The sequence below is a fragment of the Arachis ipaensis genome, chromosome B7, assembly GCF_059453495.1.
Source record: "Arachis ipaensis isolate K30076 ecotype BB chromosome B7, ASM5945349v1, whole genome shotgun sequence".
NCBI classification, from domain to species: domain Eukaryota; kingdom Viridiplantae; phylum Streptophyta; class Magnoliopsida; order Fabales; family Fabaceae; genus Arachis; species Arachis ipaensis.
The window spans coordinates 77152444-77224532 of NC_142442.1; the positions used below are offsets into that span (position 1 = coordinate 77152444).

At 39.2% G+C, this 72089-nt stretch overlaps 1 protein-coding gene across 1 annotated transcript; it reads left to right on the forward strand.

Annotated features, from left to right (window-relative positions):
• Positions 1-68: 68 nt before the first annotated feature.
• On the forward strand, positions 69-1188 carry LOC107607246 (uncharacterized). The gene is made up of 4 exons (XM_016309219.1): positions 69-179; positions 408-479; positions 593-787; positions 880-1188. Exons 1-4 carry the CDS (start codon positions 69-71, stop codon positions 1186-1188), a joined length of 687 nt encoding a protein of 228 aa, XP_016164705.1.
• Positions 1189-72089: the final 70901 nt, after the last annotated feature.

A 72089-nucleotide genomic window follows, 5' to 3' on the forward strand; every position in this document is an offset into this window, starting at 1 on the left:
ATCATCAAATATGGATTCATCAGGGATGAAAATGCATAAAGTACCAGGGAGGACTTAGGGAGAACATTATGACTGCTATGGCTCTGTTGGAGATTTGGATATTTTCCGAGTTAGTGAACAAGGCTAGAGTGGTCGAGGATTGTGCTAAGAAGGTGGCGTTGGCAAGAGAACTAGAAGAGGCAACAACAACATAGGCTGTGGGAATTACTTTCAGCCTAGGGGTCAGAACTTCAAGAGGGGTGAACACACAACTTAACACCCTCAAAGTCAAGGAAACTTTAGAAGGACCACTTATAATCAGTACCACCAGGAAAAAGGAAGAGGTAAATAGAGTAAGACTTCTCCAGATTTAAATTGTGACCGTTGTGGACATTTTCATCCTTATGATTCTTGCATGCTGGGTATAGGTGGTTGCTTTATTTGCGGATTACCGGGTCACCTGGCAAGGGATTGCACTCGTAGGAGGAATCCGAATATGGGTCAGAACCAACAATAAGGTCGAGTATTTGCTGTGAATGCTAATGATGCTGCTAAGTCAGATCTTTTGATGAGAGGTAAATGTTCAATTGGTGACAAGACATTGATTGCATAGTGTGACACTGGAGCTTCACAATCATTCATTGCATTTGATGAGGCTGTTGAACTAGGATTGAGAATTTCAGACTTAGCTTTCGATTTACACGTACATACCCCGTCTTTAACTGTTGTGACTAGATTAGGTTGTAGGAAAATACCTTTCAAGATTGAGGATAGATCTTTTGTGCATGACTTAATATGGTTGCTGATGGTTGGGGTTGGAGATGATTTTGGGATTTGATTGGTTATCAAAGAACTGAGTACTATTAGATCACTTTGAGCGATCAATTCGCTTTATGTCAGAGAGAAAGAGGAGCAATTGTAGCTAAGGGTTATTACCTGAACTCTGTAATGGTGAACTGTAGTAGCGAAGAGTGTCAGTGTTATATGCTATTAGCTGCGAATGTGTCGGGTGATGAGCAGAGGTTGGATCAAATTTTTGTAGTTAGAAAATTTCCCGAAGTGTTTCCTGAAGATATTCCCGAATTTCCACCTCAAAGGGAAATTGAATTTGTGGTAGACTTGGTGTCGGGAGCCGAACCAGTGTCAATTGCATTGTACAAAATGAATCTGATAGAGCTGGCTGAACTTAAGATTCAGTTGGATGAGTGATGAGCGGATAATTTATACGCTTTTTGGCAGTGTTTTTAGTATATTTTTAGTTTATTTTAGTTAGTTTTTAGTATATTTTTATTATTTTTTATTTAAAAATCACATTTCTGGACTTTAATATGAGTTTGTGTATTTTTCTATGATTTCAGGTATTTTTTGGCTGAAATTGAGGGACCTGAGCAAAAATCTGATTCAGAGGCTGAAAAAGGACTGCAGATGCTGTTGGATTCTGACCTCCCTGCACTCGAAGTGGATTTTCTGGAGCTACAGAAGCCCAATTGGCACGCTCTTAATTGATTTGGAAAGTAGACATCCTGGGCTTTCCAGAAATATAAAATAGTTCATACTTTGCCCGAGATTTGATGGCCCAAACCGGCATTCCAAGTCAGCACAAAAATTCTGGTGTCAAAACGCCAGAACTAGCATAAAAGCTGGAGTTAAACACCCAAACTGGCACAAAAGCTGGCGTTTTACTCCAAGAAAAGTCTCTACACATGGATGCTTCAATGCTCAGCCCAAGCACACACCAAGTGGGCCCAAAAGAAGATTTCTGCATTAATTACTTATTTCTGTAACCCTAGGCTACTAGTTATCTATAAATAGGACCTTTTACTATTGTATTTAGACACCTCATGACATTCTACACGTTCCATATTATATCTTCTACGGCATGAGTCTCTAAATTCCATTGTTGGGGGTGAGGAGCTCTGCTGTTCTTCATGATTTAATGCAATTACTACTGTTCTCTATTCTATCATGCTTGCTTCTATTCTAAGATATTCATTCGCACTTCAACTTGATGAATGTGATGATCTGTGACACTCATCATCATTCTCACCTATGAACGGGTACCTGACAACCACCTCCGTCTACATGCAATCAAGCTTGAATGTGTATCTCTTGGGTTTCTAATCTAAGATTGGAACCTTCGTGGTATAGGCTAGAATTATTGGCGGCCATTCCTGAGATCCAGAAAGTCTAAACCTTGTCTGTGGTATTCCGAGTAGGATCTAGGAAGGGATGACTGTGACGAGCTTCAAACTCACGAGTGCTGGGCGTAGTGACAGACGCAAAAAGATCAATGGATCCTATTCCAGCTTGAGTGAGAACCGACAGATGATTAGCTGTGCGGTGACAGCACATTTGGAATATTTTCATTGAGAGGACGGGAAGTAGCCATTGACAATGGTGATGCCCAACATAAAGCTTGCCATGGAAGGAGCCTTGCGTGCATGAAGAAGAAGACAGTAGAAAAGTAGAGATTCAGAAGACAAAGCATCTCCAAAAACTCAACCTGTTCTTCATCACTGCATAACAAGTATTTATTTCATGTTCTTTTACTTTTTACAATTAAATCTGAGAGTTATTGATATCCTGGCTAAGAGTTACAAGATAACCATAGCTTGCTTCAAGCCGACAATCTCCGTGGGATCGACCCTTACTCACGTATGGTATTACTTGGACGACCCAATGCACTTGCTGGTTAGTTGTGCGGAGTTGCAAAAGTGTGATTGTAATTTCGTGCACCAAGTTTTTGGCACCGTTGCCCGGGATTGTTTGAGTGTGGACAACTGACGATTTATTTTGTTGCTTAGATTAGGAATAATTTGTTTTTGTTGGTTTAGAGTCACTGAATTTGAGTCTTTTATTTGAGTTAGTTTCATATTTTAAGTTTGGTGTCAATTGCATGCTTTTATTTTCTTTTGATTTTTCGAATTTGCATGTTCCTAGTTTCTTCTTAATCTTTAAAAATTCTAGGTTTGGTGTCTCCTTTGTGTTTTCCCTTAAATTTTTGAAAATATTGTCTTTGACTTTCTAAAAATTTTAAGTTTGGTGTCCCTTATGCTTTTATTTACTTAAAATTTTTTCAAAAAATTGTTCTTGGTGTTCATCTTGATCTTCAAAGTGTTTTTAGTGTTCATCTTGATATTCAAAGTTTTCTTGTTTGTTCTCTTTGTTTTGATCTAAAATTTCTAAGTTTAGTGTCATTTTGTTGTTTTTCTCTTTCCTCATTAAAATTCAAAAATTAAAAAAAAATATCTTTCCCTTATTCTACTCATAAATTTCGAAATTTTGCATTAAATTAGTCAAATATTTTCAAAATCATATCTTTTTTTTAGTCAAGTCAAAATTCTAATTTCAAAAATTGATCTTTTCAAATCTTTTTCAAAAATCAAATCTTTTTAATTTCTTCAATCATATCTTTTCAATCATATCTTTTTTTTATAAATTGCAATCATATCTTCTCAATCATATCTTTTTCAAAATAATTTTCCATCATATCTTTTTTTTATAAATTGCAATCATACCTTCTCAATCATATCTTTTTCAAAATAATTTTCAATCATATCTTTTTGATTGCTAATTCCAAAATCTTTTTTTATTAATTAATTAATTTAGTTTTCAATTTGCTTTTATTTTATTTTCTTCTAAATTTCAAAAGTTTTATTTTATCTTCCATTTATTTTGTTTTATTTTCGGTTACTTTTAATTAAAGATCTAAAAAAATATTTAAAATATAATTTAATTGCAATTCATATCAATTCCCTTTTCTCCGACATGGACATAAGTGGAAATGAATAGTCCAGAAGGACTCTGGGGTCATATGCTAACCCCATTACAGCTGCATATGGGAATAGCATCTGTATACCTCCCATCAAAGCAAGCAGTTTTGAGCTAAATCCTCAGCTCATTATCATGGTGCAGCAAAATTGCCAGTATCCTGGTCTTCCACGGGAAGAACCTACTGAGTTTCTGGCACAGTTCCTACAAATTGCTGACACAGTAATAAAGAAGTAGATCAGGATGTCTACAGATTGTTACTGTTTCCATTTGTTGTAAAAGATCAAGCTAAGAGGTGGTTAAATAACCAACCCACAGCAAGCATAAAGACATGGAGACAGTTATCAGACAAATTCCTGAACTAATTTTACCCTCCAAAAAGGATGACACAGCTGAGGCTGGACATCCAAGGCTTTAAACAAGAGGATCATGAATCCATTTATAATGCTTGGGAGAGATACAGAAGGATGCTAAGGAAATGCCCCTCTGAAATGTTTTCAGAGTGGGTACAGTTAGACATCTTCTACTATGGGCTTACAGAAAGAGCTCAAATGTCTCTAGACTACTCAGTTGGTGGATCTATACACATGAGAAAGACAATTGAAAAGGTTTAAGAGCTCATTGATACAGTTGCTAGAAATCAACATCTGTACTTAAGCAGTGAGTCCTCCATAAAAGAAGAGGCTAGGACAGTAACTACTGATCCTAATCCTCAAGAATAGATTATTGAGCTTAATCAACAATTACTCCTTATGACAAAACAATTAGCAAAATTTAAAGAGATGCTCCAAGACACTAAAAATGCTAACAAGAATATGGAAGCACAATTGAATCAGACAAGACAGCAGCTATCTAAACAGATAACAGAAGAATGCCAAGCTGTTCAACTAAGGAGGGGGAAGATATTGAATAAATCAGCTCAAAGTAGTAGAAAGCCAAGAAAGGAACAATTGACAGAGGATGACCAACCCACTGCCCAAAATCCCTCTAAGGACAGCAAGAGCCTAGAACTATTTTGAAGACATATCTCGGAATACCACAGACAAGGTTTAGACGTTCCGGATCTCAGGAATGGCCGCCAATAATTCTAGCCTATACCACAAAGGTTCCAATCTTAGATTAGAAACCCAAGAGATACACATTCAAGCTTGATTGCATGTAGAACCGAGGTGGTTGTCAGGCACGCATTCATAGGTGAGAATGATGATGATTGTCATGGATCATCACATTCATCAGGAATGGAAAACAGTAGTCTAGAGAATGGAAAACAGTAGTAATTACATTAATTCAAGAAGAACAGCAGAGCTCCTCACCCCCAACAATGGGGTTTAGAGACCCATAACCATTTGAATCCGCCTGACTGAGATTTACAAGATGACCATAGCTTGCTTCAAGTCGACAATCTCCGTGGGATCGACCCTTACTCACGTAAGGTATTACTTGGACGACCCAGTGCACTTGCTAGTTAGTTATGCGGAGTTGCAAAAGTGTGATTGTAAATTCGTGCACCAAGTTTTTGGCGCCGTTGCCGGGGATTGTTCGAGTTTGGACAACTGACGGTTCATCTTGTTGCTTAGATTAGGTACTTTTCTTTTTATTTTTCAGAATTTTTAAGAATAAATTCTAGAGTTTCAAAGTGATGTTCTTATCATTACAAAACCTGATTGATTCTCATCAATTTAGCTGCTGAATGTAATGTCCTACTGAAGCTTGGCTAGCCATGTCTAATCTTTTTAGACTGAAGCTTTAGACTAACATTGCATGATTCCTGGAATTCTTATTAAAAGTTTTGAATTTCTTTATTCTCTTTTCCATATGATTTTCGAAAAATCACAAAAAATTTATAAAATCATAAAAATAAAAAATATTTTATGTATCTTAGTGTCAATTTTTAAGTTTGGTGTCTTGCATGCATTGTTTAATTGATCTTAGTTGCATTTTTTTATTGGTTCTCATCATTAAAAATTCAAAAATATGTTCAAAATTGTGTCTTTTCAAGTTAATAATACAGAGAATTGAAGATTCAGAACATTCAGCAAAAGAATTAAACAGAAAAAGCTGGGCGTTCAAAACGCCCAGTGAAGATGGAAAACTGGCATTTAAACGCCAGCCAGGGTACCTGGCTGGGTGTTTAACGCCCAAAAAGGTAGCATTTTGGGCGTTAAACGCTAGAATGGATACCATTCTGGGCGTTTAACGCCAGGAGGACACTAGAGGGAAGATTTTGTTTTTAATTCAAATTTTTTTCAAATCTTCATAATTTTTCAAAATCAAATCTTTTTCAAATCATATCTTTTTAATCATATCTCTTCAAAATCAATTTCTTTCCATTTTTTTATTTATTATTATTTTCGAAAATCCTTGCTACAATTAATGATTTACTTCAAAATTTTCAAGTTGTTACTTGCCTATTAAGAAAGGATCAAATTTTAAATTTTAAGAATCATATCTTTTAATTTCTTGTTAGTCAAGTAATCAACTTTAATTTTAAAACTTTATTTTTTTTTAAATTGATTTTCAATCATATCTTTTCAATCACATCTTTTTTCAAAATTAACACTCAATCATATCTTTTTAATTTCTAATTTCAAAATCTTTCTCAAAAATCACTTAATTTCTTTCCCAATCTTAATTTTCGAAAATCTCAGTCAAATTTTCAAATTTGTTTTTATTATTTCAAAATCTTTTTAACTTATTTTCAAAAATTCTTCCCCTCTTCTCACATCCTTCTATTTAAGGGACTAAGACTCCTCCTCAAGGTGCAATTCGAATTCTATCCCTCTTGATAAGTTCAAATTCTCTTCTATCTACCTCCTCTTTCTATTCTTCTTTTCCTCTGACACCTCAAGGAATCTCTATACTATGACATAGAGGATTCCCTACTTTCTTGTTCTCTTCTCTTTCATGTGAGCAGGAGCAAAGATAAAGGCATACTTGTTCAAGCTGATCCTGAACCTGAAAGGACCTTGAAGAGAAAGCTAAGAAAAGCTAAAGCACAATTCTCTCTAGAGGGCCTAAGTGAGCTTTTCAAAGAAGAAGACATGGCAGCCGAAAACAACAACAATGCCAACAATGTAAGGAAGGTGCTTGGTGACTTTACTGCACCCACTCCCGACTTCTATGGGAGAAGCATCTCAATCCCTGTCATTAGAGCAAACAACTTTGAGCTTAAGCCTCAATTAGTTTCTCTAATACAACAGAATTGCAAGTTTCATGGACTTCCATTGGAAGATCCTCATCAGTTCTTAGCTGAATTCTTGCAAATCTGTGACACTGTCAAGACCAATGGGGTTGACTCTGAAGTCTACAGACTTATGCTCTTTCCTTTTGCTGAAAGAGACAAAGCTATGACATGGTTGGACTCACAACCTAAAGAAAGCCTGAACTCTTGGGAAAAGCTAGTCAATGCCTTCTTGGCAAAGTTCTTTCCACCTCAAAAATTGAGTAAGCTTAGAGTGGAAGTCCAAACCTTCAGATAAAAGGAAGGTGAATCCCTCTATGAAGCTTGGGAAAGATACAAGCAATTTCTTCAGAAGGTGTCCTTCTGACATGCTTTCAGAATGGAGTATCATAGGTATATTCTATGATGGTCTGTCTGAACTATCCAAGATATCATTGGATAGCTCTGCTGGAGGATCTCTTCATCTGAAGAAGACGCCTGCAGAAGCTCAGGAACTCATTGAAATGGTTGCAAATAACCAATTTATGTACACTTCTGAAAGGAATCTTGTGAATAGTGGGACAACTCAAAAGAAAGGAGTTCTTGAGATTGATACTCTAAATGCCATATTGGCTCAGAATAAGATATTGACTCAACAAGTCAATATGATTTCTCAGAGTCTATCTGGAATGCAAGTAGCAACAGGCAGTACTAAGGAAGCTTCCTCTGAAGAAGAAGCTTATGATCCTGAGAACCCAGCAATGGAAGAGGTGAATTACATGGGAGAACCCTATTGAAACACTTATAATCCTTCATGGAGAAATCATCCAAATCTTTCATGGAAGGATCAACAGAGACCTCAACAAGGTTTCAACAACAATAATGGTGGAAGAAACAAGTTTAGCAATAGCAAGCCTTTTCTATCATCTTCTCAGCAACAAACAGAAAATTCTAAGCAGAGCCACTCTGACTTAGCAACCATTCTCTCTGATCTAATCAAAATCACTCAAAGTTTCATGACTGAAACAAGGTCCTCCATTAGAAATTTGGAGGCACAAATGGGTCAGCTGAGTAAGAAAATTACTGAACTCCTTCCTAGTACTCTCCTTAGCAATACAGAAGAGAATCCAAAAAGAGAGTGCAAGGCCATAACCACAACCCACACGGCCGAACCTGGAGAGGAGGAAGAGGCAGTGATCTCCACTGAGGAAGACCTCAATGGACGTCCACTGGCCTCCATGGAGTTCCCTGATGAGGAACCATGGGAATCTGAGGCTCACACAGAGACCATAGAGATTCCATTGAATTCACTTCTGCCATTCATGAGCTCTGATGAGTGTTCTTCCTCTGAAGAGGATGAAGATGTTACTAAAGAGCAAGTTGCTAAGTACCTTGGAGCAATCATGAAGCTAAATGCCAGGTTGTTTAGTAATGAGACTTGGGAGCATGAACCTCCATTGCTCATCAAAGAACTGGATGACTTGACTAGGCAGAAATTACCTCTGAAGAGACAAGATCCTGGAAAGTTCTCAATACCTTGTACCATAGGCACCATGACCTTTGAGAAAGCTCTGTGTGACCTAGGGTCAAGCATAAACCTCATGCCTCTCTCTGTAATGGAGAAGTTAGGGATCATTGAGGTACAAGCTGCAAGAATCTCACTGGAGATGGCAGACAATTCAAAGAAACAGGCTTATGGACTTGTAGAGGATGTCTTGGTAAAGGTTGAAGACCACTACATCCCTGCTGATTTTATAATCCTAGAGACTGGAAAGTGTGTGGATGAATCCATCATCCTTGGCAGACCCTTCCTAGCCACAGCAAAGCTGTCATTGATGTTGACAGAGGAGAATTGATCATTCAAGTGAATGAAGACTCTCTTGTGTTTAAAGCTCAAGGATATCCCTCTGTAACCATGGAGAGGAAGCATGAAGAGCTTCTCTCAATACAGAGTCAGACAGAGCCCCCACAGTCAAACTCTAAGTTTGGTGTTGAACCCCCACATTCAAACTCTAAGTTTGGTGTTGGGAGGTTCCAACATTGCTCTAAACATCTGTGAGGCTCCATGAGAGCCCACTGTCAAGCTATTGACAATAAAGAAGCGCTTGTTGGAAGGCAACCCAATTTTTACTTATCTATGTTAAATTTTTATTTGTTATTTTATGTTTTCTGTAGGTTGATGATCATGTGAAGTCACAAAAATAATTGAAAAAGCAAAAACAAACTAAAAAAATAGTATTAAACACAGAACGCCCTGGAGGAGAAGCTGACTGGCGTTTAAACGCCAGTAAGGGTAGCAGAATGGGCATTAAACGCCTAGTCTGGCACCATTCTGGGCGTTTAATGCCAGAAATGGGCACCAGACTGGCGTTTAACGCCAGGAATAGGCAAGAAGCTGGCGTTAAACGCCAGAAATGGGCAGCAGCCTCGCGTTTAACACCAGGATTGGCAGAAAGGGGCATTTTGCACGCCACTTGGTGCAGGGATGAGATATCCTTGACACCTCAGGATCAGGATCCCCACCTACCCCACCTCTCTCTCTCTTCTTCACCCATTCACCAATCACCTCAATACCTCTTCCCCAAAAACCCCTCACCTATCAAATCCCACCATTCTCTTCACCACTCACATCTATCCTTCATAAAACCCCACCTACCTCACCATTCAAATTCAAACCACTTTCCCATCCAAACCCACCCATAATGGCCGAACCATACCCCCCTCTCCACTCCTATATAAACCCATCTTCACTACTTCATTTTCACACAACATACACACTACTTCTCCCCCTTGGCCGAAACACTAAGCCCCCTCCATCTCCTTTATTTCTTCTTCTTCTACTCTCTTCTTTCTTTTTTTGCTCGAGGATGAGAAAACCTTCTAAGTTTGGTGTGGTAAAAGCGTTGCTTTTTGTTTTTCCATAACCATTTATGGTACCAAAGGTCGGAGAAACCTCTAGAAAGAGGAAAGGGAAGGCAAAAGCTTCCACCTCCGAGTCATGGGAGATGGAGAGATTCCTCTCAAGGGTGCATCAAGACTACTTCCATGAAGTTGTGGCCAAGAAGAAGGTGATCCCCGAGGTCCCTTTTAAGCTCAAAAAGAATGAGTATCCGGAGATCCGACATGAGATCCGAAGAAGAGGTTGGGAAGTTCTTACCAACCCCATTCAATAAGTCGGAATCTTAATGGTTCAAGAGTTCTATACCAATGCATGGATCACCAAGAAGCATGATCAAAGTGTGAACCCGGACCCTAAGAATTGGCTTACAATGGTTCAGGGGAAATACTTAGGTTTTAGTCCAGAAAATGTAAGGTTGGCATTCAACTTGCCTATGATGCAAAGAGATGCACACCCCTACACTAGAAGGGTCAACTTTGATCAAAGGTTGGACCAAGTCCTCATGGACATCTGTGAAGAGGGCGCCCAATGGAAGAGAGATTCAAGAGGGAAGCCGGTTCAACTAAGAAGGCATGACCTCAAGCCCGTGGCTAGGGGATGGTTGGAGTTCATCCAACGCTCAATCATTTCCACTAGCAACCGGTCTGAAGTTACTATAGACCGGGCTATCATGATCCATAGTATCATGATTGGAGAGGAAGTAGAAGTTCATGAGGTTATATCCCAAGAACTCTACAAGGTGGCGGACAAGTCCTCTACCTTGGCATGGTTAGCCTTCCCTCATCTCATTTGTCACCTCTGCAATTCGGTTGGAATTGATATAGAAGGAGACATTCTCATTGATGAGGACAAGCCCATCACTAAGAAAAGGATGGAGCAAATAAGAGAACTTCACCAAGAGCATGAGGAAATTCCTCATCATGAAATCCCTGAGATGCCTCAAGGGATGAATTTTTCTCCATAAAACTATTGGAAGCAAATCAACACCTCCCTAGGAGAATTAAGTTCCAATATGGGACAACTAAGGGTGGAGCACCAAGAGCATTCCATCCTCTTCCATGAAATTAGAGAAGACCAAAGAACCATGAGAGAGGAGCAACAAAGGCAAGGAAGAGACATTGAGGAGCTCAAGCACTCCATTAGATCTTCAAGAGGAAGAACAAGCCGCCATCACTAAGGTGGACCCGTTCTTTAATCTCCTTGTTCTTTATGTTCTGTTTTTCAAAAATTATGCTTTATGTTTATCTATGTTTGTGTCTTTATTACATGATCATTAGTGTCTTAGTGTCTATGCCTTGAAGCTATGAAAATGAATCCATCACCTTTCTTAAACGAAAAATGTTTTTAATTGAAAAAGAAAAAGAAGTGCATGAATTTCAAATTTTAAAATAGTTTAGTTATGTTGATGTGGTGGCAATACTATTGTTTTCCTGAATGAATGCTTGAACAGTACATATTTTTTGAATTTGTTGATTCATGAATGTTAAAATTGTTGGCTCTTGAAAGAATGATGGAAAAAGGAGAAATGTTATTTGATGATCTGAAAAACCATAAAATTGATTCTTGAAGCAAGAAAAAGTAGTGAAAAGCTTGCAGAAAAAATATATATATGCAAAAAAAAGAGAGAGAGAGAGAGAGAAAAGAAAAAGAAAAAGCAAGCAGAAAAAGCCAATAGTCCTTTAAACCAAAAGGCAAGGGTAAAATAAAAAAAAAAGAAAAAAGATCCAAGGCTTTGAGCATCAGTGGATAGGAGGGCCCACAGGAATAAAATCTTGGCCTAAGCGGCTAAACCAAGCTGTCCCTAACCATGTGCTTGTGGCGTGAAGGTGTCAAGTGAAAACTTGAGACTGAGCGGTTAAAGTCGTGGTCCAAAGCAAAAAGAGTGTGCTTAAGAGCTCTGGACACCTCTAATTGGGGACTCTAGCAAAGCTGAGTCACAATCTGTAAAGGTTCACCCAGTTATGTGTCTGTGGCATAGAAGCCAATCATTCTGAACCTCAAAGGATAAAGTGAGATGCCAAAACTGTTCAGAAGCAAAAAGCTAACAGCCCCGCTCATCTAATTAATACTGATCTTCATAAATGTTTTTGGAATTCATTGTATATTCTATTCTTTTTATCCTATATGATTTTTAGTTGCTTGGGGACAAGCAACAATTTAAGTTTGGTGTTGTGATAAGCGGATAATTTGTACGCTTTTTGGCATTGTTTTTAGTATGTTTTTGGTATATTTTAGTTAGTTTTTATTATATTTTTATTAGTTTTTAAATAAAAATCACTCTTTTGGACTTTACTATGAGTTTGTGTATTTTTCTGTGATTTCAGGTATTTTCTGGCTCAAATTGAGGGACCTGAGTGAAAATCTGATTCAGAGGCTAAAAAAGGACTGCAGATGCTGTTGGATTCTGACCTCCCTGCACTCAAAGTGGATTTTCTGGAGCTACAGAAGCTCAATTGACGCGCTCTTAATTGCGTTGGAAAGTAGACATTCTGGGCTTTCCAGCAATATATAATAGTCTATACTGTTTCCGAGATTTGATGGCCCAAACCGGCATTTCATGTCAGCCCAAAAATTCTGGCGTCAAAACGCCAGAACTAGCATAAAAGCTGGAGTTAAACGCCCAAACTGGCACAAAAGCTGGCATTTAACTCCAAGAAAAGTCTCTACACATGGAAGCTTCAATGCTCATCCCAAACACACACCATGTGGGCCCGGAAGAAGATTTCTGCATTAATTACTTATTTCTGTAAACCCTAGGCTACTAGTTCTCTATAAATAGGACCATTTACTATTGTATTTTGACCTTTGATAAGTCTTATGCTATCTTAGACGCTTTTGGATGCTGGCCTCACGGCCATGCCTAGACCTTGTTCTTATGTATTTTCAACGGTGGAGTTTCTACACACCATAGATTAAGGTGTGGAGCTCTGCTGTTCTTCATGAATTAATACAAGTACTATTGTTTTTCTATTCAACTCAAGTCTATTTCTTCTCCAAGATATTCATTCACACCCAAGAACATGATGAATGTGATGATTTTGTGACACTCATCACCATTCTCACCTTTGAACGCGTGACTGACAACCACTTCCGTTTTACATGCAAACAAGCTTGAATGTGTATCTCTTGGGTTTCTAATCTAAGATTAGAACCTTCGTTGTATAGGCTAGAATTATTGACGGCCATTCCTGAGATCTGGAACGTCTAAACCTTGTCTGTGATATTTTGAGTAGGATCTGGGAAGGGATGACTGTGACGAGCTTCAAACTCACGAGTGTTGGGCGTGTGACAGACGCAAAAGGATCAATGGATCCTATTCCAACATGATCGAGAACCGACAGATGATTAGCCGTGCGGTGACAGCGTGCGTAGAACATTTTCACTGAGAGGACAGGAAGTAGCCATTGACAACGGTGATGACCAACATAAAGCTTGCCATGGAAAGGAGTATGAATCATTGGATGAAGGCAATAGGAAAGCAGAAGTTTAGGGGGAACAAAGCATCTTCATTCGCTTATCTGAAATTCCTACCAATGAATTACATAAGTATCTTTATCTTTATCTTATTTTATGTTTTATTCATCTTTTAATTATCAATCCTCCATAACCATTTGAATCCACCTGACTGAGATTTATAAGATGACCATAGCTTGCTTCAAGCTGACAATCTCCGTGGGATCGACCATTACTCACGTAAGGTATTACTTGGACGACCCAATGCACTTGCTGGTTAGTTGTGCGGAATTGTGACTAAGTGTGATTCACGTTTGAGAGCTCCAAGTCTTTGGCGCCATTGTTGATGATCACAATTTCGTGCACCAAGTTTTTGTGTGATGAGCGGATAATTTAGACACTTTTTGGCATTATTTTTAGTATGTTTTTAGTATATTTTAGTTAGTTTTTATTATATTTTTATTAGTTTTTATCTAAAAATCACTTTTTTGGACTTTACTATGAGTTTGTATGTTTTTCTATGATTTCAGGTATTTTCTGGCTGAAATTGAGGGACCTGAGCAAAAATCTGATTCAAAGGCTGAAAAAGGACTGCAGATGCTATTGGATTCTGACCTCCCTGCACTCGAAGTAAATTTTACGGAGCTACAGAAGCCTAATTGGCGCGCTCTTAATTGCGTCGGAAAGTAGACATCCTGGGCTTTTCAGCAATATATAATAGTCTACACTTTGCTTGAGATTTGATGGCTCAAATCGGTGTCCCAAGTCAGCATAGAAATTTTGGCGTCAAAACGACAGAACTGGCATGAAAGCTGGAGTTAAACGCCCAAACTGGCACAAAAATTGGCGTTTAACTCCAAGAAAGGTCTCTACACGTGAAAGCTTCAATGCTCAGCCCAAGCACACACCAAGTGGGCCCCGGAAGTGGATTTCTACACTAACTATTCTAGCTTACTCATTTTCTGTAACCCTAGGTCACTAGTTTACTATAAAAACTACTTTTAGTGATTCATCTTGTACCTCATGACATTCTACACGTTTCATATTGTATCTTCTACGGCATGAGTCTCTAAACCCCATTGTTGGGGGTGAGGAGCTCTGCTGTTCTTCATGAATTAATGCAATTACTACTGTTTTCCATTCTATCACGCTTGCTTCTCTTCTAAGATATTCATTCGCACTTCAACTTGAAGAATGTGATGATCTGTGACACTCATCATCATTCTCACCTATGAACGCGTGCCTGACAACCACCTCCATTCTACCTTAGATTGAATGCATATCTCTTAGCCTCATGATTCAAATCAGAGTCTTCGTGGTATAAGCTAGAATTATTGACGGCCATTCCTGAGATCCGGAACGTCTAAACCTTGTCTGTGGTATTCTGAGTAGGATCTGGGAAGGGATGATTATGATGAGCTTCAAACTCGCGAGTGTTGGGCGTAGTGACAGATGCAAAAGGATCAATGGATCCTATTCCGACATGATCGAGAACCGACAGATGATTAGCCGTGCGGTGACAGTGCATTTGGAACATTTTCACTGAGAGGACGGGAAGTATCCATTGACAACGGTGATGCCCAACATAAAGCTTGCCATGGAAGGAGCCTTGCGTGTGTGAAGAAGAAGATAGTAGGAAAGCAGAGATTCAGAAGACAAAGTATCTCCAAAGCCTCAACCTGTTCTCCATTACTGCATAACAAGTATTTATTTCATGTTCTTTTACTTTTTACAATTAAATCTGAGAATTATTGATATCCTAACTAAGAGTTACAAGATAACCATAGCTTGCTTCAAGCCGACAATATCCGTGGGATCGACCCTTACTCACGTAAGGTATTACTTGGACGACCCAGTGTACTTGCTGGTTAGTTGTGCGGAATTGCAAAAGTGTGATTGTGATTTTGTGCACCAAGTTTTTGGCGCCGTTTCCGGGGATTGTTCGAGTTTGGACAACTGACGGTTTATCTTGTTGCTTAGATTAGGAATAATTTATTTTTGTTGGTTTAGAGTCTTTTATTTGAGTTTAGTTTCATATTTTAAGTTTGGTGTCAATTGCATGCTTTTAATTTCTTTTAATTTTTCGAATTTGCATGTCCTTAGTTCTTTCTTGATTTTTAAAAATTCTAAGTTTGGTGTCTTCTTTGTGTTTTCCTTTAAATTTTCGAAAATTTGTGTTTGATTTTCTAAAAATTTTAAGTTTGGTGTCCCTTGTGCTTTTATTTACTTAAAAATTTTTCAAAAATTTGTTCTTGGTGTTCATCTTGATCTTCAAATTGTTCTTGGTGTTCATCTTGACATTCAAAGTTTTCTAGTTTGTTCTCTTTGTTTTTATCTAAAATTTCTGAGTTTAGTGTCATTTTGTTGTTTTTCTCTTTCCTCATTAAAATTCAAAAATAAAAAAAAATATCTTTTTCTTATTTTACTCATAAATTTCGAAATTTTGCATTAATTTAGTCAAAGATTTTCAAAATCATATCTTTTTTTTTTAGTCAAGTCAAAATTCTAATTTCAAAAATTGATCTTTTCAAATCTTTTTCAAAAATCAAATCTTTTTAATTTCTTCAATCATATCTTTTCAATCATATCTTTTTTTTTATAAATTGGAATCATATCTTCTCAATCATATCTTTTTCAAAATAATTTTCAATCATATCTTTCTGATTGCTAATTCCAAAATCTTTTTAATTAATTAATTAATTTAGTTTTTAATTTGCTTTTATTTCATTTTCTTCTAATTTTTGAATGTTTTATTTTATCTCTCATTTATTTTGTTTTATTTTTGGATACTTTTAATTAAATAGAATAAAAAAAATATTTAAAAATATATTTTATTTGCAATTCATATCAATTCTCTTTTCTCCATCATGGACATAAGTGGAAATGAACAGTCTAGAAGGACTCTGGGGTCATATGCTAACCCCATTACAGCTGCATGTGGGAGTAGCATCTGTATACCTCCCATTAAAGCAAGCAATTTTGAGCTAAACCCTCAGCTCATTATCATGGTGCAGCAAAATTGACAGTATTCTGGTCTTCCACAGGAAGAACCTACTGAGTTTCTGGCACAGTTCTTACAAATTGCTGATACAGTACGTGATAAAGAAGTGGATCAAGATGTCTATAGATTATTAGTATTTCCATTTGCTGTAAAAGATCAAGCTAAGAGGTGGTTAAATAACCAACCCACAGCAAGCATAAAAACATGGAGACAGTTATCAGACAAATTTCTGAATCAGTTTTACCCTCCAAAAAGGATGACACAGCTAAGGCTGGACATCCAAGGCTTTAGACAAGAGGATAATGAATCCCTTTATAATGCCTGGGAGAGGTACAGAGGGATGCTGAGAAAATGCCCCTCTGAAATGTTTTCAGAGTGGGTACAGTTAGACATCTTCTACTATGGGCTTACAGAAAAAGCTCAGATGTCTCTAGACCACTCAGCTGGTGGATCTATACACATGAGAAAGACGATTGAAGAGGCTCAAGAACTTATAAATACGGTTGCTAGAAATCAACACTTGTACTCTAGCACTGAGTCCTCCATAAAGGAAGAAGCTAGGGCAGTAACAACTGACCCTAATCCTCAAGAACAGATTATTGAGCTTAATCAACAATTACTCCTTATGACAAACCAATTAGCAGAATTTAAAGAGATGCTCTAAGACACTAAAAATGCTAACAAGAATATGGAAGCACAATTGAATCAGACAAGACAGCAGCTATCTAAACAGATAACAGAAGAATGCCAAGCTATCCAATTAAGGAGCGAAAAGACATTGAATAAATCAGCACAAAGTAACAGAAAGCCAAGAAAGGAACAACTGACAGAGGATGACCAAACCACTGTCCAAAATCCCTCTGAGGACAGAAAGAGCCCAGAGAGGAATAATTCTGGCGTTCAAACGCCAGAAAAGGGTGAAAAGTTGGCGTTAAATGCCCAGTGGGTGCCCAGTTCTGGAGTTCAAATGCCAGAAAAGGGAGAAAAGTTGGCGTTAAACGCCCATTCCTTGCCTAGTCTGGCGTTCAAACGCTAATGAGGGATCAGACACCTGCAAATACTGATAGTAACCCCTCTAAGAAGGCTTCTCCAACCACCTCTGTAGGAAATAATCCTGCAGCAACTAAGGTTGAAGAATATAAAGCCAAGATGCTTTATCCTCAAAAACTCCGCCAAGCGGAGCAAGATAAACAATTTGCCCACTTTGCAGACTATCTCAGGACCCTTGAGATAAAGATCCCGTTTGCAGAGGCACTTGAGCAAATACCCTCTTATGCTAAGTTCATGAAAGAGATCTTAAGTCATAAGAAGGATTGGAGAGAAACTAAAAAGGTGTTTCTCACTGAAGAATGCAGTGCAGTCATTCTGAAAAGCTTACCAGAGAAGCTTAAAGATCCGGGAAGCTTTATGGTACCATGCACATTAGAGGGTGCTTGTACAAAGACAGCTCTAAGTGACCTTGGAGCAAGTATCAATCTAATACCTGCATCCACTATCAGAATGCTTGGCTTGACTGAAGAAGTCAAACCAACCCGGATATGTCTTCAACTTACTGATGGCTCCATTAAATATCCATCAGGCATAATTGAAGACATGATTGTCAAGGTTGGGCCATTTGCCTTTCCCACTGACTTTGTAGTGCTGGAAATGGAGGAGCACAAGAGTGCAACTCTCATTCTAGGAAGACCTTTCCTAGCAACTAGACGAACTCTTATTGATGTACAAAAAGGGAAAGTGACCCTGAGAGTCAATGAGGATGAGTTCAAGTTAAATGCTGTCAAAGCTATGCAGCATCCAGACACATCAAATGACTGCATGAGGGCTGATATTATTGACTCTTTGGTGGAAGAGATCAATATGACTGAGAGCCTCAAATCAGAGCTAGAGAAAATCTTTAAAGATGTCCAGCTTGATCTGGAAGAATCAGAGGAAATAAAAGAACCTCTGAAAATCCCTCAGGAAGAGGAGAAACCTCCTAAACAGGAGCTCAAACCAATACCACCATCCCTGAAATATACATTTCTGGGAGAAGGTGACACTTTTCCAGTGACCATAAGCTCTGCTTTAAATCCACAGGAAGAGAAAGCACTAATTCAAGTGCTAAGGACACACAAGACAACTCTTGGGTGGTCCATAAGTGATCTTAAGGGCATTAGCCCAGCAAGATGCATGCACAAGATCCTATTGGAGGATGATGCTAAGCCAGTGGTTCAACCACAGAGGCGGCTAAATTTAGCCATGAAGGAGGTGGTGCAGAAATAGGTGACTAAGTTACTAGAGGCTGGGATTATTTATCCTATTTCTGATAGCCCCTGGGTGAGCCCTGTCCATGTTGTCCCCAATAAGGGAGGCATAACAGTGGTTCATAATGAAAAGAATGAACTGGTTCCTACAAGAACAGTTACAGGGTGGCGTATGTGTATTGACTACAGAAGGCTCAATACAGCCACCAAGAAGGATCACTTTCCTTTACCATTCATAGACCAGATGCTGGAGAGACTAGCATGTCATGAATATTACTACTTTTTGGATGGCTATTCAGGTTACAACCAAATTGCAGTGGATCCTCAGGACCAAGAGAAAATAGCATTCACATGTCCTTCTGGAGTATTTGCCTACAGAAGGATGCCCTTTGGTCTGTGCAATGCACCTGCAACCTTTCAGAGGTGCATGCTTTCTATCTTCTCTGATATGGTAGAGAAATTTCTAGAAGTCTTCATGGATGAATTTTCAGTATTTGGAGACTCATTCAGCTCCTGTCTTGACCATTTAGCACTTGTTCTGAAAAGATGCCAAGAGACCAACCTAGTTTTAAACTGGGAAAAATGTCACTTTATGGTGACTGAAGGAATTGTTCTTGGGCATAAAATTTCAAACAAGGGAATAGAGGTGGATCAAGCTAAGGTAGAGGTAATTGAAAAATTACCACCACCTGCCAATGTAAAGGCAATCAAAAGCTTTTTGGGACATGCAGGATTGTACAGGAGGTTTATAAAGGATTTTTCAAAAATTGCAAAACCTCTGAGCAATCTGCTAGCTGCTGACACGTCATTTGTGTTTGACACAGAGTGTCTACAAGCGTTTGAAACCCTGAAAGCTAAGCTGGTCACAGCACCAATCATCTCTGCACCAGACTGGAGATTACCATTCGAACTAATGTGTGATGCCAGTGACCATGTCATTAGTGCAGTGTTGGGACAGAGGCATAACAAGCTTTTGCACGTCATTTATTATGCTAGCCGTGTTTTAAATGATGCACAGAAGAATTACACAACCATAGAAAAAGAGTTACTTGCAGTGGTTTATGCCATTGACAAGTTTAGATCCTATTTAGTAGGTTCAAAAGTGATTGTGTATACTGACCATGCTGCTCTTAAATACCCACTCACAAAGCAGGATTCAAAACCTAGGCTCATAAGATGGGTGTTACTTCTGCAAGAGTTTGATATAGAAATAAGAGACAGAAAAGGGACAGAGAACCAGGAAGTTGATCACCTATCCCGGATAGAACCAGTAGCAGGGGCGTCCCTCCCTCCTACTGAGATCTCTGAAACCTTTCTGGATGAGCAACTTTTTGCCATTCAGGAAGCACCATGGTTTGCAGACATTGCGAATTATAAAGCTGTGAGATTCATACCCAAAGAGTACAGCAGGGTGCAGACGAAAAAACTAATTTCAAATGCAAAGTACTACTTATGGGATGAACCATATCTCTTTAAGAGATGTGCAGACGAAATGATCTGCAGATGCGTACCCAGAGAAGAGGCACAGAAGATCCTATGGCACTGCCATGGATCACAGTATGGAGGACATTTTGGAGGTGAGCGAACAGCCACTAAGGTCCTCCAATGTGGCTTCTACTAGCCTACTCTCTATAGAGATGCCTGAGAGTTTGTGCGTAACTGTGACAGTTGCCAAAGAGCTGTCAACTTGCCTCATGGTTATGCCATGCCTCAACAAGGGATCTTAGAGATTGAGTTGTTTGATGTATGAGGCATTGACTTCATGGGTCCCTTCCCACCATTATACTCAAACACTTACATTCTGGTGGCAGTAGTCCATGTATCTAAATGGGTAGAAGCAATTGCCACACCCACTAATGATACTAAGACCGTACTGAAATTCCTCCAGAAACATATTTTCAGCAGATTTGGCGTCCCCAGAGTACTAATCAGTGACGGGGGCACTCATTTCTGCAATAAACAGCTATACTCTGCTATGGTACGATATGGAATTAACCACAAAGTAGCAACTCCATATCACCCACAGACAAATGGGCAGGCTGAAGTCTCTAATAGAGAACTAAAAAGAATCCTAGAACAGACTGTAATTGCCCGTAGAAAGGATTGGGCAAAAAGCTTGGAGGATGCTCTGTGGGCATACAGAACAGCATTCAAGACTCCTATAGGAACCTCTCCATACCAGCTTGTGTGTGGAAAGGCCTGTCATTTGCCCGTGGAACTGGAACATAAGGCCTACTGGACAACCAGATTCCTAAACCTGGACGCCAAGTTAGCTGGAGAGAAAAGATTGCTCCAGCTGAATGAGCTAGAGGAATTCAGACTCAATGCTTTTGAAAATGCTAAAATTTATAAAGAGAAAGCAAAAAAGTGGCATGACAAGAAACTGTCATCTAGAGTCTTTGAACCAGGACAGAAGGTTCTGCTATTTAACTCTAGGCTTAAACTATTCCCCGGGAAATTGAAATCCCGGTGGAGGGGACCATATGTGATTACAAGTGTATCACCATATGGATATGTTGAGCTTCAGGATATTGACTCTGACAAAAAGTTCATTGTTAATGGACAGAGAATCAAACATTATCTTGAAAGCAATTTTGAGCAAGAATGCTCAAAACTGAGACTAGAATAAAGCTCAGTCAAGGTCCAGCTAAAGACAATAAAGAAGCGCTTATTGGGAGGCAACCCAATGTTCTTTAATTATATATATTTATTTTCCATTGTTATTTTATATTTTCTTTAGGTTGATGATCATGTGGAGTCACAAAAATAACTGAAAAAGCAAAAACAGAATGAAAAACAGCATTAAAAATAGCACACCCTGGAGGAGGAGCTTACTGGCGTTCAAACGCCAGTAAAGGCAGCAGAATGGGCGTTAAACGCCCAGTATGGCACCATTCTGGGCGTTTAACACCAGAAATGGGCACCAGATTGGCGTTTAATGCCAGAAAAGGGCAAGAAGCTGGCGTTAAATGCCAGAAATGGGCAGTAACCTGGCGTTTAACGCCAGGATTGGCAGCAAAGGGCGTTTTGCAAGCCTAATTGGTGTAGGGATGAGAAATCCTTGACACCTCAGGATCTGTGGACCCCACAGAATCCCCACCAACCTCAACTCACTCTCTCTCTTCTTTACACCTTTTCATAATATTCTTCCCCAAATACCCTTCACCAATCCACATCCATCCATCATAAACCCCACCTACCTCACTATTCAAATTCAAACCACTTTTCCTCCCAAACTTATCCCTCTTGGCCAAAACACTAACCCCACTCTATCTCCTCCGTTTCTTCTTCTTCTCCTCTTTTCTTTCTTCTTTTGCTCGAGGACGATCAAACCTTCTAAGTTTAGTGTGGTAAAAGCGTTGCTTTTTGTTTTTCCATAACCATTTATGGCACCAAAGGCCGGAGAAACCTCTAGAAAGAGGAAAGGGAAGGCAAAAGCTTCCACCTTCGAGTCATGGAAGATGGAGAGATTCAACTCAAAGGTCCATCAAGACCACTTCTATGAAGTTGTGGCCAAGACTCCTCATTAAAGAGGACAAGCCCATCACTAAGAAAAGGATGGAGCAAACAAGAGAGCCCACTCATGGACCTCACCAAGAGCATGAGGAAATTCCTCATCATGAAATCCCTGAGATGCCTCAAGGGATGCATTTTCCTCCATAAAACTATTGGGAGCAAATCAACACCTCCCTAGGAGAATTAAGTTCCAATATGGGATAACTAAGGGTGGAGCACCATGAGCATTCCATCCTCCTCCATGAAATTAGAGAAAACCAAAGAACCATGAGGGAGGAGCAACAAAGAACCATACAATATATAAATGATATATGATGCTTGAGTTAAAGAACACACAGCCTGTGAGTCTTGAGCTTAATTGTATGGTTGCATTCAAACCATAATTTCATTTCTGTGTGTTTCATTTCTTTTTATTCTGATGTTCTTTCCTTTGCTTTAATCTATATGTCCAATTATAGAATATAGAATAGATACATACCAAGAGAATGATTGAGGCCATCGTTTGATTTTAGCTCACTTACCCCAAAAATAGCCTACCTTTTACATCACCCTTGTTAGCCCCCTTGAGCCTTTTAAAACCCCTTTATTCTATTTAGCCAAATTACTAGCCTTAAGCAGAAAAACAAAAGAAAATCCCAAGTGAATCCTTGGTTAGCTTAAGATAGAAAATTATAAATAGAGTAAAAATGTGGGAAACCTTTTGGAAACATGGATGATAGAAACAAAAGGTATAGAAGTTAAAAGAAATAAAATAAATTTGGGAAGCATGCTCATGAGAAAATCAAAGTGATTTAATTGCCATGTGCCTTGAAAATTTTTTTTTTTATTTTTTCAGCATTTAATAAAAGGGGATACAAAAGAAATTCCCCAATGCAAAATAAAAGCAATGCACATGGAATAAAAAAAATAAAAAGTGAAACATGAGCATGTAACAATAAGTGGGATAATATGGGAAAATAGGTAAAGAGATTTTTGTTTTACTAAATATGTATGTTAGGTGAGATCTTAGTCTAATTAAGGATTCACTTATTAGCTCACTTGACCCTATACATAAATCCTTACCTTTACCTTGATCACATTACAACCTCAATTAAAGACCTCATGACTTTTTGGTATGACTATATTCTATAATTGTTGATTGGTTAGATGAAGAACAAAGCTATAGAAAGTAAGAATAAAAAGAAAAATAGAGTGAATAAATCCAATAAACACTGAGTGACTAGAGAGTAAACACAAAATCCAATGAGGGTTCAGTAACTCATCAACATATATCTGCGCTTAAATTTAATAATTGTTTTGCAAGTTTGTACAATGTTTTCTTTCCCATCTCATTTGCTAAAATGCTTTATTATTTAAGGGTTGGCTATATATATATACATAACTCCTTGAGAATGTGAATTAACTTGGCTACATATAAGCTTTATATATGAGTGAATAAATTAGAGTTGCATGATGCATCATTCATTTAGGTAGTTGCATTTAAATTAGGTTGCATTGCATGACATTCCATCACTTTAACCTTAATTATTTACCTTGGATTTAGCATGAGGACATGCTAGTGTTTAAGTGTGGGGAGGTTGATAAACCCATATTTCATGAGTTCTATTGTGCTTAATTTGAGTGATTTATACAATCCTTCGCCTACTTATTCACATTAATTCCATGGTTTTACTTTCCCTTCCTTATTATGTCATATTGTGAAAAACATGTCTCCTAAGCTTTGAAAATTAATTATTTTAATTACCTTTATTTCCATTCGATGCCGTGATTAGTGTGTTGAGTAGTTTCAGATTTTCTAAGGCAGAATGACTTAAAGGATGGAAAAGGAAACATACAAAAATGGAAGGAGAAGGCAAAACGGAGCTTTGAAGGAAACTGGTATTCACGCGATCGCATGGACGACGCGATCGCGTGCCAGAAGCGAAGATGCAGCGACACGGCCGCATGACTGACGCGACCGTGCGCCTTAAGCAGAACGCACATGACGCGGTCGCATGACTGACGCGATCGCGTGGCAAGGAAAAGCTCCGAATGACGCGACCGCGTGACCCACGCGGACGCGTGACAGAGGCCACATATCAGAATTTACAGAACACGCCCCCAGCAAATACTGAAGGCCTTTTTGGCCCAGATCCACGTACAAATAGCATAGACCAGAGGTTATAAAGTGTTGGAATGCACCCATTCAAGGGGAGCTCGCATATTTTATTTTTCAATGATTTAGATTTAGTTGAGAGGGAGATCTTCTCCTCTCTCTCTTAGGATTTAGGATTTCTTCTTAACTTAAGAGTGACTCTCAATCCAGGTTTTATATTTCTTTGTTTTAAACTTCCCTTTCACTTTATTTATTTATTTCAGTATCTGAGTTGGCTATTTACCTTTATAATTGGATCTATGAATTCTTCCATATTACAGACTGTTATTTGAATTAATGATAATTGAGGTATTTTCAGTTTATGATTGTTCTCTTGATTTAAGTTAGCATTGCTTCCCATCTAAGGACATTTTTATTCCAGCAATTTTACTTTTTTCCCTTTTGGCCCTGGTTAAGAATTCAGTAACTCAACAGTCCTTAAACTCAACATAACTGATAATCGTTATCTTGCTAATTGAGCTGAACTTAAGTAATCCCACCCTTTTCTCAGGAAATAAATAGGATTCAAAGGTCAATTTAATTATTCCCTTGACTTTCCTTTGCCCTAGTAAAGGTTGACCAAGTGGAATTTAGATTCAACTTTCATTATAGTTGAGAGAAATAACTACCTTGGACTTCCAACTTCTCTTACCTTACCAAAAGTCTGCTTTACAGTATTTATTTATTTTAATTTCCATTTACTTTACTTGTCATTTAAATTACTTGCTTCTCATCTTCTAAACCCCTATTACAACCTTTACAGCCAATAATAAGAACATACTTCCTCGCAGTTCCTTGAGAAGACGACCCGAGGTTTGAATACTCGGTTAACAATTTTTAAAGGGGTTTGTTACTTGTGACACCCAACACATTTGTATGAAAGGACTTTTGTTGGTTTAGAAGCTATACTTGCAACGAGGATTTATCCGCAAATTTCTAGACCACGCAAAAGTTCTCTCATCAAAATGGCGTCGTTGCCAGGGAACTGCTAACGTGTGCCTTATTATTGGTTATTGTAAATATTTTTCTTTTGCTTGTTTATTTATTTTTGTTTTTCCTTTTTAACTTTATTTGATACTATGAACTTTCACCCCTCTCGCTTTGAGTTTGGTTCTAATATTGTTAAAGGAAATAGAAGTTACAGCAGGAATGTGTACCAAGGTCAGACCAATCAAGGATGGATGGGACCAAGAGGATCTAATCAACCCTTTTGGCAGCAACACCCTCTGAGATATCCTGGACAAAGACCTTTCTACAGTGCATACCCAGCTGAAAGACATGGTGGACAACCTTGTAACTGCCAACAAGCCCTACCCCGTGCATATAAACCATCCTTTCAACATAACCTCGAACCACCACACTCACAAGCTTCTCTTCACCATTCGCCACCATATGATCCTTCTTTACCCCAATACCAATCCGATCGTTCCCAATCACCACCACTTTCCTTTGTATTATGTCCAAGTCCAGCAACCCGAGAAGCAGAGGATCGCCTAAAGGAAACAGTACATAAATTTCAAACAACCATTCAACAACTGGAGCAAGCGATAATTCAATGGGTTTCTAGGCGCTCAAATACACAAGGATTAGCCACAGCCCCATGTGGACAGCCCAATGAAGAGCAGAGCATGAAGGAATTGCCAGAAACTCTAGTGGACAAGACAGAGCATGAATTTGTACTAGAACAATTAGAAGAAGCTGTCATTGTTCAAGGAGAAGAGTTTGTTGAAGACCTAGGAGATGCTGAACTTCCATGGGAATCCAGAATTGAGGAAAACTCCGTCCAGGATGCTACAGTTGATGCTAAGGAGGATACTGTACAATCTCTAAGGCAAGTCGTTTATGAGAAATCAGACGGAATAATCCAAGAAGCAAATTCCCTTGATGATGATAGTCACAAGTGTAGCTCTCTTAGTGATGAACTTGCATCCGCAAGTGAATTCTCTAAGATCGAAGAATCTTCCCCAAGTGAATATGAAGATGATGCGGAGGTAGATTTCTCTCAACCTCCAATCTATGACTCAAGTGATGAGGAAGACATAGAAGACTTTGACCAAGACACAGATACAATTGAAGATCTTTGCAAAGAAGTGGAGGAATTCACAGAAGAGCACAAGGAAACAAAACTTGCAGAACCACCAAAAACACCTCTCCCAAGGCCATTACCACCTAATACAAGCTTCAAGTGGGTACAATCCTTAACTTATAACTTTATTTATTCACTTGAATATGGTTTGCTTGAAACAGATGGCCAGCTTAGAGCTCTCTGCGGCTTTAAGAGTAAGAGGGAAATGGCTCGTACTCAGAGCTAGTGCACAAGGTTCAATAAGGTTCCACGCTTTACCTCGAAGTACACGGATTGGTATCATGCTCAATTACATGGATCACGGAAAATGTTTGGTCACCAAGGTGAGATTCTACTTTTTAACCCGCCCGAACAGAAAAATGTAGATCAAGACGGAGGCGGATTTAAAAGCAAGGCTTGGAATCTTGGACTCTATCCTGACATTCGTCGTCCCGAGAGCCTGAAAATCTGTTTGGAGCTGCTCAGAAGCTTTGCATGCTTGGTTTGGGACCCCGGAGGCTATTGGCATTCCAAGCACTGGTGGAGATTTTTGGATGAATTTAAACATAAGCCGCCATAACAGGATACTCCTCCAATGTCCAACTTAAGGACTTTAACTAAAAGTGCTAGGTGGGAGACAACCCACCATAGTATGGTCGCTTCTTTTTCAATTTATTTCTTGTTAATTGCTTTCATTTTTCCTTTTTCAATTTCAATTTATTAAACCTGGAATCATGCATCGCATTCATGTTAATCGTTGCATTCTGCATTTTTCATACATATATAAAAAAAAAGGGTGCACGACGCGACCGCATGCCCCATGCGATCGCGTCATATTGCGAAAAACACCACCCACGCGACCGCATGACCCACGCGGCCGCGTGATATATATATCGGCGTAAGGAACCAACGAACAGAAAGTTAGGCTGGAATCGTGCGGCCCTTGTGCGTTTCGCACAAATTGGCCCACGCGATCGCATGCCCCATGCGATCGCGTCACTTGCATAATACCAATCCCACGTGACTGCGTGAGCGACGCGATCGCGTCGCATGGATTGCATATCATCCCAAAAGGAGACAGAGAGTTGCGCTAAAACGGCGCTGGAGTCGTGCGTTTCGCACGAATTCCAACGACGCGATCGCGCGACCCACGCGATCGCGTCATCCCTCTTCCACCCCTCTCATGCGATCGCGCGCCCCACGCGATCGTGTCGCTCCCATTTTCACCCTAACCACGCGAACGCGTGCCCCACGCGGCCACGTAGATTCGAAAATATAACCCCCCAGCCACGCGAACCCTATCAGTCGCGCAGCCCCCCACCCCTAACTCTCTTCTCCCTCTCTGCTTCTTCTTCCTCCAGCCACCACCCAGCACCACCCCGCCGCCACCGCGCCACCACCCAGACGCCGCCACCGCCCAGACACCGCCGTCGTACCACCCCTCCCCCTCTTTCTTCTTCTTTCTTCTTCTCTTCTCCCCTCTCCGCCACTGCCCTCCGAACCACCACCCACCACCGCCGGCCTTCCAGCCGTGCCTCCCCCTCCGCCACCCACCCGCAACCACCCTCCCTTCCTCTATCACTAACCCTAAACCCTATCTCCATTACCCCCCTTCGCCTCAGCCGCCACCATGCCGGACGACGCTGCCGCAGCCACCTTCTTCCCCATTCCACCCCTCCCGCCTACCAGGTTCCGCAAAACGCACCCCCCTTTTTATCCGTTCGTCGTTTTTCTGTATTTTTTCCATTTCTGTTCATAATTAGGATAGATAGTTATGCATGTTGTAGTGGAATTTTTAGGTTTTTAGGTAGATTAGGCTGTGGTTAGTGGATCTAAGTCTGTTTACTTGCACTATTCCTGTTTCTGTTTTATCATAACTGCAATTCTGCTGTTCCTGTGACCTCGTTCATATGCTGTGATTTCTTGCATTTGCTGCTTGTTACTCTGAATTTTCCTGTTTCTATTAATTATAAGTGACTGCAGCAAGTTTTCAATTCATATGAACTGCTATGATTGCTGTTTATTTTCCGGGACAATCCAATTTTAGCCGGAATGCTGCCCAAATTTTTTAAAATTGTTTTCATTCATGTTTTGGTTTGGCATTTCTGAACTCTGTTTTACTCTGCTTTACCAAAACCATTTCATGAATGCTATGGCAGACTTTCTTATCCTCTTTGATTTCATGGTTCATAAATTGTATTTGTGATTCACTGATTCCAATTTTTGCTTTCTTTATTTCTATTCGAATCAGCATCACCATGTTTTCCTTGTTCGATTATGAGTACTTCTATTCTTACCTGTGAATCCTTGTTATATGGAATTTTTCTCTATGCCACTTACTTTAACCTGCACTTTACTAACTCACTAATTTTAATTTACTAATTTCTTTTTCAAATTCTAACCATACTAACCCTTTTGATCTCTTTTCTGATTATTTTCACTTTCCTCTAACTTTCTAACCATGGCATATTGATTATTTTTCCATTTAACATACATTCAATCAAATTTCATATACTCATTTTCCTTATTTTTTTTCTCCTTTGCCGCTTTGAGTTTCCTTTGTTTATTGCCTAATTGCTTTCCTATTTTTATCCATATCCTGATTTTCTATTTTTCAGGATGTCTGCCTCACAAAGGAAAGGAAAAGGCAAGGCTACTGGCAAGCGCAAACGAGGAGATTCCTCCCAGTCCATCATTGCCCTCATGCACGATTCCTCATGGCGGGAGAAGAACTTCACATAGCAGGAAAAAGCTGACCAGCTGCTCCCTGCAAATGATCCTATAAAATTTGCAAACCGGTACTGTGAGCTGAAGTACCCGGCTTTTGCCAACTCCAAAAATCTATACCTGGAGCGAACTCTTAAGATTCCAGAAGCACTCCAGCAGTACACCACTGAGCAAATCAAGCAAAGGGGCTGGTTCTTTCTGGAAAGAACACTGACCGAGGTCAATTCATCTTGGGTACGGGAATTCTATTGCAACTACTATCTCACTACCCTAGATGCAGTGAACCTGAGAGGAAAACAAATTCTGGTCACTGAGGAGGCCTTAGAGGACATTCTCCGGCTCCCAGCCAAGTCTGATAAGCCTGATGGTTATTCAAAGGCTAAGGAGAACATGCGTCTGATGCAGTTTGATTGGGATGCTGTAAAGGCACGGATAGCTCTCGACCCGACAGTCCCTTGGGAGATGGGTCAGGACACTACCATGCCTAGAGGGATCAAGAGAGCATACTTAAACGATGAGGCTTGGTTATGGCATCAGATCTTGAGTAATTATGTGATGCCGAGTACTCACGAGACGGAGATCCCGGCTGCGATGATCACCCTCCTTTGGTGTGTGCTGGAGGGTAAGGACCTTTATCTGCCACGTTTTATTCGGCACTATATGGCCAGGGTCCACGTCTGAGGCACCCTCCCTTTTCCATATCTAGTTACACAGCTTGGCCGTCGAGCTGACGTGCCATGGGAGGCTGCCGATGAGAGACCACCAGCGGCGGATTGTAGGAAGATCATTCTGCACAGTCGGAACTTCTTAGCCTTGGGCCACAGACCACCACCATTCACTGCTACTGATGCGACACCCCCACCGTCTGCTGGACCCTCTTCCTCCACTGTTGCACCACCTACCCCTGCTACTACCACTGCACCTCCACCTACCACAAAGCCCGTCTATCATCTGGTGCACCGCTTGTTTCGACGACTTGACCAGATGGAGCGTCGCAACAAGCGGCGCTATGAGCACCTAAAGCTGATGATACGATCCGGTGACATCCCCTCCGAGCCCGACACACCGTCCGAGGCATCTGAGGAGGAGGCGGATGTGCCCGAGGCAGAGACCCATCCCCAGGGAGAGGCAGCGCCGGCCGCACCACAGGCAGCGGTCCCACATCAGATTGAGGCTGCGGATCTTGAGATCCCGATCCAGTCAGCACCTCCTCCACAGTAGCCAGACCCTCAGCCCACCACCACCACTGAGACTCCAGCTACCATCCCTCCCAGTGATGACACTCCTTCACACCCGGCTTGATTGAGCATCGGGGACGATGCTTCCTTTTAAGTGTGGGGAGGTCGACATCTCTGGCGTTTATTTTGGTGAACCACTACATCTTTTTTTTCTTTTATTTTGGATATTTTTCTGTATTTTTCTTCTTACTGTTATTTTCTGAGTACTTATACATTGCTTTTATGTATGTTTACTCTATTTTCTGCATATTGCATCTTTAGTTCATATTTTTAGTTATTTAGTTTAGTTTGCAATTCTGAATTATTAGTGGATTAATTAGTATAGTTTACCCCTTTTTTAGCATAAGATAGTATAGTTAAATTGAAAAATATAAAAAGGAAGTAAGCTAGGAAATTGAACATATCAGATTTAAATCCATAAACCTTGTATATAGCATTACATGATGTAGTTAAGCTGACAACATTTCATCAAGGAGGAACATTAAAACTTTAAAAGCTACCCTAAATAATTTTTTATAAGAATAATGGGAACTTTTAACTAAACCTGCATACAATATATAAATGATATATGATGCTTGAGTTAGAGAACACACAGCCTGTGAGTCTTGAGCTTAATTGTATGGTTGCATTCAAACCATAATTTCATTTCTGTGTGTTTCATTTCTTTTTATTCTGATGTTCTTTCCTTTGCTTTAATCTATATGTCCAATTATAGAATATAGAATAGATACATACCAAGAGAATGATTGAGGCCATCGTTTGATTTTAGCTCACTTACCCCAAAAATAGCCTACCTTTTACATCACCCTTGTTAGCCCCCTTGAGCCTTTTAAAACCCCTTTATTCTATTTAGCCAAATTACTAGCCTTAAGCAGAAAAATAAAAGAAAATCCCAAGTGAATCCTTGGTTAGCTTAAGATAGAAAATTATAAATAGAGTAAAAATATGGGAAACCTTTTGGAAACATGGATGATAGAAACAAAAGGTAGAGAAGTTAAAAGAAATAAAATAAATTTAGAAAGCATGCTCATGAGAAAATCAAAGTGATTTAATTGCCATGTGCCTTGAAAATTTTTTTTTTTCAGCATTTAATTAAAGGGGATACAAAAGAAATTCCCCAATGCAAAATAAAAGCAATGCACATGGAATAAAAAAAATAAAAAGTGAAACATGAGCATGTAACAATAAGTGGGATAATATGAGAAAATAGGTAAAGAGATTTTTGTTTTACTAAATATGTATGTTAGATGAGATCTTAGTCTAATTAAGGATTCACTTATTAGCTCACTTGACCCTATACATAAATCCTTACCTTTACCTTGACCACATTACAACCTCAATTAAAGACCTCATGACTTTTTGGTATGACTATATTCTATAATTGTTGATTGGTTAGATGAAGAACAAAGCTATAGAAAGTAAGAATAAAAAGAAAAATAGAGTGAATAAACCCAATAAACACTGAGTGACTAGAGAGTAAACACAAAATCCAATGAGGGTTCAGTAACTCATCAACATATATCTGCGCTTAAATTTACTAATTGTTTTGCAAGTTTGTACAATGTTTTCTTTCCCATCTCATTTGCTAAAATGCTTTATTATTTAAGGGTTGGCTATATATATATACATAACTCCTTGAGAATGTGAATTAACTTGGCTACATGTAAGCTTTATATATGAGTGAATAAATTAGAGTTGCATGATGCATCATTCATTTAGGTAGTTGCATTTAAATTAGGTTGCATTGCATGACATTCCATCACTTTAACCTTAATTATTTACCTTGGATTTAGCATGAGGACATGCTAGTGTTTAAGTGTGGGGAGGTTGATAAACCCATATTTCATGAGTTCTATTGTGCTTAATTTTAGTGATTTATACAATCCTTCGCCTACTTATTCACATTAATTGCATGGTTTTACTTTCCCTTCCTTATTATGTCATATTGTGAAAAACATGTCTCCTAAGCTTTGAAAATTAATTATTTTAATTACCTTTATTTCCATTTGATGCCGTGATTAGTGTGTTGAGTAGTTTCAGATTTTCTAAGACAGAATGACTTAAAGGATGGAAAAGAAAACATACAAAAATGGAAGGAGAAGGAAAAATGGAGCTTTGAAGGAAACTGGTATTCACGCGATCGCATGGACAACGCGATCGCGTGCCAGAAGCGAAGATGCAGCGACGCGGCCGCAAGACTGACGCGACCGCATGCCTTAAGCAGAACGCACATGACGCGGTCGCATGACTGACGCGACTGCGTGGCAAGGAAAAGCTCTGAATGACGCGACCGCGTGACAGAGGCCACGTATCAGAATTTACAGAACACACCCCCAGCGAATTTTGAAGCCCTTTTTTGCCCAGATCCAAGTACAGACAGTATAGACCAGAGGTTATAAAGTGTGGGAATGCACCCATTCAAGGGGAGCTCGCATATTTTATTTTTTAATGATTTAGATTTAGTTGAGAGGGAGATCTTCTCCTCTCTCTCTTAGGATTTAGGATTTCTTCTTATCTTAAGAGTGACTCTCAATCCAGGTTTTATATTTCTTTGTTTTAAACTTCCCTTTCACTTTATTTATTTATTCCAGTATCTGAGTTGGCTATTTACCTTTATAATTGGATATATGAATTCTTCCATATTACAGACTGTTATTTGAATTAATGATAATTGAGGTATTTTCAGTTTGTGATTGTTCTCTTGATTTAAGTTACCATTGCTTCCCATCTAAGGACATTTTTATTCCAGCAATTTTACTTTTTTCCCTTTTGGCCTTGGTTAAGAATTCAGTAACTCAACAGTCATTAAACTCAACATAAATGATAATCGTTATCTTGCTAATTGAGCTGAACTTAAGTAATCCCACCCTTTTCTCAGGAAATAAATAGGATTCAAAGGTCAATTTAATTAGTCCCTTGACTTTCCTTTGCCCTAGTAAAGGTTGACCAAGTGGAATTTAGATTCAACTTTCATTATAGTTGAGAGAAATAACTACGTTGGACCTCTAACTTCTCTTACCTTACCAAAAGTCTGCTTTACAGTATTTATTTATTTTAATTGCCATCTACTTTACTTGTCATTTAAATTACTTGCTTCTCATCTTCTAAACCCCTATTACAACCTTTACAGCCAACAATAAGAACATACTTCCTCGCAGTTCCTTGAGAAGACGACCCGAGGTTTAAATACTCGGTTAACAATTTTTAAAGGGGTTTGTTACTTGTGACATCCAACACGTTTGTATGAAAGGACTTTTGTTGGTTTAGAAGCTATACTTGCAACGAGGATTTATCTGCAAATTTCTAGACCACGCAAAAGTTCTCTCATCAAGCACTCCATAAGATCTTCAAGAGGAAGAACTAGCCGCCATCACTAAGGTTGACCCGTTCTTTAATTTCCTTGTTCTTTATTTTCTGTTTTCGAATTTTTATGCTTTATGTTTATCTATGTTTGTGTCTTTATTACATGATCATTAGTGTCTTAGTGTCTATGCCTTAAAGCTATGAATTTCCTATGAATCCATCATCTTTCTGAAATAAAAAGTGTTTTAATTGCAAAAAGAAAAAGAAGTACTTGAATTTTGAAATTTAAAACAGATTACTTATTTTAATGTGGTGGCAATATTATTTTTTTCTGAATGAATGCTTGAACAGTGCATATTTTTTGAATTTGTTGTTCATGAATGTTAAAATTGTTGGCTCTTGAAAGAATAATGGAAAAGGAGAAATGTTATTTGATAATCTGAAAAATCATAAAATTGATTCTTGAAGCAAGAAAAAGCAGTGAAAAGCTTGCAGAAAAAAATATATATGCGAAAAAAAAGCAAGCAGAAAAAACCAATAGCCCTTAAAGCAGAAAATCTTTTTTTTTCGCATATATATATTTTTTCTGCAAGCTTTTCACTGCTTTTTCTTGCTTCAAGAATCAATTTTATGGTTTTTCAGATCATCAAATAACATTTCTCCTTTTTCCATCATTCTTTCAAGAGCCAACAATTTTAACATTCATGAATTAACAAATTCAAAAAATATGCACTGTTCAAGCATTCATTCAGAAAAATAATAGTATTGCCACCACATCAACATAACTAAACTATTTTAAAATTTGAAATTCATGAACTTCTTTTTCTTTTTCAATTAAAAACATTTTTCATTTAAGAAAGGTGATGGATTCATTTTCATAGCTTCAAGGCATAGACACTAAGACACTAATGATCATGTAATAAAGACACAAACATAGATAAACATAAAGCATAATTTTCGAAAAATAGAAAATAAAGAACAAGGAGATTGAAGAACAGGTCCACCTTAGTGATGGCAGCTTGTTCTTCCTCTTGAAGATCTAATGGAGTGCTTGAGCTCCTCAATGTCTCTTCCTTGCCTTTGTTGCTCCTTTCTCATGGTTCTTTGGTCTTCTCTAATTTCATGGAGGAGGATAGAATGCTCTTGGTGCTCCACCCTTAGTTGTCCCATATTGGAACTTAATTCTCCTAGGGAGGTGTTGATTTGCTCCCAATAGTTTTGTGGAGAAAAATGCATCCCTTGAGGCATCTCAGTGATTTCATGATGAGGAATTTCCTCATGCTCTTGGTGAGGTTCTCTTATTTTCTCCATCCTTTTCTTAGTGATGGGCTTGTCCTCATCAATGAGAATGTCTCCTTCTATATCAATTCCAACCGAATTGCAGATGTGACAAATGAGATGAGGGAAGGCTAACCTTGCCAAAGTAGAGGACTTGTCCGCCACCTTGTAGAGTTCTTGGGATATAACCTCATGAACTTCTACTTCCTCTCCAATCATGATACTATGGATCATGATAGCCCGGTCTATAGTAACTTCAGACCGGTTGCTAGTGGGAATGATTGAGCGTTGGATGAACTCCAATCATCCCCTAGCCACGGGCTTGAGGTCATGCCTTCTTAGTTGAACCGGCTTCCCTCTTGAATCTCTCTTCCATTGGGAGCCCTCTTCACAGATGTCCATGAGAACTTGGTCCAACCTTTGATCAAAGTTGACCCTTCTAGTGTAGGGGTGTGCATCTCCTTGCATCATAGGCAAGTTGAATTCCAACCTTACATTTTTCAGACTAAAATCTAAGTATTTCCCCCAAACCATTGTAAGCCAATTCTTAGGATCCGGGTTCACACTTTGATCATGGTTCCTGGTGATCCATGCATTGGCATAGAACTCTTGAACCATTAAGATTCTGACTTATTGAATGGGGTTGGTAAGAACTTCCCAACCTCTTCTTCGGATCTCATGTCGGATCTCCGGATACACATTCTTTCTGAGCTTAAAATGGACCTCGGGGATCACCTTCTTCTTGGCCACAACTTTATAGAAGTGGTCTTGATGCACCCTTGAGAGGAATCTCTCCATCTCCCATGACTTGAAGGTGGAAGTTTTTGCCTTTTCTTTCCTCTTTCTAGAGGTTTCTCCAGCCTTTGGTGCCATAAATGGTTATGGAAAAACAAAAAGCAACGCTTTTACCACACTAAACTTAGAAGGTTTGCTCGTCCTCGAGCAAAAGAAGAAAGAAGAGAGTAGAAGAAGAAGAAATAGAGGAGATGGAAGGGGCTTAGTGTTTCGGCCAAGGGGGAGAAGTAGTGTGTATGTTGTGTGAAAATGAAGTAGTGAAGATGGGTTTATATAGGAGTGGAGAGGGGGGTATGGTTCGGCCATTATGGGTGGGTTTGGGTGGGAAAGTGCTTTGAATTTGAATGGTGAGGTAGGTGGGGTTTTATGAAGGATGGATGTGAGTGGTGAAGAGAATGGTGGGATTTGATAGGTGAGGGGTTTTGGGGAAGAGGTATTGAGATGATTGGTGAATGGGTGAAGAAGAGAGAGAGAGAGGTGGAGTAGGTGGGGATCCTGTGGGGTCCACAGATCCTGAGGTGTCAAGGATATCTCATCCCTGCACCAAGTGGCGTGCAAAACGCCCCTTTCTGCCAATCCTAGCGTTAAACGCCAGGCTGCTGCCCATTTCTGGCATTTAACGCCAGCTACTTGCCCATCCCTGGCGTTAAACGCCAGTCTGGTGCCCATTTCTGGCGTTAAACGCCCAGAATGGTGCCAGACTGGGCGCTTAACGCCCATTCTGCTACCCTTACTAGCGTTTAAATGCCAATCAGCTTCTCCTCCAGGGTGTTCTATTTTTAATACTGTTTTTCCTTCTGTTTTTACTTTTTCAATTGTTTTTATGACTTTACCTGATCATCAACCTACAGAAAACATAAAATAACAAAAGAAAATAGAAATTTAACATAGATAATTAAAGATTGGGTTTCCTCCCAACAAGCGCTTCTTTAATGTCAATAGCTTTACAGTGGGCTCTCATGGAGCCTCACAGATGTTCAAAGCAATGTTGGAACCTTCCAACACCAAACTTTAGAGTTTGAATTTGGGGGTCCAACACCAAACTTAGAGTTTGACTGTGGGGGCTCTGTTTGACTCTGTATTGAGAGAAGCTCTTCATGCTTCATCTCCATGGTTACAGAGGGATATCTATGAGAGTTAAACACAAGGGAGTCTTCATTCACTTGAATGATCAATTCTCCTCTGTCAACATCAATCACAGCTTTTGCTGTGGCTAGGAAAGGTCTGCCAAGGATGATGGATTCATCCATACACTTCCCAGTCTCTAGGATTATGAAGTCAGTAGGGATGTAGTGGCCTTCAACCTTTATCAAGACATCCTCTACAAGTCCTTAAGCCTGTTTCCTTGAATTGTCTGCCATCTCTAGTGAGATTCTTGCAGCTTGTACCTCAAGGATCCCTAGCTTCTCCATTACAGAGAGAGTCATGAGGTTTATACTTGACCCCTGGTCACACAGAGCCTTCTCAAAGGTCATGGTGCCTATGGTACAAGGGATTGAGAATTTTCCAGGGTCTTGTCTCTTCAGAGGTAATTTCTACCTAGTCAAGTCATCCAGTTCTTTGATGAGCAATGGAGGTTCATCCTCCCAAGTCTCATTACCAAACAACCTGGCATTTAGCTTCATGATTGCTCCAAGGTACTTAGCAACTTGCTCTTCAGTAACATCTTCATCCTCTTCAGAAGAAGAACACTCATCAGAGCTCATGAATGGCAGAAGTAAATTCAATGGAATCTCTATGGTCTCTGTGTGAGCCTTAGATTCCCATGGTTCCTCTTCAAGGAACTCCATGGAGGCCAGTGGACGTCCATTGAGGTCTTCCTCAGTGGAGATCACTGCCTCTTCCTCCTCTCCAGGTTTGGCCGTGTGGGTTGTGGTTATGGCCTTGCACTCTTTTTTGGATTCTCTTCTGTATTTCTTGGGAGAGTACTAGGAGGGAGTTCAGTAATTTTCTTACTCAGCTGACCCACTTGTGCCTCCAAATTTCTAATGGAGGACCTTGTTTTAGTCATGAAACTTTGAGTGGTTTTGATTAGATCAGAGACAATGGTTGCTAAGTCAGAGTCACTCTGCTTAGAATTCTCTGTCTGTTGCTGAGAAGATGATGGAAAAGGCTTGCTATTACTAAACCTGTTTCTTCCACCATTATTGTTGTTGAAACTTTGTTGAGGTCTCTGTTGATCCTTCCATGAGAGATTTGGATGATTTCTACATGAAGGATTATAGGTGTTTCCATAGGGTTCTCCCATGTAATTCACCTCTTCCATTGTTGGGTTCTCAGGATCATAAGCTTCTTCTTCAGAGGAAGCTTCCTTAGTACTGCCTGTTGCTGCTTGCATTCCAGACAGACTTTGAGAAATCATATTGACTTGTTGAGTCAATATCTTATTCTGAGCCAATATGGCATTCAGAGTATCAATCTCAAGAACTCCTTTCTTCTGAGTTATCCCACTATTCACAGGATTCCTTTCAGAAGTGTACATGAATTGGTTATTTGCAACCATTTCAATGAGTTTCCGAGCTTCTGCAGGCGTCTTCTTCAGATGAAGAGATCCTCCAGCAGAGCTATCCAATGACATCTTGGATAGTTCAGACAGACCATCATAGAATATACCTATGATACTTCATTATGAAAGTATGTCAGAAGGACACCTTCTGATCAATTGCTTGTATCTTTCCCAAGCTTCATAGAGGGATTCACCTTCCTTTTGTCTGAAGGTTTGGACTTCCACTCTAAGCTTACTCAATTTTTGAGGTGGAAAGAACTTTGCCAAGAAGGCATTGACTAGCTTTTCCTAAGAGTTCAGGCTTTCTTTAGGTTGTGAGTCCAACCATGTCCTAGCTCTGTCTCTTACAGCAAAAGGGAAGAGCATAAGTCTGTAGACTTCAGGGTCAACCCCATTGGTCTTGACAGTGTCACATATTTGCAAGAATTCAGCTAAGAACTGATGAGGTTCTTCCAATGGAAGTCCATGAAACTTGCAATTCTGTTGCATTAGAGAAACTAATTGAGACTTAAGCTCAAAGTTGTTTGCTCCAATGGCAGGGATTGAGATGCTTCTCCCATAGAAGTCGGGAGTAGGTGCAGTAAAGTCACCAAGCACCTTCCTTGCATTGTTGGCATTGTTGTTGTTTTCAGCTGCCATGGCTTCTTCTTGTTTGAAAAGCTCTGTTAGGTCCTCTAGAGAGAATTATGCTTTAGCTTCTCTTAGCTTTCTCTTCAAGGTCCTTTCAGGTTCAGGATCAGCTTGAACAAGTATGCCTTTATCTTTGCTCCTGCTCATATGAAAGAGAAGAGAACAAGAAAGTAGAGAATCCTCTATGTCACAGTATAGAGATTCCTTGAGGTGCCAGAGGAAAAGAAGAATAGAAGGAGGAGGTAGATAGAAGAGAATTCGAACTTATCAAGAGGGATAGAGTTCAAATTGCACCTTGAGGAGGAGTGTTAGTCCCTTAAATAGAAGGATGTGAGAAGGGGGGAAGAATTTTCGAAAATAAATTAAAAAGATTTTGAAATAATAAAAAAAAATTTGAAAATTTGATTGAGATTTTCGAAAATTAAGATTGGGAAAGAAATTAAGTGATTTTTGAAAATGATTTTGAAATTAGAAATCAAAAAGATATGATTGAGAGTTAATTTTGAAAAAGATGTGATTGAAAAGATATGATTGAGAAGATATGATTAAAAATTAATTTAAAAAAAAGAAAGTTTTAAAATTAAAGTTGATTACTTGACTAACAAGAAATTAAAAGATATGATTCTTAAAATTTAAAATTTGATCCTTTCTTAATAGGCAAGTAACAACTTGAAAATTTTGAAGTAAATCATTAATAGTAGCAAGGATTTTCGAAAATAATAAAAAATGGAAAGAAATTGATTTTGAAGAGATATGATTGAAAAGATATGATTTGGAAAAGATTTGATTTTGAAAATTATGAAAATTTGAAAAAGATTTGAATTAAAAGCAAAATCTTCCCTCTAGTGTCCTTCTGGCGTTAAACGCCCAGAATGGCATCCATTCTGGCATTTAACGCCCAAAATCCTACCTTTTTGGGCGTTAAACGCCCAGCAAGGTACCCTGGCTGGCGTTTAAACGCCAGTTTTCCTTCTTCACTGGGCATTTTGAACGCCCAGCTTTTTTTGTTTGATTCCTCTGCTGAATGTTTTGAATCTTCAATTCTCTGTATTATTGACTTGAAAAGACACAATTTTGAACATATTTTTTAATTTTTAATGATGAGAAACAATAAAAAATGCAATTAAGATCAAATAAACAATGCATGCAAGACACCAAACTTAAAAATTGACACTAAGATACATAAAATATTTTTTATTTTTATGATTTTATAAATTTTTTTTTCTGATATTTCGAAAATCATATGGAAAAGAGAATAAAGAAATTCAAAACTTTTAATAAGAATTCCAGGAATCATGCAATGTTAGTCTAAAGCTTTAGTCTAAAAAGATTAGACATGGCTAGCCAAGCTTTAGCAGGACATTACATTCAGCAGCTAAATTGATGAGAATCAATCAGCTTTTGTGATGATAAGAACATCACCTTGAATCTCTAGAATTCATTCTGAAAAATTCTAAAAAATAAAAAGAAAAGTACCTAAATAATTCTGAAAAAGTACTTTTCTTTTTATTTTTCAGAATTTTTAAGAATGAATTCTAGAGTTTCAAGGTGATGTTCTTATCATCACAAAAGTTGATTGATTCTCATCAATTTAGCTACTGAATGTAATGTTCTGCTGAAGCTTGGCTAGCCATGTCTAATCTTTTTAGACTGAAGCTTTAGACTAACATTGCATGATTCCTGGAATTCTTATTAAAAGTTTTGAATTTCTTTATTCTCTTTTCCATATGATTTTCGAAAAATCACAAAAAAAATTTATAAAATCATAAAAATCAAAAATATTTTATGTATCTTAGTGTCAATTTTTAAGTTTGGTGTCTTGCATGCATTGTTTATTTGATCTTAATTGCATTTTTTATTGTTTCTCATCATTAAAAATTCAAAAATATGTTCAAAATTGTGTCTTTTCAAGTCAATAATACAGAGAATTGAAGATTCAGAACATTCAGCAGAGGAATTAAACAGAAAAAGCTGCGCGTTCAAAACGCCCAGTGAAGAAGGAAAACTGGCGTTTAAACGCCAGCCAGGGTACCTGGCTTGGCGTTTAACGCCCAAAAAGGTAGCATTTTGGGCGTTAAACGCCTAGAATGGTATCTGGCTGGGCGTTTAACGCCCAAAAAGGTAGCATTTTGGGCGTTAAACGCCAGAATGGATACCATTCTAGGCGTTTAACGCCAGGAGGACACTAGAGGGAAGATTTTGTTTTTAATTCAAATTTTTTTCAAATCTTCATAATTTTTCAAAATCAAATCTTTTTCAAATCATATCTTTTCAATCATATCTCTTCAAAATCAATTTCTTTCAATTTTTTATTTATTATTATTTTCGAAAATCCTTACAACAATTAATGATTTACTTCAAAATTTTCAAGTTGTTACTTGCCTATTAAGAAAGGATCAAATTTTAAATTTTAAGAATCATATCTTTTAATTTCTTCTTAGTCAAGTAATCAACTTTAATTTTAAAACTTTCTTTTTTTTAAATTGATTTTCAATCATATCTTCTCAATCATATCTTTTCAATCACATCTTTTTCAAAATTAACTCTCAATCATATCTTTTTAATTTCTAATTTCAAAATATTTTTTAAAAATCACTTAATTTCTTTCCCAATCTTAATTTTCAAAAATCTCAATCAAATTTTCAAATTTCTTTTTATTATTTCAAAATCTTTTTAATTTATTTTCGAAAATTCTTCCCCTCTTCTCACTTCCTTCTATTTAAGGGACTAACACTCCTCCTCAAGGTGCAATTCGAACTCTATCCCTCTTGATAAGTTCGAATTCTCTTCTATCTACCTCCTCCTTCTATTCTTCTTTTCCTCTAGCACCTCAAGGAATCTCTATACTGTGACATAGAGGATTCTCTACTTTCTTGTTCTCTTCTCTTTCATATGAGCAGGAGCAAAGATAAAGGCATACTTGTTCAAGCTGATCCTGAACCTGAAAGGACCTTGAAGAGAAAGCTAAGAGAAGCTAAAGCACAATTCTCTCTAGAGGACCTAACAGAACTTTTCAAACAAGAAGAAGCCATGGCAGCCGAAAATAACAACAATGCCAACAATGCAAGGAAGGTGCTTGGTGACTTTACTGCACCTACTCCCGACTTCTATGGGAGAAGCATCTCAATCTCTGCTATTGGAGCAAACAACTTTGAGCTTAAGCCTCAATTAGTTTCTCTAATGCAACAGAATTGCAAGTTTCATGGACTTCCATTGGAAGATCCTCATCAGTTCTTGGCTGAATTCTTGCAAATCTGTGACACTGTCAAGACCAATGGGGTTGACCCTGAAGTCTACAGACTTATGCTCTTCCCTTTTGCTGTAAGAGACAAAGCTAGGACATGGTTGGACTCACGACCTAAAGAAAGCCTGAACTCTTGGGAAAAGCTAGTCAATGCCTTCTTGGCAAAGTTCTTTCCACCTCAAAAATTGAGTAAGCTTAGAGTGGAAGTCCAAACCTTCAGACAAAAGGAAGGTGAATCCCTCTATGAAGCTTGGGAAATATACAAGCAATTGATCAGAAGGTGTCCTTCTGACATGCTTTCAGAATGGAGTATCATAGGTATATTCTATGATGGTCTGTCTGAACTATCCAAGATGTCATTGTATAGCTCTGCTGGAGGATCTCTTCATCTGAAGAAGACGCCTACAGAAGCTTAGGAACTCATTAAAATGGTTGCAAATAACCAATTCATGTACACTTCTGAAAGGAATCCTGTGAATAGTTGGACAACTCAGAAGAAAGGAGTTTTTGAGATTGATACTCTGAATGCCATATTGGCTCAGAATAAGATATTGACTCAACAAGTCAATATGATTTCTCAGAGTCTGTCTGGAATGCAAGCAGCAACAGGCAGTACTAAGGAAGTTTCCTCTGAAGAAGAAGCTTATGATCCTGAGAACCCAGCAATGGAAGAGGTGAATTACATGGGAGAACCCTATGGAAACACCTATAATCCTTCATGGAGAAATCATCCAAATCTCTCATGGAAGGATCAACAGAGACCTCAACAAGGTTTCAACAACAATAATGGTGGAAGAAACAGGTTTAGCAATAGCAAGCCTTTTCCATCATCTTCTCAGCAACAGACAGAGAATTCTAAGCGGAGCCACTCTGACTTAGCAACCATTGTCTCTGATCTAATCAAAACCACTCAAATTTTCATGACTGAAACAAGGTCCTCCATTAGAAATTTGGAGGAATAAGTGGGTCAGCTGAGTAAGAAAATTACTGAACTCCCTCATAATACTCTCTCAAGCAATACAGAAGAGAATCCAAAAAGAGAGTGCAAGGCCATAACCACAACCCACACGGCCGAACCTGGAGAGGAGGAAGAGGCAGTGATCTCCACTGAGGAAGACCTCAATAGACGTCCACTGGCCTCCATGGAGTTCCCTGATGAGGAACCATGGGAATCTAAGGCTCACACTGAGACCATAGAGATTCCATTGAATTTACTCCTGCCATTCATGAGCTCTGATGAGTATTTTTCCTCTGAAGAGGATGAAGATGTTATTGAAGAGCAAGTTGCTAAGCACCTTGGAGCAATCATTAAGCTAAACGCCAAGTTATTTGGTAATGAGACTTGGGAGAATGAACTTCCATTGCTCACTAAAGAACTGCATGACTTGACTAGGCAGAAATTACCTCTGAAGAGATAAGATCCTGAAAAGTTCTCAATACCTTGTACCATAGGCACCATGACTTTTGAGAAAGCTCTGTGTGACCTAGGGTCAAGCATAAACCTCATGCCTCTCTCTGTAATGGAGAAGCTAGGGATCATTGAGGTACAAGCTATAAGAATCTCACTGGAGATGGCAGACAATTCAAAGAAACAGGCTTATGGACTTGTAGAGGATGTCTTGGTAAAGGTTGAAGACCACTACATCCCTGCTGATTTTATAATCCTAGAGACTGGGAAGTGTGTGGATGAATCCATCATCCTTGGCAGACCCTTCCTAGCCACAGCAAAAGCTGTAATTGATGTTGACAGAGGAGAATTGATCATTCAAGTGAATGAAGACTCTCTTGTGTTTAAAGCTCAAGGATATCCCTCTGTAACCATGGAGAGGAAGCATGAAGAGCTTCTCTCAATACAGAGTCAAACTGAGCCCCCACAGTCAAACTCTAAGTTTGGTGTTGGGAGGCCACAACCAAACTTTAAGTTTGGTATTGAACCCCCACATTCAAACTCAAAAGTTTGGTGTTGGGAGGTTCCAACATTGCTCTGAACATCTGTGAGGCTCCATGAGAGCCCACTATCAAGCTATTGACATTAAAGAAGTGCTTGTTGGGAGGCAACCCAATTTTTACTTATCTATGTTAAATTTCTATTTGTTATTTTATGTTTTCTGTAGGTTGATGATCATGTGAAGTCACAAAAACAATTGAAAAAGCAAAAACAAACTGAAAAAATAATATTAAAAATAGAACACCCTGGAGGAGAAGCTGACTGGCGTTTAAACACCAGTAAGGATAGCAGAATGGGCGTTAAACTCCCAGTCTGGCACCATTCTAGGTGTTTAACGCCAGAAATGGGCACCAGACTGGCGTTTAACGCCAGGAATAGGCAAGAAGCTGGCGTTAAACGCCAGAAATGGGCAGCATCCTAGCGTTTAACGCTAGGATTGGTAGAAAGGGGCGTTTTGCACGCCACTTGGTGCAAGGATGAGATATCCTTGACACCTCAGGATCTGTGGACCCCACAGGATCCCCACCTCTCTCTCTCTTCTTCACCCATTCACCAATCACCTCAATACCTCTTCCCCAAAAACCCGTCACCTATCAAATCCCACCATTCTCTTCACCACTCACATCCATCCTTCATAAAACCCCACCTACCTCACCATTCAAATTCAAACCACTTTCCCACCCAAACCCACCCATAATGGCCGAACCGTACCCCCTCTCCACTCCTATATAAACCCATCTTCACTACTTCATTTTCACATAACATACACACTACTTCTCCCCCTTGGCCAAAACACTAAGCCCCCTCCATCTCCTCTATTTCTTCTTCTTTTACTCTCTTCTTTCTTCTTTTGCTCGAGGACGAGCAATCCTTCTAAGTTTGGTGTGGTAAAAGCATTGCTTTTTATTTTTTCATAACTATTTATGGCACCAAAGGCCAGAGAAACCTTTAGAAAGAGGAAAGGGAAGGCAAAAGCTTCCACCTCTGAGTCATGGGAGATGGAGAGATTCCTCTCAAGGGTGCATCAAGACCACTTCTATGAAGTTATGGCCAAGAAGAAGGTGATCCCCGAGGTCCCTTTTAAGCTCAAAAAGAATGAGTATCCGAAGATCCGACATGAGATCCGAAGAAGAGGTTGGGATGTTCTTACCAACCCCATTCAACAAGTCAGAATCTTAATGGTTCAAGAGTTCTATGCCAATGCATGGATCACCAAGAACCATGATCAAAGTGTGAACCCGGACCCTAAGAATTGGCTTACAATGGTTCGGGGGAAATACTGAGATTTTAGTCCGGAAAATGTAAGGTTGGCATTCAACTTGCCTATGATGCAAGGAGATGCACACCCCTACATTAGAAGGGTCAACTTTGATCAAAGGTTGGACCAAGTCCTCATGGACATCTGTGAAGAGGGCGCCCAATGGAAGAGAGATTCAAGAGGGAAGCCGGTTCAACTAAGAAGGCATGACCTCAAGCCCGTGGCTAGGGGATGGTTGGAGTTCATCCAACGCTCAATCATTCCCACTAGCAACTGGTCTGAAGTTACTATAGATCGAGCTATCATGATCCATAGTATCATGATTGGAGAGGAAGTAGAAGTTCATGAGGTTATATCCCAAGAACTCTACAAGGTGGCAGACAAGTCCTCTACTTTGGCAAGGTTATCCTTCTCTCATCTCATTTGTCACCTCTGCAATTTGGTTGGAATTGACATAGAAGGAGACATTCTCATTGATGAGGACAAGCCCATCACTAAGAAAAGGATGGAGCAAATAAGAGAACCTCACCAAGAGCATGAGAAAATTCCTCATCATGAAATCCCTGAGATGCCTCAAGGGATGCATTTTCCTCCACAAAACTATTGGGAGCAAATCAACACCTCCCTAGGAGAATTAAGTTCCAATATGGGACAACTAAGGGTGGAGCACCAAGAGCATTCCATCCTCCTCCATGAAACTAGAGAAGACCAAAGAACCATGAGACAGGAGCAACAAAGGCAAGGAAGAGACATTGAGGAGCTCAAGCACTCCATTAGATCTTCAAGAGGAAGAACAAGCCACCATCACTAAGGTGGACCTGTTCTTTAATCTCCTTGTTCTTTATTTTCTGTTTTTCGAAAATTATGCTTTATGTTTATCTATGTTTGTGTCTTTATTACATGATCATTAGTGTCTTAGTGTCTATGCCTTGAAGCTATGAAAATGAATCCATCACCTTTCTTAAATGAAAAATGTTTTTAATTGAAAAAGAAAAAGAAGTGCATGAATTTCAAATTTTAAAACAGTTTAGTTATGTTGATGTGGTGGCAATACTATTGTTTTTCTGAATGAATGCTTGAACAGTGCATATTTTTTGAATTTGTTGATTCATGAATGTTAAAATTGTTGGCTCTTGAAAGAATGATGGAAAAAGGAGAAATGTTATTTGATGATCTGAAAAACCATAAAATTGATTCTTGAAGCAAGAAAAAGCAGTGAAAATCTTGCAGAAAAAATATATATATGCGAAAAAAATAAAAAAAAAAAGAAAAAGGATCCAAGGCTCTGAGCATCAGTGGATAGGAGGGCCCACAGGAATAAAATCCTGGCCTAAGCGGCTAAACCAAGTTATCCCTAACCATGTGCTTGTGGCGTGAAGGTGTCAAGTGAAAACTTGAGACTGAGCGGTTAAAGTCATGGTCCAAAGCAAAAAGAGTGTTCTTAAGAGCTCTGGACACTTCTAATTGGGGACTCTAGCAAAGCTGAGTCACAATCTGAAAAGGTTCACCCAGTTTTGTGTATGTGGCATTTATGTATCCGGTGGTAATACTGGAAAACAAAATGCTTAGGGTCACGGCCAAGACTCATAAAGTAGCTGTGTTCAAGAATCAACAAACTTAACTAGGAGAATCAATAACACTATCTGGATTCTGAGTTCCTATAGAAGCCAATCATTCTTAACCTCAAAGGATAAAGTGAGATGGCAAAACTGTTCAGAAGCAAAAAGCTAATCGCCCCGCTCATCTAATTAATACTGATCTTCATAGATGTTTTTGGAATTCATTGTATATTCTATTCTTTTATCCTATATGATTTTCAGTTGCTTGGGGACAAGCAACAATTTAAGTTTGGTGTTGTGATGAGCGGATAATTTATATGCTTTTTGGCATTGTTTTTAGTATGTTTTTAGTATATTTTAGTTAGTTTTTATTATATTTTTATTAGTTTTTAAATAAAAATCACTCTTCTGGACTTTACTATGAGTTTTGTGTGTTTTTCTGTGATTTCAGGTATTTTCTGGCTGAAATTGAGGGACCTGAGCGAAAATTTGATTCAGAGGCTGAAAAAGGACTGCAGATGCTGTTGGGTTCTGACCTCCCTACACTCGAAGTGGATTTTCTGGAGCTACAGAAGCCCAATTGGCGCGATCTCAATTGAGTTGGAAAGTAGACATCCTGGGCTTCCAACAATATATAATAGTTCATACTTTGCTCGAGATTTGATGACCCAAACTAGCGTTCCAAGTCAGCACAAAAATTCTGGCGTCAAAACGCCAGAACTGGCATAAAAGCTGGAGTTAAACGCCCAAACTGGCACAAAAGCTGGCGTTTAACTCCAAGAAAAGTCTCTACACATGGAAGCTTCAATGCTCAGCCCAAGCACACACCAAGTGGGCCCAGAAGAAGATTTCTGCATTAATTACTTATTTCTGTAAACCCTAGGCTACTAGTTCTCTATAAATAGGACCCTTTACTATTGTATTTTCACCTTTGATAAGTCTTATGCTATCTTAGACGCTTTTGGAGGCTGGACTCACGGCCATGCCTAGACCTTGTTCTTATGTATTTTCAACGGTGGAGTTTCTACACACCATAGATTAAGGTGTGGAGCTCTGCTGTTCTTCATGAATTAATACAAGTACTATTGTTTTTCTATTCAACTCAAGTCTATTTCTTCTCTAAGATATTCATTCACACCCAAGAACATGATGAATGTGTTGATTATGTGACACTCATCACCATTCTCACCTATGAACGCATGACTGACAACCACTTCCATTCTGCATGCAAACAAGCTTGAATGTGTATCTCTTGGGTTTCTAATCTAAGATTGAAACCTTCGTGGTATAGGCTAGAATTATTGGCGGCCATTCCTGAGATACAGAATGTCTAAACCTTGTCTGTAGTATTCTGAGTAGGATCTGGGAAGGGATGACTGTGGCGAGCTTCAAACTCGCGAGTATTGGGCGTATGACAAATGCAAAAGGATCAATGGATCCTATTCCAACATGATCGAGAACCGACAGATGATTAGCCGTGCGGTGATAGCATGCGTAGAACATTTTCACTGAAAGGACAGGAAGTAGCCATTGACAACGGTGATGCCCAACATAAAGCTTGCCATGGAAAGGAGTATGAATGATTGGATGAAGGCAATAGGAAAGCAGAGGTTCAGGGGGAACAAAGCATCTTCATACGCTTATCTGAAATTCCTACCAATGAATTACATAAGTATCTCTATCTCTATCTTTATTTTATGTTTTATTTATCTTTAATTATCAATCCTCAATAACTATTTGAATCCGCCTGACTGAGATTTACAAGATGACCATAGCTTGCTTCAAGCCGACAATCTCCGTGGGATCGACCCTTACTCACGTAAGGTTTATTTCTTGGACGACCCAGTGCACTTGCTGGTTAGTTGTGCGGAATTGTGACAAAGTGTGATTCACGTTTGAGAGCTCCAAGTCCTTTGGCGCCATTGTTGATGATCACAATTTCGTGCACCAATTTTTGGCGCCGTTGCCGGGGATTGTTCGAGTTTGGACAACTGACGGTTTATTTTGTTGCTTAGATTAGAAATAATTTATTTTTTTTTGTTTAGAGTCTTTTATTTAAGTTTAGTTTCATATTTTAAGTTTGGTGTCAATTGCATGCTTTTATTTTCTTTTAATTTTTCGAATTTGCATGTTCCTAGTTCTTTCTTGATCTTTAAAAATTCTAAGTTTGGTGTCTCCTTTGTGTTTTCCTTTAAATTTTCGAAAATTTGTGTTTGATTTCCTAAAAATTTTAAGTTTGGTGTCCCTTGTACTTTTATTTACCTAAAAATTTTTCAAAAATTTGTTCTTGGTGTTCATCTTGATCTTCAAAGTGTTCTTGATGTTCATCTTGACATTCAAAACTTTCTTGTTTGTTCTCTTTGTTTTGATCTAAAATTTCTAAGTTTAGTGTCATTTTGTTGTTTTTCTCTTTCCTCATTAAAATTCAAAAACTAAAAAAAAATATCTTTCCCTTATTTTACTCATAAATTTCGAAATTTTGTATTAAATTAGTCAAAGATTTTCAAAATCATATCTTTTTTTAGTCAAGTCAAAATTCTAATTTCAAAAATTGATCTTTTCAAATCTTTTTCAAAAATCAAATCTTTTTAATTTTTTCAATCATATCTTTTCAATCATATCTTTTTTTAATAAATTGCAATCATATCTTCTCACTCATATCTTTTTCAAAATAATTTTCAATCATATCTTTCTGTTTTATAAATTGCAATCATACCTTCTCAATCATATCTTTTTCAAAATAATTTCAATCATATCTTTTTGATTGCTAATTCTAAAATCTTTTTTTATTAATTAATTAATTTAGTTTTTAATTTGCTTTTATTTTATTTTCTTCTAATTTTCGAAAGTTTTATTTTATCTTCCATTTATTTTGTTATATTTTCGGTTACTTTTAATTAAAGATCTAAAAAAATATTTAAAATATAATTTAATTGCAATTCATATCAATTCCCTTTTCTCCAACATGGACATAAGTGGAAATGAACAGTCCAGAAGGACTCTGGGGTCATATGCTAACCCTATTACAGCTGCATATGGGAGTAGCATCTGTATACCTCCCATCAAAGCAAGCAGTTTTGAGCTAAATCCTCAGCTCATTATCATGGTGCAGCAAAATTGCCAGTATTCCGGTCTTCCACGGGAAGAACCTACTGAGTTTTCTGGCACAGTTTCTACAAATTGCTGACACAGTACATGATAAAGAAGTAGATCAGGATGTCTACAGATTGTTACTGTTTCCATTTGCTGTAAAAGATCAAGCTAAGAGGTGGTTAAATAACCAACCCACAGCAAGCATAAAGACATGGAGACAGTTATCAGACAAATTCCTAAACCAATTTTACCCTCCAAAAAGGATGACACAGCTGAGGCTGGACATCCAAGGCTTTAAACAAGAGGATCATGAATCCCTTTATAATGCCTGAGAGAGGTACAGAGGGATGCTAAGGAAATGCCCCTCTGAAATGTTTTCAAAGTGGGTACAATTAGACATCTTCTACTATGGGCTTACAGAAAGAGCTCAAATGTCTCTAGACTACTCAGCCGGTGAATCTATACACATGAGAAAGACAATTGAAGAGGCTCAAGAGCTCATTGATACAGTTGCTAGAAATCAACATCTGTACTTAAGCAGTGAGTCCTCCATAAAAGAAGAGGCTAGGACAGTAACTCCTGATCCTAATCCTCAAGAACAGATTATTGAGCTTAATCAACAATTACTCCTTATGAAAAAGTAATTAGCAGAATTTAAAGAGATGCTCCAAGACACTAAAAATGCTAACAAGAATATGGAAGCACAATTGAATCAGACAAGACAGCAGCTATCTAAACAAATAAAAGAAGAATGCCAAGCTGTTCAACTAAGGAGCGGGAAGATATTGAATAAATCAGCTCAAAGTAGCAGAAAGCCAAGAAAGGAACAACTGACAGAGGATGACCAACCCACTGCCCAAAATCCCTCTAAGGACAGCAAGAGCCCAGAGAGGAATAAATATGGCATTCAAACGCCAGAAAAGAGTGAAAGATTGGCGTTAAACGCCTAGTGGATGCCCACTTCTGGTGTTCAAACGCCAGAAAAAGGAGAAAAGTTGGCGTTAAACGCCCATTCCCTGCCCAGTTCTGGCGTTCAAATGCCAGAAAAGGGTGGGAAGCTGGCGTTAAACGCCCATCCAGCACCCTATCCTGGCGTTCAAACGTCAATAAGGGATCAGACACCCACAAGTGCTGATCATAACCCCTCTAAAAAGGCTTCTCCAACCACCTCTGTAGGGAATAAACCTGCAGCAACTAAGGTTGAAGAATATAAAGCCAAGATGCCTTATCCTCAGAAACTCAGCCAAGCGGAGCAGGATAAACAATTTGCCCGCTTTGCAGACTATCTCAGGACTCTTGAGATAAAGATCCCATTTGCAGAGGCACTTGAGCAAATACCCTCTTATGCTAAGTTCATGAAAGAGATCTTAAGTCATAAGAAGGATTGGAGAGAAACTGAAAAGGTGTTTCTCACTGAAGAATGCAGTGCAGTCATTCTGAAAAGCTTACCAGAGAAGCTACAAGATCAAGGAAGCTTTATGATACCATGCACATTAGAGGGTGCTTGTACCAAGACAGCTCTATGTAACCTTGGAGCAAGTATCAACCTAATACCGGCATCCACTATTAGAAAGCTTGGCTTGACTGAAGAAGTCAAACCAACCCGGATATCTCTTCAACTTGCTGATGGCTCCATTAAATATCCATCAGGCATAATTGAGGACATGATTGTCAAGGTTGGGCCATTTGCCTTTCCCACTGACTTTGTAGTGCTAGAAATGGAGGAACGCAAGAGTGCAACTCTCAATCTAGGAAGACCTTTCCTAGCAACTAGACGAACTCTTATTGATGTACAAAAGGGGAAAGTGACCCTGAGAGTCAATGAGGATGAGTTCAAGTTAAATGCTGTCAAAGCTATGCAGCATCCAAACACATCAAATGACTGCATGAGCACTGATATTATTGACTCTTTGGTGGAAGAGATCAATATGACTAAAAGTTTCGAATCAGAGCTAGAGGACATCTTTAAAGATGTTCAGCCTGATCTGGAGGAATCAGAGGAGATAAAAGAACCTCTGAAAATTCCTCAGGAAGAGGATAAGCCTCCTAAACTTGAGCTCAAACCATTACCACCATCCCTGAAATATGCATTTCTGGGAGAAGGTGACACTTTTCCAGTGATCATAAGCTCTGCTTTAAATTCACAGGAAGAGAAAGCACTCATTCAAGTGCTAAGGACACACAAGACAGCTCTTGGGTGGTCCATAAGTGATCTTAAGGGCATTAGCCTAGCAAGATGCATGCACAAGATCCTATTGGAGGATGATGCTAAGCCAGTGGTTCAACCACAGAGGCGGCTAAATCTAGCCATGAAGGAGGTGGTGCAGAAAGAGGTCACTAAGTTACTAGAGGCTGGGATTATTTATCCTATTTCTGATAGCCCCTGGGTAAGCCATGTCCAAGTTGTACCCAAAAGGGAGGCATGACAGTGGTTCACAATGAAAAGAATGAACTGGTTTCTACAAGAACAGTTACAGGGTGGCGTATGTGTATTGACTACAGAAGGCTCAATACAGCCACTAGAAAGTATCATTTTCCTTTACCATTCATAGACCATATGCTAGAAAGACTAGCAGGTCATGACTATTACTACTTTTTGGATGGCTATTCAGGCTACAACCAAATTGTAGTAGATCCTCAGGATCAAGAGAAAACAGCATTCACATGTCCTTCTGGAGTATTTGCCTGCAGAAGGATGCCTTTTGGTCTGTGCAATGCACCTGCAACCTTTCAGAGGTGCATGCTTTCTATTTTCTCTAATATGGTGGAAAATTTTCTGGAAATCTTCATGGATGACTTCTCAGTATTTAGAGACTCATTCAGCTCCTGTCTTGACCATTTAGCACTTGTTCTGAAAAGATGCCAAGAGACCAACCTAGTTTTAAACTGGGAAAAATGTCACTTTATGGTGACTGAAGGAATTGTCCTTGGGCATAAAATTTCAAACAAGGGAATAGAGATGGATCAAGCTAAGGTAGAGGTAACTGAAAAATTACCACCACTTGCCAATGTAAAAGCAATCAGAAGCTTTCTAGGGCATGCAGGATTCTATAGGAGGTTTATAAAGGATTTTTCGAAAAATAGCAAAACCTCTGAGCAATCTGCTAGCTGCTGACATGCCATTTGTGTTTGACACAGAGTGTCTGCAGGCGTTTGAGACCCTGAAAGCTAAGCTGGTCACAGCACCAGTCATCTCTGCACCAAACTGGACATTACCATTTGAACTAATGTGTGATGCCAGTGACCATGCCATTGGTGCAGTGTTGGGATAGAGGCATAACAAGCTTCTGCACGTCATTTACTATGCTAGCCGTGTTTTAAATGATGTACAGAAGAATTACACAACCACAGAAAAAGAGTTACTTGCAGTGGTTTATGCCATTGACAAGTTTAGATCCTATTTAGTAGGTTCAAAAGTGATTGTGTATACTGACCATGCTGCTCTTAAATTCCTACTCACAAAGTAGGATTCAAAACCCAGGCTCATAAGATGGGTGTTGCTTCTGCAAGAGTTTGATATAGAAATAAGAGACAGAAAAGGGACAGAGAACCAGGTTGCAGATCACCTGTCCCGGATAGAACCAGTAGCAGGGGTGATAAACCACTATTTCATGGTTTGTCTTGTGCTCAATTGAGTGGTTTTTATCAACTCTTTACCCACTTATTCATACTATTTGCATGGTTTTACATATGCCTTCCTAATTATGTGCTTTGATTGAAAATATGCTTCTTTGGCCTTAAGTTCCCTATGATTAATCCTCTCTTATTACCATTAGATGCATTGATATGTGTGTTAAGTGATTTCAGAGATTACAGGGTAGGAATGGCTCAGAGGATGGAAAGGAAGCATGCAAAAGTGGAAGGAATACAAGAAGTTGGAGAAATTGCTAAGCTGTCCAGCCTGACCTCTTCGCACTCAAACGGCTATAACTTTAGCTACAGAGGTCCAAATGATGCGGTTCCAGTTGCATTGGAAAGCTAACGTCCGGAGCTTCGATTTGATATATAATTTGCCATAGCTGCCCAGAAGTTAGGAGATGCGAACGCGTGAATGACGCGCCCCCGTCGCATCTGCGAACTTCAATCCACGCCACCGCGTGGACGACGCCTCCACGTCACCTTCCCGCGACCTGAACGTAACAGAAATCACTGGGAGTGATTTCTGGGCTGTTTTTGACCCAGTTTTCAGCCCAAAACACACAGATTAGAGGCTATAAAGTGGGGGAATGCATCCATTCATAATCAAGCTCTCATAATTCACTTCTCATAATTTAGATGTAGTTTTTAGAGGGAGAGGTTCTCTCCTCTCTCTTAGGATTTAGGATTAGGATTCCTCTTAAAGGATTTAGGATTATCTCTTCTCAATTTCCAGGTTTAATGTTCTTTTTATTTATTTTCTCAATTTTGTTTATGACTCTTTATGTTTAGATTGATTTTCTATTTAATATATTTTGAGGTATTTCAGACATTTGATTGCTCTCTTTAATTTATGTTACTGTTACGTCCCATCTGAAGGTATTTTTATTCCAGTAGATTTACTTTTTTCTTTTTGGTCTTGGTTGAGAAATCAGTAACTCAGGAGTTATCAAACTCAACGTGATCGATAATCGTTATCTTTGCTAATTGAATTGAACTTTAATAATCTCAATCTTTCCTTAGGGATTAACTAGGATTTGAAGATTAAACTAATTAGTCACTTGACTTTTCTTTACTTTAAGGAAAGGATAACTAAGTGGAATTAAGATTCAATTTTCATCATCATTGATAAGGATAACTAGGATAGGACTTCTAATTCCTCATAAGTTGCCAAAAGTTTGTTTTACAGTTATTTATTTATTTTACTTGCCATTTAAATTACTTGTTCCTCATCTTCAAAACCCCAATTTACAATCTTCACAACCAGTAATAAGAACATACTTCCCTGCAGTTCCTTGAGAAGACAACCCGAGGTTTAAATACTCGGTTATCAATTTTAAAGGGGTTTGTTACTTGTGACAACCAAAACATTTGTAAGAAAGGTTGATTGCTTGGTTTAGTAACTATACCTTGGTGCATGAAATCACAATCACACTTTTGTAATTCCGCACAACTAACCAGCAAGTGCACTGAGTCGTCCAAGTAATACCTTACGTGAGTAAGGGTCGATCCCATGGAGATTGTCAGCTTGAAGCAAGCTATGGTTATCTTGTAACTCTTAGTCAGGATATCAATAATTCTCAGATTTAATTGTAAAAAGTAGAAGAACATGAAATAATTACTTGTTATGCAGTAATGGAGAATAGGTTGAGGTTTTGGAGATGCTCTGTCCCCTGAATCTCTACTTTTCTACTATCTTTTTCTTCACACACGCAAGGCTCCTTCCATGGCAAGCTTTATATTGGGTATTGATGACATGTCATCATGTCATGTTTTTCTATGCTTTTTCATACAAGAAATTAATGATTAGTGCTTAAATATTGCATTCTTTGGTGCTTAAATGGTAAATTTCTTTGATCTTTTGATTCGATAAACTCTGTAGGAAATAAGAAGAAAAAGAAGCAAAGAAGCACAAAATAAGCTAAAAAGGAGAAAAAAAGAGCTTTGGGGCACACTTTGAAGTTGGAGCACACTTTGGAGCCTTAGGCCACGCTTTTAAAAGCGTGGCCCATGACCAAATCAAGGAAGCTTCATCAGCACAGCCACCCAGGAGCTCAACGTTTGCGCCAACGTTTGCCTCAAACGTGAGGTCAAACGTTGGCTAAGGAATACCTTGGGAAATGTTGCGCCACAACAGCCTGAAGGGGTATACTTCCAACAAGAATAACTTGAGCTACAGAGCTTCAAATGAGGTGATTCAAAAATCAATGGAAAGTAGGAATCAAGAACTTTCCAAGCATATATGGCACTGCATGGTGGACACTAAAATTGAGGGAGAAAACTGCCCCAAAATGTGCAAAAACGAACATGGTGGCAACCTGCAGTGAGGCCAACTGACCTCTGCACCTTCGACGGAGTATAACTCGAGCTGTGGAGCTCCAATTGATGCGCTTCCAACGGCATTGGAAAATAGACATTCAAAGCTTTCCAACAATATATAGTAGTATGGGGTGGAGAATGCATTTGAGCCTCCAGAACCTGTCCAAACGTTTGCCTCAAACGTGGACTCAAACGTTGCATACCAAAGCCAGCGACCCTGTCCTCTTCAAAGGAGCATAACTTGAGTTGTAGATGTTCAATTGAGGTGATTCTAGTTGCGTTGGAAAGCCGACATTCAGAGCTTTCCAACCATATATAATAGTCTATAGTGGGCATGAAATTGATAACGTTGACAAGAGGACAAAGAAGCGTCCCAAGACTTGAACTTCAAAAACACACCCAGGAGGACTTAACGTTTGAGCTCACGTTTGACCTCAAACGTGAACTCAAACGTGAGTGACAGCAAACCCCCATTCTACATCATGCCATTACAAGACGTTTGAGTCAACGTTTGCCTCAAACATTGACTCAAACGTGAATGATCCCAATTCCATCAAGGCCATCCAGATCCATTCTTCCTCAAATTAAAAGCAAGCTAAGCCCATTACCATCACTCAAAGGCACACAGAGAAGCTAGATTAGGAATTTCATTCAATTGTAATTTATTTTTAATTTCAATTTCATTTTCATTTTCATTTGGAAAAGCCTATATAAGGCATCCTTATCATCTTTGTAAGGAGGCTGGCTCCACTAGGGAGCACTAGGAATAGAGAATTCGCTCTTTAGTTTTTCTCTTTGTTTTGAATTTTGGATCAAGAGTTGAAGGAATTCTGTTTCACTTGGTCTAAAATCTCTTTGTTCTTCTGCATAATCTTAGAGAATTGAGAATTGAATTTGAGCTTTCATTTACTACCTTCATCTTTCTTTCATCTGTAATTTGTTCTCTGTTGGATCAAGGAAGGAATTGAGATTTAGACTTGTTTTCTAGTCTCTTTGATCTCCTGAGATCTTTACTTGTTTTTTTTTATGTTTCATAATTGAATTGAGCTTTCTTGCTGATTTACCTTTCTGCTACAATTTCCTTCTCTGCAATTTTTACTTTCTGTTGCATTGCTTCCAATTTATTTTTCCTGCAAGTTAAATTTTCTGCAATTGATCTGAGTTCTAATTTACTGCTTTCATTTAATTTTCCTGCACCCAGCCCCCTTTTACAATTGATGCAATTTACTTCTCTTGTCATTTAAGATTTTGCCAATTTACATTCATTGTTCTTTAAGTTTCAGTCACTTTACTTTATGCACTTTAATTTTCCTTGCTGTTTACTTTCTGTTGGCTATATTTCACCCAATTTCACCTCAATGTTAGCTTCACTAAACTAATCACCCACTAAAGTTGCTTGATCCATCAATCCCTGTGGGATCGACCTCACTCTAAGTGAGTTTTACTACTTGATGCGACCCAGTACACTTACCGATTAGATTTGGATGTTGGAATTCGTTTTCCAAAAAATACACATCAGGTATCACCGTTGTCAATGGCTACTTCCCGTCCTCTAAGTGAAAATGTTCCAAGTGTGCTGTCACCACACGGCTAATCATCTGTCGGTTCTCGATCATGTTGGAATAGGATCCATTGATCCTTTTGCATCTGCCACATGCCCAACACTCGCGAGTTTGAAGCTCGTAACAGTCATCCCTTCCCAGATCCTACTCGGAATACCACAGACAAGGTTTAGACTTTCCGGACCTCAGGAATGGCCGCCAATAATTCTAGCCTATACCACGAAGGTTCTAATCTTAGATTAGAAACCCAAGAGATACACATTCAAGCTTGATTGCATGTAGAACGGAAGTGGTTGTCAGGCACGCGTTCATAGGTGAGAATGATGATGAGTGTCATGGATCAACACATTCATCAGGTTGAAGTGCGAATGAATATCTTAGAATAGAAGCAAGCATGATAGAATGGAAAACAGTAGTAATGGCATTAATTCATCGAAACACAGCAGAGCTCCTCACCCCCAACAATGGGGTTCAGAGACTCATGCTATAGAAGATACAATATGAAATGTGTAGAGTGTCATGAGGTACAAGATGAATCACTAAAAGTAGTTTTTATAATAAACTAGTGACCTAGGGTTACAGAAAATGAGTAAACTAGAATAGTTAGTGTAGAAATCCACTTTCGGGGCCCACTTGGTGTGTGCTTGGGCTGAGCATTGAAGCTTTCACGTGTAGAGACCTTTCTTGGAGTTAAACGCCAGCTTTTGTGTCAGTTTGGGCGTTTAACTCCAGCTTTCATGCCAGTTCTGGCGTTTTGACGCCAGAATTTCTATGCTGACATGGAACGCCGGTTTGGGCCATCAAATCTCGAGCAAAGTATGGACTATTATATATTGCTGGAAAGCCCAGGATGTCTACTTTCCAACGCAATTGAGAGCGCACTAATTGGGCTTTTGTAGCTCTAGAAAATCTACTTCGAGTGCAGGGAGGTCAGAATCCAACAACATCTGTAGTCCTTTTTCAACCTCTGAATCAGATTTTTGCTCAGGTCCCTCAATTTCAGCCAGAAAATACCTGAAATCACAGAAAAACACACAAAACTCATAGTAAAGTTCAGAAATGTGATTTTTTAATAAAAACTAATAAAAACATAATAAAATATACTAAAAATAATGTCAAAAAGCGTATAAATTATCCGCTCATCACAACACCAAACTTAAATTGTTGCTTGTCCCCAAGAAATTGAAAATCAAATAGGATAAAAAGAATAGAATATACAATGAATTCCAAAAATATCTATGAAGATCAGTCTTAATTAGATGAGCGGGGCTATTAGCTTTTTGCTTCTGAACAATTTTGGCATCTCACTTTATCCTTTGAAGTTCAGAATGATTGGCGTCTATAAGAACTCAGAATTCAGATAGTGTTATTAATTCTCCTAGTTCAGTGTGTTGATTCTTGAACACAGCTACTTTATGAGTCTTGGCCGTGACCCTAAGCATTTTATTTTCCAGTATTACCACCGGATACATAAATGCCACATACACATAACTGGGTGAACCTTTTCAGATTGTGACTCAGCTTTGCTAGAGTCCCCAATTAGAGGTGTCCAGAGCTCTTAAGCACACTCTTTTTGCTTTGGACCACAACTTTAACCGCTCAGTCTCAAGTTTTCACTTGACACCTTCATGCCACAAGCACATGGTTAGGGACTGCTTGGTTTAGCCGCTTAGGCCAGGATTTTATTCCAGTGGGCCCTCCTATCCACTGATGCTCAAAGCCTTGGATCCTTTTTATTTTACCCTTGCCTTTTGGTTTAAAAGGCTATTGGCTTTTTCTGCTTGCTTTTTTTTCTTTTTTTTTCTTTATTTTTTTTACTGCAAGCTTTTCACTGCTTTTTCTTGCTTCAAGAATCATTTTTATGATTTTTCAGATTATCAATAACATTTCTCCTTTTCCATCATTCTTTCAATAGCCAACAATTTTAACATTCATAAACAACAAATTCAAAAATATGCACTGTTCAAGCATTCATTCAGAAAAATAAAAGTATTGCCACCACATCAAAATAATTAAGCTGTTTTAAAATTCAAAATTCATGCACTTCTTTTTCTTTTTCAATTAAAAACACTTTTTATTTAAGAAAGGTGATGGATTCATAGCTTTAAGGCATAGACACTAAGATACTAATGATCATGTAATAAAAACACAAACATAGATAAACATAAAGCATAAAAATTTGAAACACAAAAAATAAAGAACAAAGAAATTAAAGAACGGGTCCACCTTAGTAATGGCGGCTTGTTCTTCCTCTTGAAGATCTTATGGAGTGCTTGAGCTCCTCAATATCTCTTCCATTCCTTTGTTGCTCCTCTCTCATGATTCTTTGATCTTCTCTAATTTCATGAAGGAGGATGGAATGCTCTTGGTGTTCCACCCTTAGTTGTCCCATATTGGAACTTAATTCTCCTAGGGAGGTGTTAATTTTCTCCCAATAATATTGTGGAGGAAAATGCATTCCTTGAGGCATCTCAGGGATTTCATGATGAGGAATTCCCTCATGCTCTTGTCCATGAGTGGGATCTCTTGTTTGCTCCATCCTTTTCTTAGTGATGGGCTTGTCCTCATCAATGAGGATATCTTAAAAGTGACCTCGGGGATCACCTTCTTCTTGGCCACAACTTCATAGAAGTGGTCTTGATGCACCCTTGAGATGAATTTTTCCATCTCCCATGACTCGGAGGTGGAAGCTTTTGCCTTCCCTTTCCTCTTTCTAGAGGTTTCTCCGGCCTTTGGTGCCATAAATGGTTATGGAAAAACAAAAAGCTTTAGCTTTTACCACACCAAAATTAGAAGGTTTGCTCGTACCCGAGCAAAAAAAAGAAAGAAGAGAGTAGAGGGAGAAGAAATAGGGAGATGAAGGGGGGTAGTGTTTCGGCGAAGGGAGTGAAGTAGTGTTTAAGATGTGTGAAGATGAAGGAGTAAGTTGAGGTTGGTGGGGATCCTGTGGGGTCCACAGATCCTGAGGTGTCAAGGATTTCTCATCCCTGCACCAATTAGGCTTGCAAAATGCCCTTTGCTGCCAATCCTGGCGTTAAACACCAGGTTGCTGCCCATTTCTGGCGTTTAACGCCAGCTTCTTGCCTTTTTCTGGCGTTAAATGCCAGCTTTGTGCCTCTTTCTGGCGTTAAACGCCCAGAATGGTGCCAGACTGGGCGTTTAACGCCCATTCTGCTACCCTTACTGGCGTTTAAACGCCAGTAAGCTTCTCCTCCAGGGTGTGCTATTTTTAATACTGTTTTTCATTCTGTTTTTGCTTTTTTAGTTGTTTTTGTGACTTCACATGATCATCAACCTGCAGGAAACATAAAATAACAATAGAAAATAAATACATATAATAAAATTGGGTTGCCTCCCAACAAGCGCTTCTTTATTGTCTTTAGTTGGACCTTGATTGAGTTTTATTCTAGTCTCAGTTTTGAGCATTCTTGCTCAAAATTGCTTTCAAGATAGTGTTTGATTCTCTGTCCATTAACAATAAACTTTTTGCCAGAGTCAATATCCTGAAGCTCAACATATCCATATGGTGACACACTTGTAATCACATATGGTCCCCTCTACCGGGATTTCAATTTCCCAGGGAATAGTCTGAGCCTAGAGTTAAAGAGCAGAACCTTCTGTCCTGGTTCAAAGACTCTAGATGACAGTTTCTTGTCATGCCATTTTTTGCTTTCTCCTTATAAATTTTAGCATTTTCAAAAGCATTGAGTCTGAATTCCTCTAGCTCATTCAACTGGAGCAATCTTTTCTCTCCAACTAACTTGGTGTCCAGGTTTAGGAATCTGGTTGCCCAATAGGCCTTATGTTCTAGTTCCACGGGCAGATGACAGGCCTTGCCATACACAAGCTGGTATGGAGAGGTTCCTATAGGAGTCTTGAATGCTGTTCTGTATGCCCACAGAGCATCATCCAAGCTTTTTGCCCAATCCTTTGTACAGGCAATTACACTCCGTTCCAGGATTCTTTTTAGTTCTCTATTAGAGACTTCAGCCTACCCATTTATCTGTGGGTGATATGGAATCCTGCATGCCCTAGAAAGCTTCTGATTGCCTTAACATTGGCAGGTGGTGGTAATTTTTCAATTACTTCCACTTTAGCTTGATCCACTTCTATTCCCTTGTTTGAAATTTTATGCCCCAGGACAATTCCTTTAATCACCATAAAGTGATATTTTTCCCAGTTTAAAACTAGGTTGGTCTCTTGGCATCTTTTCAGAACAAGTGCTAAATGGTCAAGACAGGAGCTGAATGGGTCTCCAAATACTGAAAAGTCATCCATGAAGACTTCCAGAAATTTCTCTACCATATCAGAGAAGATAGAGAGCATGCACCTCTGAAAGGTTGTAGGTGCATTGCATAGACCAAAGGGCATCCTTCTGTAGGCAAATACTCCAGAAGGACATGTGAATATTGTTTTCTCTTGGTCCTGAGGATCTACTACAATTTGGTTGTATCCTGAATAGCCATCTAAAAAGCAGTAATATTCATGACCTGCTAGTCTCTCTAGCATCTGGTCTATAAATGGTAAAGGAAAATGATCCTTTCTGGTGGCTGTATTGAGCCTTCTATAGTCAATACACATACGCCACCCTTTAACTGTTCTTGTAGGAACCAGTTCATTCTTTTCATTATGAACCACTGTCATTCCTCCCTTCTTAGGGATAACATGGACAGGGCTCACCCAGGGGCTATCAGAAATAGGATAAATAATCCCAGCCTCTAGTAACTTAGTGACCTCTTTCTGCACCACTTCCTTCATGGCTGGATTTAGCCGCCTCTGTGGTTGAACCATTGGCTTAGCATCATCCTCCAATAGGATCTTGTGCATGCATCTTGCTGGGCTAATGCCCTTAAGATCACTTATGGACCACCCAAGAGCTGACTTGTGTGTCCTTAGCACCTGAATTAGTGCTTTCTCTTCCTGTAGATTCAAAGCAGAGCTTATGATCACCGAAAAAGTGTCACCTTCTCCCAGAAATGCATATTTCAGGGATGGTGGTAGTGGTTTGAGCTCGGGTTTAGGAGGCTTATCCTCTTCTAGAGAAATTTTCAGAGGTTCTTTTATTTCCTCTGGTTCCTCCAGATCAGGCCGAACATCTTTAAAGATGTCATCTAGCTCTGATTCGAGACTATCAGTCATATTGATCTCTTCCACCAAGGAGTCAATAATATCAACGCTCATGCAGTCATTTGATTTATCTGGATGCTGCATAGCTTTGACAACATTTAACTTGAACTCATTCTCATTGACTCTCAGGGTCACTTCCCCTTTTTGGACAATAATGAGAGTTCGTCCAGTTGCTAGGAAAGGTCTTCCTAGAATTAGAGTTGCACTCTTGTGCTCCTCCATTTCCAACACTACAAAGTCAGTGGGAAAGGAAAATGGTCCAACCTTAACAATCATGTCCTCAATTATGCCTGATGGGTATTTAATGGAGCCATCAGCAAGTTGAAGACATATCCGGGTTGGTTTGACCTCTTCAGTCAAGCAAAGCTTTCTGATGGTGGATGCAGATATTAGGTTGATACTTGCTCCAAGGTCACATAGAGCTGTCTTGGTACAAGTACCCTCTAATGTGCACGGTATCATAAAGCTTCATGGATCTTGGAGCTTCTCTGGTAAGCTTTTCAGAATGACTGCACTGCATTCTTCAGTGAGAAACACCTTTTCAGTTTCTCTCCAATCCTTCTTATGACTTAAGATCTCTTTCATGAACTTAGCATAAGAGGGTATTTGCTCAAGTGCCTCTGCAAATGGGATCTTTATCTCAAGAGTCCTGAGATAGTCTGCAAAGTGGGCAAATTGTTTATCCTGCTCCGCCTGGCAGAGTTTCTGAGGATAAGGTATCTTGGCTTTATATTCTTCAACCTTAGTTGCTACAGGTTTATTCCCTACAGAGGTGGTTGGAGAAGCCTTCTTAGAGGGGTTACTATTAGCACTTCCAGGTGTCTGATCCCTCTTTGGCGTTTGAACGCCAGGATTGCGTGCAGCATGGGCGTTTAACGCCAGCTTCCCACCCTTTTCTGGTGTTTGAACGCCAGAACTGGGCAAGGAATGGGCGTTCAACGCCAACGTTTCTCCCTTTTCTGGCGTTTGAACGCCAGAAGTAGACATCCACTGGGCGTTTAACGCCAATCTTTCACCCTTTTCTGGCATTTGAACGCCAGAATTATTCCTCTCTGGGCTCTTGCTGTCCTCAGAGGGATTTTGGATAGTGGTTTGTTCATCCTCTATCAGTTGTTCCTTTCTTGGCTTTCTGCTACTTTGAGCTGATTTATTCAATGTCGTCCTGCTCCTTAATTGGACAGATTAGCATTCTTCTGTTATCTGTTTAGATAGCTGCTGTCTTGTCTGATTCAATTGTACTTCCATATTCTTGTTAGCATTTTTAGTGTCTTGGAGCATCTCTTTAAATTCTGCTAATTGGTTTGTCATAAGGAGTAATTGTTGATTGAGCTCAATAATCTGTTCTTGAGGATTAGGATCAGTTGTTACTGCCCTAGCTTCTTCCTTTATGGAGGACTCACTGCTAGAGTACAAGTGTTGATTTCTAGCAATCGTATCTATAAGTTCTTGAGCCTCTTCAATCGTCTTTCTCATGTGTATAGATCCACCAGCTGAGTGGTCTAGAGACATCTGAGCTTTTTCTGTAAGCCCATAGTAGAAGATGTCTAACTGTACCCACTCTGAAAATATTTCAGAGGGGCATTTTCTCAGCATCCCTCTGTACCTCTCCCAGGCATTATAAAGGGATTCATTATCCTCTTGTCTAAAGCCTTGGATGTCCAGCCTTAGCTGTGTCATCCTTTCTGGAGGGTAAAATTGATTCAGGAATTTGTCTGATAACTGTCTCCATGTTTTTATGCTTGCTGTGGGTTGGTTATTTAACCACCTCTTAGCTTGATCTTTTACAGCAAATGGAAACAATAATAATCTGTAGACATCCTGATCCACTTCTTTATCACGTACTGTGTCAGCAATTTGTAAGAACTGTGCCAGAAACTCGGTAGGTTCTTCCTGTGGAAGACCAAAATACTGGCTATTTTGCTGCACCATGATAAAGAGCTGAGGATTTAGCTCAAAAACTGCTTACTTTAATGGGAGGTATACAGATGCTACTCCCATATGCAGCTGTAATGGGGTTAGCATATGACCCTAGAGTCCTTCTGGACTGTTCACTTCCACTTATGTCCATGATGGAGAAAAGGGAATTGATATGAATTTTTTTTATTTAATTAAAAGTAACCGAAAAAATAAAACAAAATAAATGAAAAATAAAATAAAAGTTTCGAAAATTAAGAGAAAAAGATGACCATTTGAATTTCAGAGGTGCATGCTTTCTATTTTCTCTGATATGGTGGAAAAATTTCTGGAAGTCATCATGGATGACTTCTCAGTATTTGGAGACCATTTAACTTCTGTCTTGACCATTTAGCACTTGTTCTGAAAAGATGCAATGAGACCAACCTAGTTTTAAACTGGGAAAAATGTCACTTTATGGTGACTGAAGGAATTGTCCTTGGGCATAAAATTTCAAACAAGGGAATAAAGGTGGATCAAGCTAAGGTAGAGGTAATTGAAAAATTACCACCACCTGCCAATGTAAAAGCAATCAGAAGCTTTCTAGGGTACGCAGGATTCTATAGGAGGTTTATAAAGGATTTTTTAAAAATAGCAAAACCTCTGAGCAATCTGCTAAAGGATTTTTCGAAAATAGTCATCTCTGCACTAAACTGGACATTGCCATTTGAACTAATGTGTGATGCCAGTGACCATGCCATTGGTGCAGTGTTGGGACAGAGGCATAACAAGTTTCTGTACGTCATTTACTATGCTAGCCGTGTTTTAAATGATGCACAGAAGAATTACACAACCACAGAAAAAGAGTTACCTGCAGTGGTTTATGCCATTGACAAGTTTAGATCCTATTTAGTAGGTTCAAAAGTGATTGTGTATACTGACCATGCTGCTCTTAAATACCTACTCACAAAGTAGGATTCAAAACCTAGGCTCATAAGATGGGTGTTGCTTCTGCAAGAGTTTGATATAGAAATAAGAGACAGAAAAGGGACAGAGAACCAGGTAGCTGATCACCTGTCCCAGATAGAACCAGTAGTAAGGGCGTCCCTCCCTCCTACTGAGATCTCTGAAACCTTTCCAGATGAGCAACTTTTTGGCATTCAGGAAGCACCATGGTTTGCAGACTTTGCGAATTATAAAGCTGTGAGGTTCATACCCAAAGAGTACAGTAAGGTGCAGACGAAAAAACTAATTTCAGATGCAAAGTACTACTTATGGGATGAACCATATCTCTTTAAGAGATGTACAGACGGAATGATCCACAGATGCATACCCAGAGAAGAAGCACAGAAGATCCTGTGGCACTGCCATGGATCACAGTATGGATGACATTTCGGAGGTGAGCAAACAGCCACTAAGGTCCTCCAATGTGGCTTCTACTGGCCTACTCTCTATAGAGATGCCCGAGAGTTTGTGCGTAACTATGATAGTTGCCAAAGAGCTGGCAACTTGCCTCATGGTTATGCCATGCCTCAACAAGATATCTTAGAGATTGAGTTGTTTGATGTATGGGGTATTGACTTCATGGGTCCCTTCCCACCATCATACTCAAACACTTACATTCTGGTGGCAGTAGACTATGTATCTAAATGGGTAGAAGCAATTGCCACTCCCACTAATGATACTAAGACCGTACTGAAATTCCTCCAGAAAAATATCTTCAGCAGATTTGGCGTCCCCAGAGTACTAATCAATGACGGGGGCACTCATTTCTGCAATAAACAGCTATACTCTGCTATGGTACGATATGAAATTAGCCACAAAGTAGCAACTCCATATCACCCACAGACAAATGGGCAGGCTGAAGTCTCTAATAGAGAACTAAAAAGAATCCTAGAACGGACTGTAATTGCCCGTAGAAAGGATTGGGCAAAAAGCTTGGATGATGCTCTGTGGGCATACAGAACAGCATTCAAGACTCCTATAGGAACCTCTCCATACCAGCTTGTGTATGGCAAGGCCTGTCATCTGCCTGTGGAACTGGAACATAAGGCCTACTAGGCAACCAGATTCCTAAACCTGGATGCTAAGTTAGCTGGAGAGAAAAGATTGCTCCAGCTAAATGAGCTAGAGGAATTCAGACTCAATGCTTTTGAAAATTCAAAAATTTATAAGGAAAAAGCAAAAAGGTGGCATGACAAGAAGCTATCATCTAGAGTCTTTGAACCAGGATAGAAGGTTCTGCTCTTTAACTCTAGGCTCAGACTATTCCCCGGGAAATTGAAATCCCGGTGGAGGAGACCATATGTGATTACAAGTGTGTCACCATATGGATATGTTGAGCTTCAGGATATTAACTCTGACAAAAAGTTCATTGTTAATGGACAGAGAATCAAACACTATCTTGAAAACAATTTTGAGCAAGAATGCTCGAAACTGAGACTAGAATAAAACTAAGTCAAAGTCCAGCTAAAGACAATAAAGAAGCGCTTGTTGGGAGGCAACCCAATTTTATTATATCTATTTATTTTCTATTGTTGTTTTATGTTTTTTGTAGGTTGATGATCTTTTGAAGTCACAAAAATAACTGAAAAAGCAAAAACAGAATGAAAAATAGTATTGAAAACAGCACACCCTGGAGGAGAAGTTTGGCGTTTAAACGCCAGTAAGGGTAGCAAAATGGGCGTTAAACGCCCAGTCTGGCACCATTCTGGGCGTTTAACGCCAGAAAGGGGCACAGAGCTAGCGTTTAACGCCAGAAAAGGGCAAGAAGCTGGCGTTAAACGCCAGAAATGGGCAGCAACCTGGTGTTTAACGCCAGGATTGGCAGCAAGGGGCGTTTTGCAAGCCTAATTGGTGCAGGGATGAGAAATCCTTGACACCTCAGGATCTGTGGACCCCACAGGATCCCCACCTACCTCACCTCTCTCTATCTTCTTCTCTTTCCTTCTTTCTTCTTTTGCTCGAGGACGAGCAAACCTTCTAAGTTTGGTGTGAAAAAAGCATTACTTTTTGTGTTTCCATAACTATTTATGGCACCTAAGGCTGGAGAAACCTCTAGAAAGAGGAAAGGGAAGGCAAAAGCTTCCACCTCCGAGTCATGGGAGATGGAGAGATTCATCTCAAAAGCCCATCACTAAGAAAAGGATGGAGCAAACAAGAGAGCCCACTCATGGACCTCAACAAGAGCATTCTACTATCCTCCATGAAATTAGAGAGGACCAAAATGCCATGAGAGAAGCAACAAAGGCAAGGAAGAGACATTGAGGAGCTCAAGCACTCCATCAGATCTTCAAGAGGAAGAACTAGCCGCCATCACTAAGGTGGACCCGTTCTTTAATTTCCTTGTTCTTTATTCTCTGTTTTTTGAATTTTTATGCTTTATGTTTATTTATGTTTGTGTCTTTATTACATGATCACTAGTGTCTATGCCTTAAAGCTGTGAATATGAATCCATCACCTTTCTTAAATAAAAAGTGTTTTAATTGCAAAAAGAAAAAGAAGTACATGAATTTTGAATTTTAAAACAGATTAATTATTTTGATGTGGTGGCAATACTTTATGTTTTTCTGAATGAATGCTTGAACAGTGCATATTTTTGAATTTGTTGTTTATGAATGTTAAAATTTGTTGGCTCTTGAAAGAATGAGGGAAAAGGAGAAATGTTATTTGATAATCTGAAAAATCATAAAAATGATTCTTGAAGTAAGAAAAGGCAGTGAAAAGCAAAAAAAAAGAGAGAGAGAGAGAGAAGAAAAAAGAAGAAAAAGCAAGCAAAAAAATCCAATAGCTCTTTAAACCAAAAGGCAAAGGTAAAATAAAAAGGATCCAAGGCTTTGAGCATCAGTGGATAGGAGGGCCCACAGGAATAAAATCCTGGCCTAAGTGGCTAAACCAAGCTGTCCCTAACCGTGTGCTTGTGGCGTAAAGGTGTCAAGTGAAAACTTGAGACTGGGCGGTTAAAGTCGTGGTCCAAAGCAAAAAGAGTGTGCTTAAGAGCTCTGGACACCTCTAATTAGGGACTCTAGCAAAGCTGAGTCACAATCTGAAGAGGTTCACCCAGTCATGTGTCTGTGGCATTTATGTATCCGGTGGTAATATTGGAAAATAAAATGCTTAGGGTCACGGCCAAGACTCATAAAGTCACTGTGTTCAAGAATCAACATACTGAACTAAGAGAATCAATAACACTATCTGAATTCTGAGTTCCTATAGATGCCAATCATTCTGAACTTCAAGGGATAAAGTGAGATGCCAAAACTGTTCAGAAGCAAAAAGCTAATATCCCCGCTCATCTAATTAAGACTGATCTTCATAGATGTTTTTGGAATTCATTGTATATTCTCTTCTTTTTTTTATCCTATTTGATTTTCAGTTGCTTGGGGACAAGCAACAATTTAAGTTTGGTGTTGTGATGAGCGGATAATTTATACGCTTTTTGGCAGTGTTTTTAGTATATTTTAGTTAGTTTTTAGTATATTTTTATTAGTTTTTATTTAAAAATCACATTTCTGGACTTTACTATGAGTTTCTGTATTTTTCTGTGATTTCAGGTATTTTCTGGCTGAAATTGGGGGACCTGAGCAAAAATCTGATTCAGAGGCTGAAAAAGGATTGCAGATGCTGTTGGATTCTGACGTCCCTACACTCGAAGTAGATTTTCTAGAGCTACAAAAGCCCAATTGGCGCGCTCTCAATTGTGTTGGATAGTAGACATCCTGGGCTTTCCAGCAATATATAATAGTCCATACTTTGCCCGAGATTTGATGGCCCAAATGGGCGTCCCAAGTCAGCATAGAAATTCTGGCGTCAAAACGCCAGAACTGGCATGAAAGCTGGAGTTAAACGCCCAAACTGGCACAAAAGCTGGCGTTTAACTCCAAGAAAAGTCTCTACACATGGAAGTTTCAATGCTCAGCCCAAGCACACACCAAGTGGGCCCGAAAGAAGATTTCTGCATTAATTACTTATTTCTGTAACCCTAGGCTACTAGTTATCTATAAATAGGACCTTTTACTATTGTATTTAGACACCTCATGACATTCTACACGTTTCATATTGTATCTTCTACGGCAAGAATCTCTAAACCCCATTGTTGGGGGTGAGGAGCTCTGCTGTTCTTCATGAGTTAATACAATTACTACTGTTTTCCATTCTATCACGCTTGCTTCTATTATAAGATATTCATTCGAACTTCAACTTGATGAATGTGATGATCTGTGACACTTATCATCATTCTCACCTATGAACGCGTGCCTGACAACCACCTCCGTTCTACATGCAATCAAGCTTGAATGTGTATCTCTTAGGTTTCTAATCTAAGATTGGAACCTTCGTGGTATAGGCTAGAATTATTGGCGGCCATTCCTGAGATCCGGAAAGTCTAAACCTTGTCTGTGGTATTCCGAGTAGGATTTGGGAAGAGATGATTGTGACGAGCTTCAAACTCACGAGTGCTGGGTGTAGTGACAGACGCAAAAGGATCAATGGATCCTATTCCAGCATGAGTGAGAACCGACAGATGATTAGCCGTGCGGTGACAGCGCATTTGGAACATTTTCACTGAGAGGACGGTAAGTAGCCATTGACAACGGTGATGCCCAACATAAAGCTTGCCATGGAAGGAGCCTTGCGTGCATGAAGAAGAAGATAGTAGGAAAGCAGAGATTCAGAAGACAAGCCATCTCCAAAACCTCAACCTGTTCTTCATCACTGCATAACAAGTATTTATTTCATGTTCTTTTACTTTTTACAATTAAATCTGAGAATTATTGATATCCTGACTAAGAGTTACAAGATAACCATAGCTTGCTTCAAGCCGACAATCTCCGTGGGATCAACCCTTACTCACGTAAGGTATTACTTGGACGACCCAGTGCACTTGCTGGTTAGTTGTACGGAGTTGCAAAAGTGTGATTGTAATTTCGTGCACCAATGAGCTTCTAAATAAGAGGTTCATTCGACCGAGTGTATCTCCGTAGGGAGCACTAATTTTATTGGTTAAAAAGAAAGATGGAGGAATGTGACTCTGTGTTGACTACCGACAGCTAAACAAAGTGACAGTGAAGAACAAGTACCCATTGCCAAGGATCGATAATTTAATGGATCAGTTGCAAGGAGCTGGGGTGTACTCGAAGATTGATTTGAGGTCAGGTTACCATCAGATTAGGGTGAAGGAGGATGATATTCTGAAAACTACATTTAGAACATGTTATGATCTCTGTGAATACGCGATGATGTCCTTTGGGTTGACGAATTCGCCTACGGTGTTCATGGATTACATGAACAGAATATTTCGTCCTTTTTTGGATAATTTTGTGGTAGTGTTCATAGATAACATCTTGGTTTATTCAAAGACGGTGGAAGTGCATAAAGAGCATCTGAGGATTGTGTTGCAAATTCTGAAGGAGCAAAAGTTGTATGCAAAGTTGTTGAAGTGTGAGTTCTGGAAGGAAGAAGTGAAGTTCTTAGGTCACGTGATGAGTAAAGGAGGGTTAGTAGTAGATCCTTCGAAAGTTGAAGCAGTGATGGAATGGAAAATACCGACGTCAGTGACTGAGGTTAGGAGCTTCTTGGGATTAGTCGGGTATAACAGAAGGTTCATTCACATATTCTCACAAATTGCGTTGTCGATGACTAAGTTAACTCGGAAAGAGACACCGTTCGTATGGACGTCAGAATGCGAAGAAAGCTTTCAAACCTTGAAAGAGAAGTTGACTTCAGCGCCAGTTTTAATTCTACCTAAACCACATGAACTGTTTGAGGTTTACTGTGATGCCTTGCTAAAATGCTTCGGTTGTGTCTTAATGCAACACCGGAATGTGGTAGCTTATGCTTCGTATCAGCTAAGGCCACATAAGGTGAATTACCTAACTCATGACATGGAATTGGCGGCGGTTGTGTTTGCGCTAAAGATTTGGAGGTACTATTTGTATGGAGTAAAATTCCGAGTCTTTTCTGATCAAAAGAGTCTGAAATACATCTTTGATCAGAAAGAGCTCAATATGCACCAAAGAAGATGGATGGAGCTATTGAAAGATTATGATTTTGAACTAAGTTATCATCCTGGGAAGGCTAACGTTGTAGCAGATGCCTTCCATAGGAAGTCATTGACCATTGCTTGGATGAGGATTAAAGAGGAGGAACTGGTAAACAAGTTTGCGTAGCTTAAGTTAGACATTGGAGAAGTTGATGGAAGAGCCTGTTTGAACCAATTGCACATCTCAAGTACCTTCAAGATAGAAATTCAGAGGGCCCAGAAAGATGAGCAAGAGCTTCAGAAGATGTTTCAACCAATTCGGAAAAAAAGGCGAGGAGAATTCACTAAGGATGGTGAAGGATTATAGAGGTATAAGGGGAGGATCTGTGAGCCAGATATTGGGAGTTTGAGACAAGAAATTGTTGTCAGAAGCTCATAACAACGGATTTTCTATTCATCCAGAAAGTATGAATATGAATCATGATCTAAAGAAAATATTTTGGTGGACTAGAATAAAGAGTGATGTAGCTTCACTTGTATCCAAGTGTCTGACTTGTCAGAAGGTAAAGATAGAGCACCAGAGACCGTCGGGAATGCTACAGCCACTTGAGATTCCTCAATGGAAGTAGGAAGGAGTTGCAATGGATTTTGTAACTGGTTTGCCGAGGACTAGGTCAGGATTTGATGCAGTTTGGGTGATCGTGCATCGCTTAACCAAGTTTGCTCACTTTCTGCCTATCCGAGTGGACTATTCACTAGAGGAATTGACGAGA

Bases quoted from the DNA above. Each gene is read 5' to 3' on its own strand.
- LOC107607246 (XM_016309219.1), top strand. From the start codon at position 69: ATGACTGCTATGGCTCTGTTGGAGATTTGGATATTTTCCGAGTTAGTG. The intron at 180-407 runs GCAACAACAACA...TGCTGGGTATAG, and splicing joins TGGCAAGAGAACTAGAAGAG to GTGGTTGCTTTATTTGCGGA. The intron at 788-879 runs GTTGGGGTTGGA...GCTTTATGTCAG, and splicing joins ACTTAATATGGTTGCTGATG to AGAGAAAGAGGAGCAATTGT.